Source organism: Bos grunniens, chromosome 21, assembly GCF_055505025.1.
Source record: "Bos grunniens cultivar Pamir isolate PY7600 chromosome 21, Bosgru_T2T1.0, whole genome shotgun sequence".
Lineage (NCBI taxonomy): Eukaryota > Metazoa > Chordata > Mammalia > Artiodactyla > Bovidae > Bos > Bos grunniens.
The window spans coordinates 581,967-643,277 of NC_141185.1; the positions used below are offsets into that span (position 1 = coordinate 581,967).

Below are 61,311 nucleotides of genomic sequence, written 5' to 3' on the forward strand. Positions count from 1 at the left end.
TAAGGCAGCCTGGGTCTCCACAGCCGGGACGGCAGCTCCTCCTCGCTGGGCCAGCTGCCCCCCACTTCTAGCACTGCTGCCTGGGGGTCTGCTGCTTTCTTTGAAGGACTCCCACGGCCCCCCACCCACCCTGTCCACCTGCATCTGAAGGCCACCCCTCGTCTCGGTTCCAGGCCCAGCCCACCGCCACGGCCCTCTTCTCAAAGGAGGCCACTCGCAGCTCGGCCCAGGCCTGCAGCTGTGGTGGTCATTCTCACAAAGTAGCAGCTGGAAGGCTCCCCCGGGGGCCCCTGGCCTCTGCTTCCTGGTCCTGCTCTGGGGCCCCAGGCTCCTCAACCACGGGCCGCATCTCCCGAAAGCCTGCGTCAGCCCGGCCCCCCAGACTGCAGCCGGGGCCCTCTGCCCTCTGTCATCACAGAAGCCAAGACACCCGCCCAAGTCCTGCGCCCCTCGAATCGGCCCCTTCTGTCCGAAGACCCCACCCCAGTCCTCCTGTCCCTGCCGGTCTCACGGCCCAGGGCTGTCCCCCTTCAGCCCACCCTCCTCTCAGCTGCCAAGGTGACCTTCAAACACCCATCAAAGTTCTGCTTCCACGTAGGATGTGGAAGCTAGTAGGTCAGCCACTCATGTGGTAACAAAAGGTCAATGCCAAATAAACCATAAAAATCATGTTTATTTAAAGTCTCAGACGAGCCGAGGACTCAGTGTCCAACAGGCCCAAATTCCTAGGTCAGAAGAGGCTGCTGGCAGGTATCCTTATCCTCAACACAGGCGGACAGAGGCCTGGGCATCCGTAAGACGAGAGGGACGTGACGGAACCAGCCAGGGTTTAGTTCCCACACAGGCTGGCCCAGGGTGTGGGTACAGGCTAGCCCCCAAAAAATCCACTGGGCCCACTGACCCTCCACCCAGGGATTCTGCTGTGAGCAGCCCCTGAGAGCAGGTGGGGCCACAGCAGGAGAGGTCCAGGCTCAGAGCCTTTCCCGCCAGGAGGAGGGGCCTCACCCCACTCCCACGCCAGGAGCCAGGAGCCAAGGAACCCGCCACCCAGCCCAACTCAACTCCTGGTGAAAACAGCTCCTCACCCTCCCTGCCCGACAGAGGAGAGTGCGCTCACTCCACAGAAAGTATACACGGGTCATCAACTTCACGCTCACTTTCTGTCTGTGCACCATGGCCGGCGTGCAATCAAAATTCCCTCGGCGTGCAAAGAAGCAGAAAACCTTCACCGTAGTCAGTATGAAAACAGCAAATAAAGCTAGACCGCGGGTGACCCAAAACTTGTGCTGAAAACAATTGCAATCATGCTCTCGGCTTAAGCTGTGTGGGTGGCTCCTGTTGCCTTGAGAAAAACGTCCGGCCCCACAGTTTCACGGGCTCTTCCCAAAGGGCTGCCCCAGCAGAGACAGGTGAAGGGGCGTGACCTTTCTCGCCTGCAGTTCTTCTCAACGTGGCTTCTCCAACCAGAGTTCTTTCCCGCCTTCTCACCCCGGCAGCTCCTGCCTGTCATTCACACAAGCTCTCCTGTGCGTCTGAGAAGACCTCCCTGACTCCATGGCTGGGCCATGGGGCAGCCGGGACCCCTGGCCTTTACCCGAACGGAGCGCATCCAGGGGGTCCTGTCATCGCATTTAGCCGCCTCACCGACCCCCAGACCACTCACCCCTGCATTCCATGTGTCTAGGACAGGTTCCTTCAGGTTCTCCATGGCAAAGGGCTGCTGCCTTTGAAAAATTTTCCGATGAATCATGGATCCATACCATTGCAGAACACAATATGAACTCATTAGCGGAAAACTGAGACAAACGGAAACCACGATGCATCGCTGTTTCATCATTAGATCCCACAGAGGGCGAGCACAGTCTCCATGCTTACTTCCTGTGCCGTGACCAGTGGTTCGTGGACGGCAGCCCTGCAGAGCCCACCTCCCACACCTCTGGTCAGGCTCAAGGCGGACCCCCAGGGAATGAATGCTCATGGAAAGAGGGACTAGGAAGTCCGGGCCGGGTGATGGGTCCCGCGACTTAGCACTTCCTCCCTGCCCCGGGCCCTCCCACTGGACTGGAGTGCGGCTCCACACGAGGGTTCTGAGCTGGCCGGCCCATCCTGCCCCGGCCCCCACCCCAGGTGCAGCAGGACTGACTTCTGAGGCACAGACTGGGCCCTGGCTTAAAGCCTCTGGTTCCCAGCCTCGACCTGCCCGGGCCTCCTGTGGACATCTCGGCCAGCTCCCTGCTGCAGTACGCAAGGCTCCCGTCCACTCTCCCGACTCAGGGCCCTCGTGACGCCGTTCCTCCTGCTGGGACACTGGCCCGGTCTCAGCTTTCACCCTCACACAGCAGCTGCTTCTACGAGAGGCTGTCGCTGCAGCCTGCAGGGTGGGGCCTGAGGATCCACATCTGCATCAGGGCTGCCCACCCGCCGCCCGCACTCATGCTGGCATGAAGGCCGGCTTCAGGCCATCTGCCCCACCGTGCTTGTGCCCCATCCAGCTCTGTGCCCCATCGGGCCCTGTGACCCCGCTGTGCCCTGTCGGGCCCTCTGACCACTCTGTGCCCCATCAGGCCCTGTGACCCCTCTGTACCCCATCAGGCCCTGTGACCTCTCTGTGCCCCGTCGGGCCCTCTGACCCCTCTGTGCCCCATTGGGCCCTGTGACCCCTCTGTGCCCCGTCGGGCCCTCTGACCCCTCTGTGCCCCATCAGGCCCTGTGACCCCTCTGTGCCCCATCCGTGCCCCGCAGGGAGAAGGTTGTTCACACGGGGCCCCAACGCCACTGGAGCCGTGTGGAGGGCTGTGGCCGTGCCCCACAGGCAGACTTCTTGTGGTCAGCAGCCTGCCGTGTGCTGGGGTGGGCGTGGGTCAGCCCTCAGCAGCGCCCACTCCCCCACAGGTCTGGCCACCTGGCCACCGTGGAGCCAGGACAAGAGCAGCGATGACGGCACGGATGTGGAGGATGCCAGCCCACTCTGGCTCACCTTCCTGGCCCTCTTCCTCGTCACTGTGGTCTACGGCGGCTTCGTCACCTTCATCAAGGCAGGTGGCCCGGGCAGGTGGGGCCCTATGTCCAGAGCCAGGGCCCCTAGGGTTGGCCAGGATCTCTGAGGGAGCCACCCACTCAGCCCTGGATAGGACAGCAGTAGGACCTGCTCCCCAGGGTCACGGGGACGTGGGGTCCCCAGCTCGGCTGCCCAGGGGCCCTGGGTCTCAGAGCCCCAGCCCCTTCCTGACCCCGGGGTTTTGCTGCAGGTGAAGTAGCCCCGGAGAGCAGACGCCGGGTCCACACGGACAGAACCTGGCCTCCACACCACCCACTGCTCCCAGAGGGCACAGGAGCCCACACTGGACCCCACCCTGAGCACAGAGGCCATGGAGCCCCACACTTGGTCCACCACAGAGCCCAGCCCCCAGACCAAGAGGAGGGCATCATGGTGCAGAGAGGGGGCCCCAGGCTGGCCCTGCAGCCCCAGAGCCGGTGGTCTTGGCTGCAGACACCCCCCCCCACCTCTGTGCCCACCGTCTGCTACATAAAGAGCTTTGGTCCTTCCTCCTGCCTCCCACTTCTGTGCCCCAGCCCTCAGATCTTGCAGGTGAGAGCGCCCAGGAGGCCGAGGGCAAACACCCGAGCGGGTCCACCCACACAGGAGAGGCGGGCAGGGTCAGGCACACAGCAGGGGGCTGCCTCGGGAGGAAGATGCCGAGCCGACTGCGCTGAAGGGACTGGGCACACCAGACGCGTGTGTCCACACCTGCACACACGGGTGCACACACAGGCAGCCCTCACACTTAAGCATGTGTGCACCTACAGTGGGGCCACACCCTGCACACACAAGCACACCCACACGCGTGCAGACACACAAACGCGGGGCACATGCGTGTGGGCACGCGTGCGGAGGTGTGCATCCACACACACGCACACACGTGGACTCACACTCAGAGACGTGAGAGCACACGTGCCCACGCACAACTCAGGTGTGTGCACACTCACACACACAAGAGAGGGCCCTAAGTGGGGGGAGCAGGAGAGGCTGGGCACACAGAGCCCCCATCAGACGGGCAGGAGGCACCCCTCACGCCCTCACAGAGGGCAGGGTGTGGAGGAAAGTGCTGCCTGAAGGGGCTTGGACAAGACGCTGGCACTGGTCAGCTCCTGGTCACTCCTGGCCCTCCTGCCGCTGTCCAGAGTTCCTGCAGCAGGCGGGTGTGACCCTGGGCCCAGGCAGCCCCCAGGCAGGGAGGCCAGTGTGGCAGACACCCTTCCTCGGTGCTGGCCTCGGGCGAGTCCCGTCTGGCCTCCCCTCTCAGACCAGGAGGAGGGCATCCCGTCTCTGGCCAGTCCCAGTTTTGGACACGGTGTCTCACTCCTCTTGTCGGCTCCAGACTCCACACCATTCGTTCCCCTGCTCACTGGTTGGGTCCCCTGCTCACTGGTTGGGTCCCCTGCTCACTGGTTAGTTCCCCTGCTCACTGGTTAGTTCCCCTGCTCACTGGTTGGTTCCCCTGCTCTCTGGTTGGGTCTGGTTCTCCCTGCTCACTGGTTAGTTCCCCCTGGTCCTGGGCTCCCCCCTTGGCCCCCATCCGCCCCCCCACCTGGCGTATGGCCAGCAGTGCCGGTCCACAGCTCCTGCTCGCCTCTCATCCCAGACATGGACCTTACTGCATGTGTCAGGCCTGGAGGTCAGCAACGCATCTCACTCCCAATACACTAGCACCACAGTTCTAGACAGCAGGCCGACCCGCCCTACGGACACCAGTCCTGATCCCGCAGCCTCCAAGTCAGGGCTGAGCTTGGCTCCTGAGACGGGAGAGGGGCCTGGCACCTTGGCCTGGAGCCATCACCAGGCCCTCACAGGAGCAGCCGGGGGGCTGGCAGAGCAGAAGGCCTGAGAGGCGGACGAAGGACACAAGTCTACTGACTCTGAGGATGCAGGAGGGGCCATGAGCCGGGTTGAAGCTCTGGCAGGCAGAAGCACCAATGCAGAACCTCCCTGGGGTCTCCGGAGGACAGGCAGCCCTTACCATGCTTGCCAAGGCACAGCAAGACCGTTTCAGATTTGTAGCCTCACTGTGTAGGGAACAAATGTTTGCAGTAATTTGCTGAAGCCACAAAAACAAAGACACCAACTGTCTCTCCAGATCAGCCCTTCCCACTCGAGGCCATTATTGCTCCAGGAGAGGCCGATGTCCTCCTGCCAAGGCCCCCCCATCCTCCCAGGGCTCAGGTGCAAACCCTGGGAAATAATTCCCTTCCTTGTGGCAGACCATCCCAGGGGAGGCACAGACCTTGCCCTCTGCCTGTAACCTCCACCAGGAAGTGACACTTGCTGCCATGGCAGACCTGCTGCCCTCACGGGGGCAGTCGCCATGCCTGTGGGTCCTCGGGGACTTCCTCCGGTCAACCACCCACCCACTGCCCTGTGCCCTCTACAGCCCTCTCCTTCCAGCAGCGAGCAGCCCTGTCTCAAGATCTCAGATGAGGCCTCAGCTGGTCCACAGCCAGAAAGGGCCTCACGTTTTATCGGAAATTCGTCTGCAGGTCCTGGGGTTCCTTGCAGTACCCCTCCCTGCCCCGGCCTCCTGTCCCGCCGCCCCTGCCTGCTCCCTTCCCTGCTGAGCTCTCAGCTCCCGCCCTTCCTGCACATTCTACGGGTCACACACTCGTCACACCAGCAGGTTGTCTCTTTATCCCAGAAAGCTAACCCCAAGAGCACAGGGACTCCCGATGCTCCGTGTGAGCAGAGACCGTGTGCAGCAGATGCCAGCAAGTACGCATGGAGAGACAGACACCAAGGGCGCCCAGCACAGAACAGGCCACAAGGTCCCTGACTGACCAGAGTGTCCCCATAGTGACGGCCCTCCTCAGACCGCCCCCTCGCCCACTCTTCCCATCTCAGTGAGTGACCACCTGCCAAGTGGGCCCCAAAAGATACCTCGAAGTCGTCTCCAGAGCTGGGGTGAGGCTGCTCCCGAGCCCACAGCCGGCAGGGTATTTCCAACCCTACATTTGTCTGGCAACCCCCGCTCAAACCCCATCATGGGTTCCTGTTACATCAAAAATGGAATCAGGGCTTCCCTGGTGGCCCTGCAGTCAAGAATCAGCCTTGCTTCAAAGGGGCCATGGGCCGAACCCCTGATCGGGGAACTCATATGCCATGCAGCAACTGATCCCACAGCACAAACAGAAAGTCCGTGGGCTTCAGCAAAGACCCGAGGCAGCAAAATTAATAAAAATAAAACAAGAGAATGAAATCTAAATTTTCACGTCTGGAGCCCCACACTGGCCATGCACCCTGCTCTCAGCCATCCACGCCTGTGGCCCACTTTCCACGTGTGTCCCCACCTCTGGGGGCCCTAGGGGCTGCCGGCCCCAGCCTGGACAGCAGGACTGGCAGTTCCAGCACCCACAGCCCCTGAGGCCTGTGTGAAGGGAGGAACCAATGTCCGGCCAGAGGGTTGAGGGCCTCGGAGCCTCCAAGGAAGACTCGCCCGTGGCCCCCAAGTGGCCACTCCCCTGGAGCCCCGTGCAGCCTCACGCCACCCCCCGCGGTCCCCAGGCCCACGCTTCTTGCCCCGTCTCCCGGGGGCTCAAGCCCTGGAACCCCACCTGCAGGCCCTGGGAGGCTGGGAGGGCTGTGGGACCCCAAGGCCCACAGATGTGACCCCCTGAGCCTGGGGCGCCAGTCTGAGTCAAGGGGTCTGGACTTGAGCTCTTTTCTGTCCAATAAACACTTTCACAGAATGCCTCAAAGCACAGCGTGAAGTGGGCTGTCACCCACAAGCTCCCCGAACCCCTCCTAGCTCGGAGCTCCCCTGACCACAGGAAAGCACATGAGCCGCCTGCGAGCAGACTTCCCCTTTCATCTGCCTGGAGGCCTATCTGCAGGAGGCAGGTGCCCCGGGGCCTCCACGTGGCCAGCCATCTCCCTTCCCGGCACCACCGCGGCCCAGACTCCACTCTGCCACGAGCGTGGGGCCATTACCCCCTCACTCTGCAGCCCGCCTGCCTGCACACCCTCCTCCAGGGCCACGAACATCTGTTCCCAGCCGAGGCAGCAAACAGCACCCATCCGCCCTCCCTCACCTAAATCAAGGCCTGACAAGCCTGGCCCCAGGCTGTGGGAGTCACTTCCCAGCCACCTGCACGGGGTTCAACTGCCCGCCCATCCCTTGGTGTTTGGGGGGAACAGTCTCAGCCAGTCCTGCTCCCCAAGGCTTATGGACCGAGGCCTCCCCAGACCTGGGCATGAGCGTGCCTGCACACTCCAGCCAGGGCCCACGGCCAGGCCCATGTTGCTGAGTCTATTCTGGATGACTTGTGGTGGGACAAGGCCTCAAAAGAGAGCCTGGAGATGGAAGAGCAAGGAGTCGGGACCCCTGGTCTCACCATCAGCACAAAAGCAAGGTCAGGACCAGCAGCACCCATGCAAATCAAAACTCAGACCAAAGGAAACGATGGGAGACTATTTATGTTCTGCTGGGGCACACAGGCGTTTTCTCAGAATGACACCACGGCCAGGAGCTTTAAAAATAGCACTGATAAATCTGCCTACAGAGAGAGAGAATTTCAATCTATAAAGAGAAACTCACAGTAAGCAAGTTAAATGCTATGAGAGACAGACTGGCTGAAGTATGTAACCTGGAAAAGCCTGTATCAGTCAGGGTTCCTCAGAGAATAAATATCTGAGATAAACAGGTGAATGTACATGTGTACGTTGATATAAAGATATAAGGGAGAGAGACGTTAAGCAACTGGCAGCCCAGAGACCACGGGAAGAGGTGGTGCTACAGTTTGAGTCCAAGGGTATAATTCCTGCTCCCTTGGGGAACCGACTGAGTAGAGGAGGCCCACCCACGTGCAACCATCTGTTTCATTCAACATCTACTGATTTAAATGTTAAGCACATTTTTCAAACACCTTCACCCTTTCCGTTAGTGTTTGATCAAATATGTGGGCCCTGCGACCTAGTCAAGTTAATCCTTAAAATTAACCATCACACAGTCCAACTAAATAAACATTGAAATAAACAAAACAAATGGGACAAACTTCAAGTAAAAGTTTTCAGTGGAAGGGAGACAGATCATCTCCAGTGGGTTGTAAACAACAAATAACCAGTAAAACACATGAAATTGTCAAAATCCACAAATAACCAAAGAAAATTTGCTCTCAACAATGGCCCACCCATGCGAATGGCAGCTATTCATGTAGACCCACTGCATGCCACACAGGCGTTAAGATGAAAACACACGCAGAGTGACCACATGCGGCACCCTGTCTGAAGGGTAGAAATGACACAGTTAGAAATCAGCCAGCGCCTACGAAGGGCATGGCAGCCAGGCAAGGATGGGCACCCCAGTGCCTGGCAAGGTCTTGGCGGAGGCAGGCTTTGTGCAGGTCTGGGTGGCACATCCAGGCACAAGGAGCAGAAGGAGTAAACGTCCGAGGGACAAACATCTTTGCAAGGTCAAGGGGCAGTGGAAGGCCAGGGGGCCAGGTGAACAGACAGGAGCCGGCAGAGGAGGGGTCAGAGCAGCCTGACCACACGGGGCAACACCAGCACTTTCGAGCTTTAGACTTTGTTCTGGGGTGACGGGAAGCCCCTGGAGGCATCTGGGTGGCTGGGGTTTTCCAACCTTTCACTGGAAAGCAGGCTGTGCAAGAGGAAGGGTGGAAGTTCAGGCGCCCTCAGGATCTGTGCAGAGGTCCTGATGGGAATGTAGGAGGAGGTGGGGCTGCGGAGGGAAGAGAAGCCCTCAGATCAGGCGTGAGCCCAGAGGCTGAGCCCAGGGTCTGCAGAGAGAGGGCTGCCCCATTGGGCCTCCTGCCTCACAGCAGGAATGCGGTGCCATTTGCTGAGGGCCAGGGTCAAAAATTCTCCTTTCAGTGATGAGGGTGTGAGCTGCCCATCAGAGGTCCAGGAAGGGGTGCTGGGTGGGAGGCTGGAGCCAGGAGCCAGGACTTTGGGGCTCAAGATGAAGTCAGAGGTGGAGGAGCTGGGCTGGGGCCCTTAATTCACAGCAGAGTCAACACAAAGGGCAGCCTGGAGGTCACGGGGAGCAGGGGCAGGGGCGGAGGGGAGCCTGCAGGCTGAGGCAGCAGCCTGAGAGGGAGGGTGACAAGGCAGAGCCCCACCCCGCCCCTGCTCCCGATGGTCTGGTCAGAGGCTGTGGGGGTCCCGGTGGCTCCCAAGTGCAGTCTCTATAGAGAAGTGGCCGGGACACAGCTGGACTGGGCTCAAGACCTGAGAGCAAGGTCTGGCGGCACAGCCTAGCCGCCCCACTCTCACCAAACACAGACCTGGCCTGTAAAGTTCAACGTCTCCTGGGCACAGATAAAATGCCAAATACCAAGACCTTGGTGCCAAGTTCTCTGAAAGCACTGCAAATGAGGAAGACGTCTCAGACAAGGGGATTAAAAAAATACCCCTACAGACTCAAGGGTTAAATCAAGAGCAAAGTAAATTACTTAGTAAATTGATACTGGCAGAAATTAAGAAGTCTGACCACACCAAGTTTTAGGATATAGATTCATGGAATCTTTGAAGCATTGCTTCTGGGAAGTCAAATTGGAAAAGTCAGTCTGGAAGAAAGCTTACCATTGACTTCAAACGTAGCATATTTTGCGTGAACCCTTGTTTCACTCCAGGAAAGACATACGATGTACAGTTGGGCCAGACAGGGCTCTTTTAGGAGTCCTGGACCACCATGAGCACCACGGATAGAGAGTGTGAAGAACTAGACTCTGCACAACTGTGGGAGAAGCTAGGAGATAAAAGATCTGCAGGTCCACTCTAGAGTCATGGAAGTCACCAGCAAAACACCCTGAAGGCAGTCGATGACAAGGTCTGCGGAGGGCTCTTGCCTCTGAAACAGGCAGAGGGTCTGAAGGTGCCACACTTCATCAGGGCAGGCAGTTGGAAAGGAAATCTGTCTAACGTAACCATTTGGAACTCTGGGGTCTACTGACGGCTTCAAATTCCAGATGAAGACTTGGTGGAACACTGTGATGAATTTTGGTCAAGTGCAGAAGCTAACCAGTCCCCAGCTGCAGCCACATGGCAGACAGCTGGACATGGGCTCCTGGAGTAACTTTCACATAGCTTAAAGGGGCCAGGGACTGGGCAGAAAGGATGCAGTCTTCCAAATATCTGAGATCTATGCTGCAGTTGCTCCTTCTGACCGCAGTGTGTTTGTGTGCTCAGTCCCGTCCAACTCTTTGCAACCCCATGCGCTGTAGCCCATCCCAGGCAAGAATACTGGAGTGGGTTGCCATTTCCTCCTCCAGGGGCTCTTCCAACCCAGGATCAAACCTGTGCCTCCTGCATTGCAGGCGGATTCTTTACTGCTGAGCCACTGGGGAAGCACAGAGGTGCTTAAAAGAGGAGGGCGGCTTCTGCTGCATCACCTTCCCCAACTGTTGTGAGTCCCTCATCCCTGGCTGAGGTGGCTTAAGGGGCTGGAGCCCTCTTTTCCCCAACCCTTACCTTTATGCTTCCTGTTTACCTTTTGGGAACCGTCAAAGACTAAGACATCCAAAGGCAACAATGTATTTAGAGAAAATTAGAAAGTGGACATGCATGTCCTGGGATGGCACAGGCTCAAAAAACACCTGAGACCATGGTGATTTACACCTCAGGGTAGTCATTGGCACAGAGGCAGCCTACCATAACAAAAAAGAAAAAAACCCAAAACAATAAACCAAAACACTACCAAAGAAATTTCAAACCCTGGAGTGGTAATAAAGGGATGTGATTTCCAGAGTCACCACATTATTATTTTTAATTGTCAACCTTTCAACCAAAAGATTACAAGGCATACCAATAAACAGGAAAGTATGACAACTCAAAGGGAAAAAATTATTCAACAGAAAATGTTTCTGAAAAACATTTGATGGCAAATCTATTAGATAAAGTCTTTAAAATGGCCATCCTAAAGATGCTCAAAGAATGAAATGAATACATGGAGAAAGTCAAGAAAATGATGTCTAAGCAAAATGAAAATGTCAACAAGGAGCTACAAAAGCTAAAAAGAAACCAAAAAGAAACTCTGAAGAAGAAATGTGGAGAATAACTGAAACGAAAGATTCAAGACAGATCTGAGCAATGATTCTTGAGAAAAAAGAATCGTTGAGCTAGATGATAGGATACTGGAATTACCAATTTCTGTATGAGGAACAGAAAGAACAAGATTGAAGAAAAGCAGAGACTAAGAGCCCTGCAGGAGACACTAAGCGGACCACACACACCATGGTAGTCCCGGAAGAAGACAGAGAGCGTATTTGAACAAAAGGACTGAAAACTTCTGAAACTTGATGGAAGACATGAATATAAATATCCAGGCAGCTCAATGAGCTCCAAGTTAAATGACCTCAGAGACTCATACCAAGACACATTATAATCAAATTTCAAAAACCAAAGGTAAACAGAGAATCTTGGAAGCAGTAAGACAGAAGCAACTTATCACATATGAGGGCTTCTCCTAAGGTTGTAAACATATTTCTCATCAAAAACATCGGAAGCCAGAAGGCAATCAGCCAATATATGTGAAGTGCTCAAAGAAAAAGCCAGGCAACCAAGAATTCTGTATCTAGCAAAACGTCCTTCAATAGTGAGTAAGAAGTTAAGACATTCTCCGATAAAAACTGAGTGAGTTGATGTCCATTTGACCTGTCTGCAAAAATATCCAAGGGAGTCCTGCAGAGTGCAGTGAAAGAACACCACACAGTAACTAGAAGCTGTGCGAAGAAATAAAGGTCCTGGAAAAGGTAAATACGTGGGCAATTGCGAAAATCTGTATTTTTATAACCGAAGTTTGTAACTCCACACAGCAGTAGTAGTGTTGGTGCTCAGTCACGTCTGACTCTTTGCGATCCCACAGACTGTAGCCCACCAGGCTCCTCTGCCCGTGGGATTCTCCAGGCAAGAATACTGGAGTGGATTGCCATGCCCTCTCCGGAGGATCTTCCTGACCCAGGGATCAAACCCCGGTCTCCTGCATTGCAGGCAGATTCTTTACTGTTTGGGCTACAGGGAAGAGTGTAACTCCACATACTGTTTTCTATTTAATACATGATTTAGGACTAGCAAATGTTAATTAGTCTAAAAACTAATATTACTGAAACTTTGACTTATAATTCCATGTGCTCTTTATCATATAATTTAAAAGAGTAATTGTTCCTAAACTAATACAAGATCATATATCAATTAGATCTCAATAAAGCAGGAAAAAGAGAGACTAATACATTTAAAAGAATTCTTACATTGTGTGTTGAAATATGTAATGCACAAAGATGTGAATTTGTGACATTGACAATCAACTGAGGGGAAGAAGGGTTTGCCTGTTATCGAGGTGGTTGTTGTTTTTCACTGTCGTTCAGTCATTCAGTGTATCCAGTTCTTTCAGACCCCATGGACTGCAGCACGCCATTCTTCCCTGTCTTGCACTATCTCCCAAAGATTGCTCAAACTCATGTCCATTGAGCTGCTGATGCCATCCAACCATCTCATCCTCTGTCACCCCCTTCTCCTCCTGCCCTCAATCTTTCCCAGCATCAAGGACTTTTCCAATGAGTCAGCTCTGCACATTAGGTGGCCAATTATTGGAGCTTCAGCTTCAGCATCAGTCCTTCCAATGAATATTCAGGACTGATTTCCTTTAGGATTGACTGGTTTGATCTCCTTGCTGTCCAAGGGACTATTAAGTCTTCTCCAGCACCACTGTTCAAAAGCATCAGTTCTTCACTGCTCAGCCTTCTTTATGGTCTCACATCTGTACGTGAATACTATGGGAAAACCATAGCTTTGAATATACAGAACTTGTTGGCAAGGTGACGTCTCTGCTTTTTAATATGCTGTACAGGTTGGTCATAGCTTCTCTTCCGAGGTGCAAGCATCGTTTAATTTCATGGCTGCAGTCACGACCTACAGCGATTTTGGATCCAAGAAAACAAGTCTGCCACTGTTTCTATTTTATCCCCATCAATTTGCCAGGAAGTGACGGGACTGGATGCCGTGATCTTAGATTTTGGAATGTTGAGTTTGGGGCCACTTTTTTCACTCTCCTCTTTAACTTCATCAAGAGGCTGTCTCTCTATGTTGGTCAAGTCTGTCCAGGCTCCTCTGACTCTTAGGACATTCGATTCCTCCTTCATCTCCCAGGTCAAGGACAACCTCAGCTGGTACCTGCTGGTTCCTGCATCAAGAGGTAGTGTGTGTGGAAACTGTCATCTCCATCATTAAACAAGGAAATTCTCAACACCAGAAGTTTCCCTGGTTCTAACAAAGTCCTAACATTGCAGGGGAATCCCCCAGCACAAATCCAGAGAGCTGGGCAATCCCCAGTCCAGGTGAGACCTGCCCATGGATGCGAAGCTTCAGGAGGAGCACCTTCAGGGTAATTACTACCAAGTCCTGCAGGACCAGCAATAACCACTGTGAGGATGAGAGATCCTGGGGCCACACTCCATGGTTTGTGGGATATAAGTCCAGAAACATCCAGGTCTTCAAGGTGAGTGTTCATATTTATCACCTTAGGACACCCGACGGACGAGGGGAAGGCCAACGCTGAGAAATGTTAACACCTACCCAGAAGGTTCATCAGGCACACCCTCCATGGAAGAGCTCTTCCCCCAGCTTCTCCTAGGAGGTGAACAGAAATTCTTGTCTACTGCAGACCTACAGAGGGGTCATATCTCATGGCTAAGAGAAGGGACTGGACCAGGGCACCGCAGCCCAGGAGGGAGTAGAATGCAGATGAGCCAATACTGGAGACCTTGGCGATGCTCACAGCCCAGACCCAGCACCCCTGAGTCATGGGTGTTCAACCTCAACAATGCAGGTAGCCCCTACCCACATATGACCCCAGGGACCTGGCATAGCTACGATATGCAGCCTCTTTGAGGAGGGGAGCTAGCGGGCAGAGACCACAGCCAGACAACATCCAGGAGGCAGGGCGCTGAGGCTCTGGTACCCATGGCTGGAGACAGGCTCAGACCACTTCACTGCTGGCCTCAGACCCGCTGTCTCCTGCCTGATCAACATGGCCAGTATCCCTCTCCTGCTCTTGGGTATCTGACGTGCTCAGGAATATTTATGAAGGTTCCTTCAGAGACTCAGAACAGGGGGGAAGCAGATTTGTCACTGGGTCCTGCTGGAGAAGACGTGGCTTACTCAGCAGTGGGTCTGTCTCCCCACTGACGCCAGGTCCTGAGGTCCTCGGGCAGGGGGTCAGGAGGGACAGTGAGAAGTAGGATGGAGTCTGAGGATGGATGCACCATGAGGCCGTCCTGCTGAAGAGATGTCCTGCCTGGGACACGCACACAGCTGACCTAGCTTCTCTGCAGGGTGCTGTTGAGGCAACCCACTCCAGTGTTCCTGCCTGGAGAATCCCATGGACAGAGGAGTCTGGTGGGCTACAGTCCATGGTGTCTCAAAGGGTCAAACACGACTAAGGTGACTGAGCATGCTCACCACCCCATTCCCTGGGTGAGCACTCCCTCAGGGCAGCCTCCCCTGAGTCGGCTGACAAGGGCTCTCCCTCGTCCTCCTGCAGCGTCTCAGGTGTCTTTTCTCACAGGTGTGGGCACTAGGAGACCCTCAGGTGTTTGTGCTGTGAGTTGTCTGGGGTGACTGCACTGGTTTTCGACAAGTGGGCTAGTCTGGACCTTCTTGTGGGGCCCCTGCAGGGTCCAGGTGCTGCAAGAACAGGTGAGCCCAGGAGTGAACGGTAGGTGGAGTGGTCATTGAGTGCTTCTGCATGCAGCTATCTTGTGACATGATGTTAGCCCACGGGGGGCTCCAGGAGGCGAAGGGACCCCAAGTCCTCGAGAGCGTCTGGACTCACTATGAGTGTCAACTACATCAGTGCACCTGCAGCCCCAGGGCGGCGACGTCCAGATGTTCTCACAAACTCCTTCCTTGGGGTCTCTCTACAGAGTGTGTGCATTTATTGAGGCTATTTCTAGAGATGTTTAAAAGAACATGCTGTCTCTAGAAGAATACTCTGAAGGTAGAACACAGCCACTTAATTCCAGACCAGAAACACTGCTAGGACTGCCCTGTGAGCCCAGGCAGGGGGTGCCCAGGACCCCAGTGCAGGGCTGCTGCCCAGGAGCACGTGGGGAGGGGCCGGGAGTCTCAGAGACGGAGTCTTCTCTTTTCACTGAAAACAATAACTAGCAGGACAAGGATTGGTGACGTTTAATACTGGGGCCTGTTGGGATACACAGCTCGGTGAGGCCATGAGAAGTACATGTGTATATGCCTGTGAGTGTGTGTGAGTGTGTGTAAGTGTGCATGTGAGTGTGTGGGTGCATATGTGTGTGCATGTGAGTGTGTGTATAAATGTGATGGTGTGTATGTGTGCATCTGAGTGTGTGTATGTAAATGTGATGGTGTGTATGTGTGCATCTGAGTGTGTGTATGTAAATGTGATGGTGTGTATGTAAATGTGATGGTGTGTATGTGTGCATCTGAGTGTGTGAATGTGTGTGATTGGGTTTGTACCTGTTTGTGTGAGTGTGAAAGTGTGAGTGGGGATGTCTGTAAGTCTGTGTGACAGGTGTGTATGTGACAGGTGTGTGTTTGTGTGTAGCTGGTGTGTGTGTGTTACAGGTATATGTGTGTGTGTAACAGGTGTGTGTGTGAGACAGGTGTGTATGTGTTGAGACAGGTAAGTGTGTTTGACAGGTGTGTCTGTGTGTGCGTGACAGGTGTATGTGTGACAGCTGTGTGCTGGTTTAGGGTGTGTGTGGCCCATGTGTGTGTGACATGTTTGTGTGACGTGTGTATGTGAGACAGGTGTGTGTTTGTGTGACAGGTGTGTGTGTAACAGGTGTGTGTGTTTGTGTGTGTATGTGTAACAGGTGTGTGTGTGTATGTGACAGATGTATGTCTGTGAATACCCAGTGGTGGCTGACTTTGGGGAAACACACTGATTGGAGGTGAGGATGTCTCTGTGGCACTAAAGGCTGGTTCACGATGGGGACTGTGTCCCCTGGGGCGGGCCCCTCAGTGGAAGAGCTCTGTGCACAGGGGTCAGGGACCTGGCAGGACACACGCCCTCAAACAAGGATGAGGACACGGACACACACCCACTGAGCGTGGCCATGGGTCATAAGTCTGCTCCTTCCTAATATCGCCCATGTATTGAGTGTAAAGTTCTCAGCCTCTAGAACATTCAGATGACCTGAGGTGTCCTAGGTTAAATATGGATATTCTGAGCCCTGAGAACATCACCCACAGCAACACCAGCTCTGCACAGCAGTCCTGGGAGCACAGCCCTCACCAGGGGCTGGAGCTGGAGAGTCCTCCTCCTGGTGGCCTTGGCTCCACGTCAGGGTCATCCCGGTGCTGCGGTGAAGAAGGGACAGGGTCCAGTCAGGGGGCTTCATGCACTTCTGTCCCCTGTCCACAGGGGTGCACACCCAGGTGCAGCTGGTGCAGTGGGGGCTGAGCTGAGGAAGCCTGGGGCCTCAGTGAAGGTGTCCTGCAAGGCTTCTGGATATACCTTCACCGACTACATGCACTGGGTGTGACAGGCCCCTCAGCAAGAGCTTGAACGGATGGACAGATTGACAGCAAAGATGGTGGAGCAAAGTACGCACAGAAGTTCCAGGGCAGAGTCACGTTGGCTGCAGACACGTCCACCAGCATCACCTACGTGGAGCTGAGCAGTCTGAGGTCTGATGACACGGCTGTTTATTACTGTGTGAGACACAGTGTGATAACCCACATCCTGAGGGTGTCAGAAACCCTGAGGGGCAGGGCGGCTGTGCTGGGGCTGATGATGACAAAGACGATTGGGTTGGGGTCCTGAGAAAAGTGGGTACAAACATGTGTTCACTGTTACAGGAGTGTGTTCACTGTCAAAGGAGTGTGCTCACGCCCAGGGAAGTGTGTTCACTGTCAGAAGAGTGTGTTCCCTGTCAGAAGAGTGTGTTCCCTGTCAGAGGAATGTGTTCCCTGTCAGGAGTATGTTCATTTTAGAAGTGTGCTCACTGTAGCAGGAGTGTGTTCAATGTCACAGGAGTCTGTTCACTTTTTTTGTTGTTGTTCACTTTTACAGGAATGTGTGCACGTCAGAGTTGTTCACCATTACAGGAGTGTGTTCACTGTCAGAAGTGTGTGTTCACTGTTACAGGAATGTTTTCCATACAATAGATACTCTGTCAGAGGAGTGTGTTCTGTACAGTAAACATTCTGTAAGGAAAATATCAGCACTGTGGGGGAAGCGTCGGTGCACTGTACAGACATGAGCCCCTTTGAGGTCTCTGTGTGGACCCGAGTCTTTGCCTCAGAGCCCTGGCTCCATCCCACATGAAGTCCAGCTTCATCTCCATGCAGATGTATTAAGACGTCTGCAGGTGGTTGAGCCTTTTGCAGCCCCGCCCAGGAGTGAACAGCCCTCTTGTTCTATGTCATGTCCAGGACCTGGTATGTTGGGATCTGGGTTCCAGCCATTCTAACTGTGCAGTGGTACCTCACGATCCTTTAAGCATGCAGTCCCTGGTGGCTTGTGATGTGGAAGGTCTTTCCAAGTGCTCACGTGTCAGCTGTCCATCTTTGGGGGCAAGTTCAGACTTCACCCATTTTTCACTGGGTTGCTTACCTTCTGTTGTTCAGTTATGAGTGTCCACGTGCATTCATAGCAAAAAGTTCTTAGCAAATATACTATTTATAAGTGTATCTTTCCAGCCTGTGGCTTGCTGTTAGAGTCCCTTAACAGTGAGGTCAGAAAAGAAGTGTTTTTCATTGTGATGCTCTCCAATTTTGGAGAAGGCAATGGCACCCCACTCCAGTACTCTTGTCTAGAAAATCCCATGGACGCAGGAGCCTAGTAGGCTGCAGTCCAGGGGGTTGCTAAGAGTCGGACACGACTGAGCAACCTCACTTTCACTTTTCACTTTCATGCATTGGAGAAGGAAATGGCAACCCACTCCAGTACTCTTGTCTGGAAAATCCAATGGACGGAGGTACCGGGGTCCAGCCCCAGTTGGATCCAGGGATTCCCTCAGGAGGACAGCATTGGCGATTAGAATAGCAAAGGCTGAGAGATTTTAGAGGCTCAATAATAACTGGTTTACACAGGAAATCAATAAAGTTCGTGACACCGAACTTGCTCTGACTACAGAGGCCGCAGGTGCCCTCTCGAATAGCAGAAGGTGCCCCACCTTGGGCGCCTTCTCAAGTGGGTCTTAGAAGCCCAGGCAAATAAGTAGTCCCAGAGGACCCCCACGCTCCAATTATTTTGGCCTGGAAAGATAGAGAAGAAAAGGAGAGAAAAGGAAGCAAGAAAGAAAGAACGACACAGGGAGACCAAGCTTTGAGCAAGGCCCGTAGCTTTATTTTCAAAGGGAGGTTATATACCTTAAGTTGTGCAAAGAGGATAATAGGGGGTGTGAAATCATGCAAAGTCAGCAGTCTTTGATCCTTATCGAGACCAGGCTTTCTTTTCTGCAAATTTATCGTATACAAATGGTTTAGGTGATTTACATCATCTTCTGGCCAGAAGGCCTGTTAACATTTTATGACTCTGATAAAGGTTTATCAACCATAAGACTTATTTTCTCTGAGAGTAGTTATTTTAAAGTTTGGCGCCATCCTCCGAAGCTGTTAGATAAAGTTGCATTCCTATAGGGCAGAGGTGCAGTGGGTTTACAACAAGGAAAGAATTTATTACCTTAAGGGTCTAAAGTTGTTAGCACCAAGGCCACTACTTATTTTTTCTATGTACCAACGATATTAATTAACACACTTCCAAGGATACAATACAGGGGGTGTGGAAACTTGGCAGCAAGCATTGGCTCAACAATGAAATCTTCTACTAGTTCCATTCTGACAATTTCTAACTCTCCGAGAGGCTCTATACTGTTCGAATATCTTAAGCTTTCCGTGCCTCTCACTGTTGGGAGACTGTAAACAATCGTATGCGTAGCTGTAGGAGTCCGGGTAAACCCGTCAGGCAAGTTAGAGAGCCATCTGAGAGGTTTTGATTGAAACACTCCTATTATGCCCAGGAGGCTAATTAGGTAGAGCTCTAAGTTGATTTCCTTCAGAGAAAAGGTAGTTGGGGATAGCCCCCCGTGACTGTCAGAGGAGTTGGTGAAAGTCATGAAGCAGTAAAACAGACAGACTCTGGTTTTGGGGTAGATGCTCAGGCAGGCCCAGAGGGGCCCCCTCGAGTTCTGGCTCGCCTGGCCCACCAGAACTCTCCCACATGACCTTGTCATGGGTGGGGACTCCCGTGCTGGCTCCCGGCACGGAGGAGCCTGGTAGGCTGCAGTCCATGGGGGCACTAAGAGTCGGACACGACTGAGCGACTTCACTTTCACTTTTCACTTGTCACTGGTGACAGTTTTGGCCGGAAGTGCTAGAGGGTCAGCCTCACCAGCCTGCACCCCCCCAAGCCCCTCAGATGCCAGACTTTAGAGACACAGAGCCCTCAGTGAGGACAGAGTCCTGACCCAGTCCCTGCCCCCTTGTGGCCAGTGGTCATAGCAGCCTCGTCACTCACACATGGCCATACTTCCTGGTCCCTCTTAAACCAGAGTCCCAGGCACCCCGCTCCCACTTCTCCCGTGACACAGCTGTCGCCTCTGTGCAGGGGTGCACTCAGCTCTGCCCTGATGTTACAGTGGCTGAATAAACCTGTTTCTAACACTTCCGTGGGAAAGGTCTCTGGACAGTAACTGCATGAACAGCTAACCTAGACAGTGAACACGGAGCCCAGGGCCATCTGCCCCTCGCAGGCTGGCTTTCATGTCAAGCCCAGCTGGGGCTGGAAGGCGGCAGGCCAGGCCCTGACTCACCTTGATGTCCAGCCTCCTTGGGCAGCAGGTGGCCCCTGGCAGGCTCCGTGAGGGTCCTTAGAAGGACGTGAGTGGAGCCAGGGAACAGGGTAGGGAAGGTTGGTCACCAGAGACTTCCCTACCAACCACGGAAACACCACGTCATGGCTGGGGTGGGCCATCTGCACCCGATGCTGGGAAGGGGAGGGCCCCCCACAGCCATAGACGGGAGATGGTCTCGCATCAAGGCAGCCATCCCCCGGCTCCTGGTGGCTGACACATGTGCCAGGTGTAAACCCAGCCACCATCAGCAACTTCCAGCAGATGTGAGCTGAGGGCCAGGGGTGCTAGCCCTCACTGGTCAGGCCTGGGACAGGGAAACTCTGCAAGGGAACCAGAGGACAGCAAGGACACAACCAGAACCCCTGAGCTGGGCAGACTGCCCGTACGACACATGGGCAGATCTCAGTGGGCCCCAGGCCCAGAAAGGGCTGCCTCTTCACCCATGGGCAGATCTCAGTGGGCTCCAGGCCCAGAGAGGGGGTGCCAACCCCAGAGCCATGCAGACTGCCCGTGGGACCCATGGGCAGATCTCAGTGGGCCCCAGGCCCAGAGCGGGGCTGCCTCATCACCCATGGAGGTTTTGGTCAGACTCACCCTGCACCCTGCTCACCCCGGGCTTCAAAGCAAAAACCCATTGGAAACACAGCGTCCCCACCTCAGAGACAGCTGCAGCCCACGAGGGTGGCCACACACACAGCTGGGTAGGGAGGATTTTGAGGGTGTGCGTGTCACCGTGAGAATATCGTGATGATGGTTACTGCTACACCCACAGTGACTCAGGCCCTGACATAAAGTCTGACCCGCACACAGGTGTGGAGCTGGGCAATGCATCCCCAGGGGCACTGGGCTCCCAAGCAAGGTGCCTATCCCCCCAACTCGGGAGAGTGAGCCAGAAGGGATGTGTGGGCATGGACCCTGGGCTCAGCCCACGGCCAGAGGACAGGGAAGGGCCCAGGGCTCCAGGCCACCTACCGAGAGCATTGAGCAAAGGTAGCTGAGGCCCCAATGAGGCAGCCATCCCAGGGAACCCCTGACCCCTCCCCAGGACCAAGACTTGCCAGCAGGGCAGGGGTCCCGGCAAAGGGCCAGCCCTCCAGCCCTGGTGCACGCACCCCCCTGCAGGCAAAGGGGGCACCTCTCGATTCCCCAGGGTGCTAGGGGGAGACAAGATTCAGGGGACTGTCCACATTCCAGCAGGGACTCTGCTGGACAAGCCAGGGCTTCCAGGCCTGATCACAACCCATCACCCAAAATCAGCGTGGAGTGGGTGCCCAGGGGCCACTGAGGGCCTCAAGAAGGTGGGTCTCAACCGTGCTCCATGGCCTGGAGCCGTGAGGGCACAGAGGGCATGAACCGACTGCGGAGGAGGGCCCTGCCCCTCAGCGAATGCCTCGTCCTGGGCCTCTGGGCCCCCGGGGTCAGGGCGGGGACGGGTGCAGGGTAGGGGGATGCAGCTCCCTGCACCTGCTCCCAGTCCTGCTGGGGCCACAAGGATGAGCAGCTCAGCACTGCCCTCTGGGCTGGGCCAGCACAACTGGGCCCAAACTCCCAGGACGGGCAGCAGCAGGAATGACCCTGCTCTGCTCCTGGGTTTCCTGGCGGGAGGCGCCTGCTGGCCCCAGAGCACAACCGGCCTCAAGGTGACCGATACACAGTTTGCAGGCAACTGGGTAAAATCTGTCAACCCAGGAGGCTGTCACTTGGCTGAGCCCAGCTCGGGGCCTCAGGAGAGCCAGCCTGGTCATCGTACACCTGGCAGGAGATGCCTTCCAGGTGCTCCAGCAGGTCTCCTGTGGCGCCATGCCCTCCACAAGCCCTGAGCCTGGCACCAACCCACCCACAGCCAGCCCAGGCCGCCCAGCCCCCATGACTGTTCAGCCCTCTGAACGCCCCACATCCAGGGTCCCCACGCAGACGGCCTACAGCGCAAACGGGGCTTTTTGCCAAGGGCTCTACTGCGGTGTTACTATAGTGACCACCACAGTGAGACATGGGGCAGCAAACCCTGCCAACTGTATGGCCAACCAGCCCCCACGGCCGGGCCTCACGGCCTGAGCTTCAGAGACCAGACCTTTGGCCATCTGGGCCACTCTGGGCGGATGCGGCCCACGGGCCCGTATCCAGACTCTGAGACGACTGCACTGACCCTGCAGCCACACGTTCTAGCCCAGCAAGCTGGCCCTGACCACTAGCACTCAGTACACCCCCAAACGGGGTCAGGAAGGACAGAGCCCACGCTGGGCAAACCGTCAGGTCAAGTTTCCCAGGGGCAGGACCCGAGACACCTCCAACCCTGCTGGGAGCTCAGGGAAGCTCACAGCAGTGGACGCTGGAGCTGGGCCTGTACTCAACTGCATAGGAGCTCACCAGGGAGCAGGCTGGGAGGGGTTCATGCAGAGGCAGCAGCTCCCAGCATGCTGCCAGACCCGAGGTAGGGGAGTCCGGATCCAGGCCCGGCCTGAAGGGGCTCGAGGGGCCTCTCACATGTAGCAGGGGTGTGCAGGTCCCTTGTGCAGTGTCCAGAGATCATGGACAGGGCGGGCACTGCACCAGAAGCCAAGCCAGTGACCAGCCTCTGCAGGAAGCGCCCGTGGGAGCCAACACCTAAGTCTCCCTCCCAGCCCTGTGGCATGGCCACCTGCCATCCCACAGGTCAGCCTGGGGAGCTCAAGATGGACTGGCGTCCCTACCTGCCAGGTTCCTGTGCAGGACGCTGTCCACAGGCGCAATGCTTGGGCCTCTGCTCAGCTTCCAAGGTTCCCTGGCCCACCACCACCGACCTGAAGGGGCTCGGAGTGCAGGCCCAGCAGGACATAAGACCTGGGCTCAGATAGCCACTCGGTCCAGGGTGCACTCAGCCGTGCACCTGGAGGAGGGTCCTCCATGGCCGCAGGGTTGGCTGGGCAAGGAGGCATCACAGGCCACCCTGCCGCTGGGCCGTCCAGCCCTGGACCAGGACTAGGTTCTCAGAACCCTCCCCACCACGGGACCCGTCCAGACCTGGGCCAGCTGACAGCTCCCAAGGGCTCCACACCCAGCAGACAAGACCAAGGGGGCGCTGAAAACCAACAACTGGGGTTTCTGATGCCGGCTGTGTCACGGTGGTATTGTGGTAGCTATTGTGGTAGTTATTATGGTACCACAGTGACACTGTCCAGGACAGAAACCCCCGTCCCAAGGTCCCAGACCAGGGAGCCTGTCTTCCAAGACCGGGGTACCGCCCTGCCCTCCTGACCATCAGACTGCACCCTGCACGCCCTCACCCCACTGGCTCAGGAAAGCAACAGCCTGAGGAAGGGTCCTGGGCCAGGCGCTGGGCTATGGGGACCCAGACAATGAGACCCCCAGCAGGTTCCAGCCCCCTGACCCCGGAGGAACTTCCAGAGGCCTGTGCCAGGCTGGGGACCGACCCTAAGAACCCTCCCCCGACAGGGCCCGTCCAGACAGCTCTCGAGGTCTCCATGTCCACCAGACAAGACCAAGGGGGCGCTGAAGGCCAGCAACTGGGGTTTTTGATGCCGGCTGTGTCACGGTGGTAGTTATGGTGGTTATGGTTATGGTGGTTATGGTTGTTATGGTTATGGTTATGGTTATGGTTATACCACAGTGATACTCTCTGGGACAAAAACCCCTGCCCCTGAGGGTCCACGACCAGGGAATCTGTAAGCTGTGTTTGGGGCACCACCCTGCCCTCCTGCCATTGGACTGCACCCTGCACGCCCTCACCCTGCTGACTCGGGCAGCAACAGCCTAAGATAAGGGTCCTGGGCCAGGCGCTGGGCTGTGGAGACCCAGACAATGAGATCTCCAGCAGGTTCCCACCTCCTGACCCCGGAGGAACTGCCGCAGGCCTGTGCCAGGCTGGGGACCGACCCTAAGAACCCTCCCCCCGCAGGGCCATCCAGACCTGGGCCAGCTGACAGCTCCCGAGGACTCCACGTCCACCAGACGAGACCAAGGGGGCGCTGAAGGCCAGCAGCTGGGGTTTCTGATGCCGGCTGTGTCACGGTGGTAGTTGTTATAGTGGTTATGGTTGTGGTTATGGTTATGGTTATGGTTATACCACAGTGACACTCTCTGGGACAAAAACCCCTGCCCCTGAGGGTCCACGACCAGGGAATCTGTAGGCTGTGTTTGGGGCACCACCCTGCCCTCCTGACTATCGGATTGCACCCTGCACGCCCTCACCCTGCTGACTCGGGCACCAACAGCCTAAGATAAGGGTCCTGGGCCAGGCGCTGGGCTGTGGAGACCCAGACAATGAGATCTCCAGCAGGTTCCCACCTCCTGACCCCGGAGGAACTGCCGCAGGCCTGTGCCAGGCTGGGGACCGACCCTAAGAACCCTCCCCCCGCAGGGCCATCCAGACCTGGGCCGGCTGACAGCTCCCGAGGACTCCACGTCCACCAGACGAGACCAAGGGGATGCCGAAGGCCAGCAGCTGGGGTTTCTGATGCCGGCTGTGTTGTGGTGATGATACGATAGGTGTGGTTGTAGTTATTGTAGTGTTGCTACCACAGTGACGCTCTCAGTGTCAGAAACCCCTGCCCCGAGGTCCCAGACCAGGGAGCTTGTCCTCCAGGTCCGGGGTACGGCCCTGCCCTCCTGACCATCGGACTGCACCCTGCATGCCCTCACCCTGCTGACTCAGGGCAGCAACAGAATGAGGAAGGGTCCTGGGCCAAGAGCTTGGCTGCTGGGACCCAGACAATGAGGCCCCCAGCAAGTTCCAGCCCCCTGACCCTGGAGGAGGTTGTGCAGGTCAGAGGCCGGCTGGGGACCGGATCCTCAGAACCCTCCCTGCTGCAGGGCCCGTCCAGACTGGACCAGCTGACAGCTCCCAAGGACTCCACGCCCACCAGACGAGACCAAGGGGGCGCTGAAGGCCAGCAGCCGGGGTTTCTGATGCCAGCTGTGTCACGGTGGTAGTTGTTATAGTGGTTATGGTTATGGTTATGGTTGTGGTTATGGTTATGGTTATACCACAGTGACACTCTCTGGGACAAAAACCCCTGCCCCTGAGGGTCCACGGCCAGGGATCCTGTAGGCTGTGTTTGGGGCACCGCCCTGCCCTCCTGACCATCGGACTGCACCCTGCACGCCCTCACCGGTCTGTCTCAGGAAAGCAACAGCCTGAGGAAGGGTCCTGGGCCAGGAGCTGGGCTGCGGAGACCCAGACAGGAGACCGCCAGCAGCTTCCCACCCCTGACTCTGGAGGAACTTGTGCAGGCCTGAGGCAGCCTGGGCCTCTGCTGGGACGCCATGGTCTCAGCCACTCATATCGACGGCCACAGGCGGGCAGTGGGCCAGGATCAGACTCAAAGGCCCACACTCCGGGGTCCTGTCCTGCCCGGCAGCCCAACCTGGTCACAGAGGTCCCGGGCCTGGGGCCCACTGGGGTTCCGGGCAGCCGTGGGTCATCACGGAGCTGAGGGGAGCAACACCGCGATAGGAGATGTAGCCAAACTGGCCCCCAGGTCCCCGACCCCGGTACGCGACCCCTGGACAGCTGAGTGTGGCCCAGCCTGCACCGCCTCAGACCTGGGGTGAGCCAGCGATGCCCAGCGGTGCCTCGTCTCCAGGTCCTGGAGCTGGGAGAGTCATGGGTCCCGACTGTGTCCCCACCCTCCTCCGTGTCTCCAGAGTCACCGGCCAGAACTGCCCACAGTGTCCCGAGGTGCCCAGGGTCGTGTCCAGCCCCTGCAGACCCCGCATAGACACCCAGGAGGCTCAGAGCTGCACTGTCCACAAGTGCCCACCAGGACCACAGCCCCCCACGCCCTGTCTGCTGCCCGGGGCCGTCCGCAATGCTGGCTCACAGAGAGCGGACCTGGAGGACCCCACGGTGGGCAGGATCGAGGCAGCACTCAGGCCCCGTTTCAGGAGGGAGCCCTGGGAAGCCCACCCCAAAAGAGGCCCTCGGGTCCTCGTCCCAGCCACGGGGCAGCCCCAGGGCCGTCTCCTCCTGGGGGACAGTCTCTCACGCAGGTCCTCCTCAGGAGCCCCGCAACATGGCCCCTCCGGGTGTTCACACCTCTGCCCCAGCTCTAGGGTCTCGGCCACCCCAGGCAGCCGTGGTGCCCCGGCCCACAGCAGGACCCCCAGAAGCCCATGGGCCCCGTGGGATCTACATTCCGGTGTGTCCACAGCCTGCGCCTGCCCGCCGTCACCCTGAGCCTGTCTGCAAGAGGAACTGGACCCCGCGCGGGGCAGAGGTTCAGGGCGGCACTCACCAAGCTCCTTTCCTGGGAGTGGGCCACGCACCAGACCTCAGGGCCAGCGCTGGTCTCTCCAGGGCGGTGGCTTGACACAGCCGGGCATCCCAGCAACCTCTTTTCTGTGTGGCAATGCCTCGCCCTGCCACCGCCCCCAGACAGGAAAGCCCTTAAGCCCCAGGCAAGCTCCGGTGACAGCTGCTCACTGAGTCTGACTGCAAAGCCCCTTCCTGCCTGGCTTCCTGCCCTGCCCCACCCCACACACAGGCCTGGAGGTCCACAGAGAGTTCTAGCAGAGAGCAGGACTGTCCTGCCCAGAGGCAGGGTGCCCTCCACTCCTTCCCTCGTTCACCATCCAGGGACCCTGCACGGGGCCTGGGCGGGGGCCACAGTCGGGTGCAGGCCTCGTTGCAGTCCGTGAGCAAAGACGCAGAGCATGACAGGGAGGCCGGGTCTCCCTGCTCAGGCTGGCCTGGAGTCGGTCAGCGTGACTTCCTGGAGGAGGCAGCACTTTCAGCTACAGTTGGAGGGAGGAGCATCTAGGACTCGGTGACAGGACACAGGGGTGCACGAGGGCACCTCAGGACCCTGCCTGCGCCGGCCGGGGGAGGACGGAGAAACAGCTCAAGGACTGGAGGCTCGGGGCTCTGACACCCTGTGCTCAGGCAGGAAGGGCTCCAGCAGGCAGGGGCTCCTTGGCCCCAAAGCTCTCAGTGCTCCTGACCCTGCACAGTGGGGAGGGCCTGAGGTCATGCAAAGGCCCCCCACACCTGCTCCAGGTCCCTAAGATCCACGCAAAGCTCTAATCCCCAAGATCACCCAGAGTCTCACTGAAATGCAGAAAGCGGCGCAGCAGTCGGGGCAGGGGGCACTAGGAGACCCCCTGGTCCACAATGCTGGGGACCCCAGAGAGCCCTGATGGCTCCCTCCCTGGTCACACTGCCGTCCACCTGGAGCTCGACACGGACCACTGGGAATGCGCTCCCTGGGCCCTGAGAGCCGCTGTTCCCCTCGCTGTCAGTCACCAGCGTGCACACCCTCAGGTCCTGGCTGGTCACAGGCCCCGGCCTCCTCTCCCTCCAGCCTGGCCCAGGCCGAGCATGAGACACTACCACACCCACGGCCCCACCTCCAGGATCGCACTCTGCCCACCCACGCCCCTCTCCGGTTCCGTCCCTACAGTCCCCCTGACCCCCAACCCTGCACCTTTACCCTCCCCACCCCACCCCCTCACTTTTCCCTCCATGAACCCCCTGCACTGCTACTCCCCTCTCTGCCCTGGCCCTGGGGTCTCCTCACCCAACTAGGTCAACCCGACACCACACCCGAGCCCCGAGCCCCCTTCTGCCCAGCACGCCCACGTGGGACCCCTCCACCCACAGCTCCTGTCCTTCGCCTCTGGGGCCAATCTTCCTCATGCCCGCCCAACGCCCATCCTCCCTTCGTCCTTCCCAGTGCAGCCCAGGCCCCTCTGCCCCCAGGGGCATCCACGTGACCCTGGTATTCACCGTGAGATGCACCGCGGTCCGAGGGCAGGGCTTCCAGAGTGCGGCTCACTCTCTGCCCATCCTGGGACGCAGATGCAGTGTCCGGGATGAGCAGCCCCTTTGCCCACCAACTACGGACAGCAGAGGAGAATTCAGACACATCCTTGGTCCCAGTGGTGAAGAACTGATGCTTTTGAACTGTGGTGTTGGAGGAGACTCTTGAGAGAGTCCCTTGGACTGCAAGGAGATCCAACCAGTCCATCCTAAAGGAGATCAGTCTTGAGTATTCTTTGGAAGGACTGATGCTGAAGCTGAAGCTCCAATACTTTGGCCACCTGATGGGAAGAGATGACGACTCCTGGAAAAGACCCTGATGCTGGGAAAGACTGAAGGCGGGAGAAGAAGGGACAGCAGAGGGTGAGATGGTTGGATGGCATCACTGACTCAGTGGACATGAGTTTGAGCAAGCTCCAGGAGATGGTGATGGACAGGGAGGCCTGGCGTGCTGCAGTCCATGGGGTCACAGAGTCAGACACGACTGAGTGACTGAAGAGACTGAGCATGACTTCACAATAAGCAAAGCAGCACCTACACATGATCAGACCAAACATAAGAGGCGAGGAATCTGGCCCATTTCCTTATAAAAAAATTCTGTCAGTGCCGATAAAACTGTGTTGAAGAGAAAATGTGATCCACGAATTTTATGCTCTCCAAAAAAGGAACTAGTATTGAAGTATATTTTCCACAGGCATCAACTTGGGAGACTGTCTCTTTCAGGTCCTTCACAATTGAATGATTTTTATATTTATGTGTATATATATAGAGAGAGAGTTATAAGAAAATATAATATTATCCTCAATAGTCTATACTGTTCCTATTGAATATATATATGCATATGTGCATGTATACACATATATTTCATATTCAATATGTATAATATTGTTCATTTGCTAAGTTGTGTCCGACTCTTTGCGACCCCATGGACTGTAGCCCCCAAGCTCCCCTGTCTATCTCCCAGACCTAACTCAAATTCATGTCCATTGAGTCAGTGATGCTCTCTAACCGTCTCATCCTCTTACGCCCCTATTTCTTTTTGCCTTCTATCTTTCCCAGCACAAGTCTTTTCGCCGACTCTTGGAATCAGGGTTACAAAGAAGTGGAGCTTCAACATCAGTCCTTCCAATGAATAATCTGGGTTGATTTCCTTTAGGAAGACTGGTTGGATCTCCTTGCAGTCCAAGGGACTCTCAAGAGTCTTCTCCAACACCACAGTTCAAAAGCATCAACTCTTCAACACTCAGCCTTTTTTGTGGTGCAACGCTCACTTCTGTACATGACTACTGAAAAGTCATAGCTTTGACTACATGGAACTTTTGGCAAAGTGGTGTCTCCTTTTAATATGCTAAGTTTGTCATAGCTTTCCTTCCAAGCAGCAAATGTCTTTTAATTTCATGGCTGCAGTTACTGTCTGCAGTGATTTTGGAGCCCAGGAAAATAAAGTCTGTCACTGGTTCCACTTTTTCCCTTCTATTTGCCATGAATTGATGCTACCAAATGCCGTGATCTTAGTTTTTTGAATGTTGAGTTTCAAGCAGCTTTTCCATTCTCCTTTTCCACCATCATGAAGAGACTAGTTTTGCCTCGAGTTTCTGCCATTAAAGTGGGATCATCTGCGTATCTGAGGTTGATATTTCCCCAGAAATCTTGATTCCAGCTTGTGATTCATCCGGTTCAGCACTTCACATGATTTACTCTGCATAGAATTTAAATAAGCAGGGTGACAATATACAACCCTGTTGTACTCCTTTCCCAATTTAGAATCAGTCTGTTCTTCCAAGTCATGTTCTAACTGTGGCTTCTTGACATGCACACACATTTCTCAGAAGATAGGTAAGGTGATCTGGTTCTCCTATCTCTTTGAGAATTTTCCATGTTTGTTGTGATCCACGCAGTCAAAATTTTAGCATCATCAATAAAGCAGAAGTAGATGTTTTTCTGGAATTCTCTTGCTCCCCCATAACCGATCAAATGTTGGCAGTTTAATCTGTGGTTCCTCTGCCTTTTCTAAATCCAGCTTTTACATCTGGAAGTCCTCAGTTCACATTCTGTTGAAGTCTAGCTTGAAGGATTTTGAGCTAGCATGTGATACCTTGCTAGCATGTGAAATGAGCGCACTTGTACAGTGACTGGAACATTCTTTGGCATTGCCCTGCTTTCGGACTGGAGTGGAAACAGCATTTCCAGTCCTGTGATCACTGCTGAGTTCTCCAAATGGGCCGACGTATTGAATGCAGTGCCTTAACAGCATCGTTGTTTAAGATCTTAAATAGCTGGGCTGGATTCTGTCACCTCTACTAGACTTGCTGCTCATAATTCTTCCTAAGGCCCGTTTGATTTCACATTCCAGGATATCTGGCTCTAGGTGAGTGACCACACCGTCTTGGTTATCCAGGTCACTAAGGCATTTTTATATAGTTCTGTGCATTCTTACCACTTCTCCTTGATGTCTTCTGCTGCTGTTAGGTCTTATTTGAGATTTTTCTCATTTTTCTATGAAGGCCTATATCACTATGAACTCCCCTCTAAACACTGCCTTTGCTGTATCCCATAGACTTTGTACGTGTTCTCGGTGTCTTTTGTCTCAAGGTATTTTCCATTTCCTCTTTGATTTCCTCGTTGACTCGTTGATCTTATAGTAGCATGTTATTCAGTCTCCAGGTAGTGGTTTTTTCTCATTTCCTTTTCTGTGGTTAATTAATAGTTTATGCTGTGTGGTCAGAAAAGGTACTCGAGATAATTTCTGCACTCTGAAGTGTGCTGAGGCTTCTTTTGTGCCCCAGTTTGTGCTCTGGAGAATGTTCCTTGTGTGCTTGAAGAGAATGCGTGTTCTGGTGTTTGGATGCAACATCATGAACACCTCAGTCAAGTCTTACTGGTCTATTTGTACCATTTACCATCTCTGCCGTCTTATTGCTTCTCTGGAAGATCTGTCCGTTGGTGTCAGTGGGGTGTAAAGTCTCCTATTGTTGTATTCCCATCCATTTCTCCTTTACGTCTGCTGGTATTGTTTTATGTATTGGGTGCTCCTGTATTCGGAGAAGACAATGCACCCCACTCCAGTACTCTTGCCTGGACAATCCCATGGGCAGAGGAGTCCATGGGGTCGCTGAGAGTCGGACATGATGAGCGACTTCACCTTCACTTTTCTCTTTCATGCATTGGAAAAGGAAATGGCAACCCACTCCAGCGTTCTTGCCTGGAGAATCCCAGGGATGGTGGAGCCTGGTGGGCTGCCATCTCTGGGGTCACACAGAGTTGGACACGACTGAAGCGACTTAGCAGAAGCAGCTCCTGTATTAGGGGTATATATGTTGATGCGTGTGAAATCCTCCTGTGGTGATTCTTTTATCAGTATTTAGTGTCCTTCTTTATCTTTCTGTATGGTCTAAGTTTTGAAGTCTATTTTGTCTGATATGAATATTGTGATTTCTGATTTCTGGTCATGTACATTAGAGTGGAATATCTTTTCCATTCCTCAGTTTGAATCTATGTATGCCCTTTATCCTAAGGTCAGTCTCTTATAGGCAGCACATTTCCAGCTCTTCTTTTTTTATCTAGTATGCATTCTAATACATCTGGTAGGAGCATTTATTCCACTGCTATTTAAGATAATTATGAAAGATATGCATTTATTGCCATTTTAAACCTCATTTTCTAACTGGTTTTATGTATTTCCTTTGGTCTTTTTTTTCTCTTTTCTCTTGTGGTGGTCAGTCTAGTCAAGGCTATGGTTTCTCCAGTCGTCACGTATGGATGTGAGAGTTGGACTGTGAAGAAAGCTGAGCATCAAAGAATTGATGCTTTTGAACTGCAGTGTTGGAGAAGATTCTTGAGAGTCCCATGGACTGCAAGGAGATCCAACCAGTCCATTCTCAAGGAGATCAGTCCTGGGATTTCTTTGGAAGGAATGATCCTAAAGCTGAAAATCCAGTACTTTGGCCACCTCATGCGAAGAGTTGACTCACTGGAAAAGACTCTGATGCTGGGAGGGATTGCAGACAGGAGGAGAAGGGGACGACAGAGAATGAGATGGCTGGGTGGCATCACTGACTCGATGGATGTGGGTTTAGGTGAACTCCGGGAGTTGGTGATGGACAGGGAGGCCTGGCGAGCTGCGATTCATGGGGTCACAAAGAGTCGGACACAACTGAGCGACTAAACTGAACTGAACTGAACTATGATTTGAAATTTTCCTTGTATTTTATGCTATTGTTGTATTATCTTTTGGGGTTTTGTTAATCTATTGTATTTTTTTGAATTGTGGTTGCCCCATTTTTAAGTATTAGTGAGTGAGTGAAGTGAAGTCACTCCATCATGTCCAGCTTTTTGTGACCCCATGGACTGTAGCCTTCCAGGCTCCTCCGCCCATGGAATTTTCCAGGCGAGAGTACTGGAGTGGGTTGCCATTTCCTTCTCCAGGGGGTCTTCCTGACCCAGGGATTAAACCCAGGTCACCCACATTGTAGGCAGATGCTTTACCTTCTGAGCCACCAGGAAGCCCTTCCTATATTAAGTGTGCTCAGTTCAGTTCAGTTCAGTCGCTCAGTTGTGTCCGACTCTTTGAGACCCCATGAATCGCAGCACGCCAGGCCTCCCTGTGCATCACCAACTCCAGGAGTTCACTTAGATTCATGTCCATCGAGTGAGTGATACCATCCAGCCATCTCATCCTCTGTCGTCCCCTTCTCCTCCTGCCCCCAATCCCTCCCAGCATCAGAGTTTTTCCAATGAGTCAACTCTTCACATGAGGTGACCAAAGTACTAGAGTTTCAGCTTTACCATCAGTCCTTCCAAAGAAATCCCAGGGCTGATCTCCTTTAGGATGGACTGGTTGGATCTCCTTGCAGTCCAAGGGACTCTCAAGAGTCTTCTCCAACACCACAGTTCAAAAGCATCTATTCTTTGGCGCTCAGCTTTCTTCACAGTCCAACTCTCACATCCATACATGACCACTGGAAAAACCATAGCCTTGACTAGATGGACCTTTTCTGGCAAAGTAATGTCTCTGCTTTTCAATATGCTGTCTAGGTTGGTCACAACTTTCCTTCCAAGGAGTAAGCGTCTTTTAATTTCATGGCTGCAGTCACCATCTGCAGTGATTTTGGAGCCCAAAAAAATTAAGTATGTTAACCCTTCCTATATCTACTCGCTTTAGAATGATAGTTGTTTAGGCTCAATCACATCCTAAAAAGTATTTATATTTTCTTACTCTCCTTTTCGATATTTGATGACTTTCATGTCGTTTTTTACATCTTCATTTTTATCCTTTTTCTGATCATTGTGGTTATTATTACTTTTCACAAACTTTTTTTATTTTTTAAATATGTATACTGGTTTATTTAAGTGATTTACTTTCCAGCTGTGATTTTCTCATTCTTATAGCTTCTTTCTTATTTTCTATTTAGAGAAGACCTTTAATATTTCCTTGGGACTTCCCTCGTGGCTCAGACAGTAAAGCCTCTGTCTGCAATGCAGGAGACCCGGGTTGGATCCCTGGGTTGGGAAGATTCCCTGGATAAGGAAATGGCAGCCCACTCCAGTATTCTTGCCTGGAAAATCCCATGGACTGCAGAGCCTGGTAGGCTGCCGTCCATGGGGTCGCAAAGAGTCGGACACGACTGAGCGACTTCACTTTCACTTTAATATTTCCTTAAGGATAGGTTTAGGATTGCTGTATTCTTTAAGTCTTTGCTTGTATGAGAGATTCTTTATCTCTCCTTTCTGAATGATAATCTTTCTGGGTAAAGTATCCTAGGCCGTAGGGCTTTTCATTTCAGGACTTTGACTATATCTGCCTTCTGGCCTACAGAGTTTCTGTAGAGAAATGGGCTGACGGCATTGCAGACATTCTTTGTTTTCATCTTGCCACCTTAGAATCCTCTCTGAATCTTTAAATTGTGCCCCTTTTACTATAATATGTCTTGGCATAGGTCTGTTCAAGTTCATCTTGTTTGGAACCCTCTGTGCTCCTGTATCTGGATAGCTGTTTCCTTCTTTAGGTTTGAGAACTTTTCAGCCATACTTTCTTCAAATACTTTTCAATCCCTTTTTCTCTTTCTTCTTCTTGTGGATTCTCTATTATGCATAGATTTGCACACTTTATATTATCCCACGGGTCCCTTACTCTTTTCTTTTTAATTTATTTTAATTGGAGGCTAGTTGCTTTACAGTATCGTGGTGGTTTTTGCCATACACTCACATGAATCGGCCAAGGCTATACATGTGTTCCCCATCCTGACCCTCCCTCCCACCTCCCTCCCCATCCCATCCCTCAGGGTCATCCCAGTGAACCAGCCCTGAGCACCCTGTCTCATGCACCAAACCTGGACTGGCAATCTATTTCACATATGATAATATACATGTTTCAATGCTATTCTCTCAAATCATCCCACCTCGCCTTCTCTCACAGAGTCCAAAAGTCTGTTCTTTACATCCGTGTCTCTTGCTATCTCACATATAGGGTCATCATTGCCATCTTTCTAAATTCCATATATATGCATTAATATACTGTATTGGTGTTTTTCTTTCTGACTTATTTTGCTCTGTATAATAGGCTCCAGTTTCATCCACCTCATTAGAACTGATTCAAATGTATTCTTTTTAATGGCTGAGTAACACTCCATTATGTATATGTACCACAGCTTTCTTATCCATTCGTCTGCTGATGGACATCTAGGTTGTTTCCATGTCCTGACTATTATAAACAGTGCTGTGATGAGCATTGGGGTACACGTGTCTTTTTCAGTTCTGGTTTCCTCGGTGTGTATGCCCATCAGTGGAATTGCTGAGTCATATGGCAGTTCTATTTCCAATTTTTTAAGGAATCTCCACACTCTTCTCCACCGTAGCTGTACTAGTTTGCATTCCCACCAACACTGTAAGAGGGTTCCTTTTTCTCCACACCCTCTCCAGCATTTACTGTTTGTAGACTTTTGGATAGCAGCCATTCTGACTGGTGTGAGATGGTACCTCATTGTGGTTTTGAGTTGCATTTCTCCGATAATGAGTGATGTTGAGCATCTTTTCATGTGTTTGTTAGCCATCTGTATGTCTTCTTAGGAGAAATGTCTGTTTTGTTCTTTGGCCCATTTTTTGATTGGGTCACTTATTTTTCTTGAATTGAGCTTCAGGAGTTGTTGTATATTTTTTAGATTAATTCTTTGTCAGTTGCTTCACTTGCTATTATTTTCTCCCATTCTGAAGGCTGTCTTTTTACCTTGCTCATAGTTTCCTTCGTTGTGCAAAAGCTTTTAATTTAATTAGGTCCCATTTGTTTATTCTTGCTTTTATTTCCATTACTCTGGGAGGTGGGTCATAGAGGATTCTGCTATGAATTACGTCAGAGTGTGTTTTGCCTGTGTTTTCCTCTAGGAGTTTTATAGATTCTGGTCTTCATTTAGATCTTTAATCCATTTTGAGTTTCCTTTTGTGTATAGAGTTAGAAAGTGTTCTAGTTTCATTCTTTTATAAGTGGTTGACCAGTTTCCCCAGCACCACTTGTTAAAGAGATTGTCTTTTCTCCATTGTATATTCTTGCCTCCTTTGTCAAAGATAAGGGTCCATATGTGCGTGGATTTATCTCCGGGCTTTCTATTTTGTTCCATTGATCTATATTTCTGTCTTTGTGGCAGTACCATACTGTCTTGATAACTGGGGCTTTGTAGTGTAGCCTGAAGTCAGGCATGTTGATTCCTCCAGTTCCACTCTTCTTTCTCAAGATTGCTTTGGCTCCTTGACGTTTTTTGTATTTCCATGCAAATTGTGAAATTATTTGTTCTAGTTCTTTGAAAAATACCATTGGTAGCTGGATAAGGATTGCATTGAATCTATAGATTACTTTGGATAGTTTATTCATTTTCACTACATTGATTCTTCCAATCCATGAACATGGCATGTTTCCCCATCTATCTGTGTCATCTTTGATCTCTTTCATCAGAGTTTTATAGTTTTCTATACATAGGTCTTTTGTTTTTTTAGGTAGCCTTGAGAACCCCATGAACAGTACGAAAAGGCAAAATGATAGGAGATGAAAGAGGAACTCCCCAGGTCAGTAGGTGCCCAATATGCTACTGGAGATCAGTGGAGAAATAACTCCAGAAAGAATGAAGGGATGAAGCCAAAGCAAAAACAATACCAAGTTGTGGATGTTACTGGTGATAGAAGCAAGGTCCGATGCTGTAAAGAGCAATATTGCATAGGAACCTGGAATGTCAGGTCCCTGAATCAAGGCAAATTGGAAGTGGTCAAACAAGAGATGGCAAGAGTGAATGTCAACATTCTAGGAATCAGTGAACTAAAATGGACTGGAATGGGTGAATTTAACTCAGATGACCATTATATCTACTACTGCGGGCAGGAATCCCTCAGAAGAAATGGAGTAGCCATCATGGTCAACCAAAGAGTCTGAAATGCAGTACTTGGATGCAATCTCAAAAAAGACAGAATGATCTCTGTTCGTTTCCAAGGCAAACCATTCAATATCACAGTCATCCAAATCTACGCCCCGACCAGGAATGCTGAAGAAGCTGAAGTTGAAAGGTTCTATGAAGACCTACAAGACCTTTTAGAACTAACACCCAAAAAAGATGTCCTTTTCATTATAGGGGACTGAAATGCAAAAGTAGGAAGTCAAGAAACACCTGGGATAACAGGCAAATTTGGCCTTGGAATACAGAATGAAGCAGGACAAAGGCTAATAGAGTTTTGCCAAGAAAATGCACTTGTCATAGCAAACACCCTCTTCCAACAACACAAGAGAAGACTCTAAACATGGACATCACCACATGGTCAACACCGAAATCAGATTGATTATATTCTTTTTAGCCAAAGATGGAGAAGCTCTATATAGTCAACAAAAACAAGACCAGGAGCTGACTGTGGCTCAGATAATGAATTCCTTATTGCCAAATTCAGACTTAAATTGGAGAAAGTAGGGAAAACCACTAGACCATTCAGGTATGACCTAAATCAAATCCCTTATGATTATACAGTAGAAGTGAGAAATAGATTTAAGGGCCTAGATCCGATAGTTAGAGTGCCTGATGAACTATGGAATGAGGTTCGTGATACTGTAGAGGAGACAGGGATCAAGACCATCCCCATGGAAAAGAAATGCAAAAAAGCAAAATGGCTGTCTGAGGAGGCCTTACAAATAGCTGTGAAAAGAAGAGAAGGCAAAAGCAAAGGAGAAAAGGAAAGATACAAGCATCTGAATGCAGAGTTCCAAAGAATAGCAAGAAGAGATAAGAAAGCCTTCCTCAGCAATCAATGCAAAGAAATAGAGGAAAACAACAGAATGGGAAAGACTAGAGATCTCTTCAAGAAAATTAGAGATACCAAGGGAACATTTCATGCAAAGATGGGCTCGATAAAGGACAGAAATGGCATGGACCTAACAGAAGCAGAAGATATTAAGAAGACGTGGCAAGAATACACAGAAGAATTGTACAAAAAAGATCTTCACGACCCAGATAATCACAATGGTGTGATCACTGACCTGGAGCCAGACATCCTGGAATGTGAAGTCAAGTGGGCCTTAGAAAGCATCACTACGAACAAAGCAAGTGTAGGTGATGGAATTCCAGTTGAGCTATTCCAAATCCTGAAAGATGATTCTGTAAAAGTGCTACATGCAATATGCCAGCAAATTTGGAAAACTCAGGAGTGGCCACAGGACTGGAAAAGGTCAGTTTTCATTCCAATCCCAAAGAAAGGCAATGCCAAAGAATGCTCAAACTACCGCACAATTTCACTCATTACACATGCTAGTAAAGTAATGCTCAAAATTCTCCAAGCCAGGCTTCAGCAATACGTGAACTGTGAACTTCCTGAATTCAAGCTGGTTTTAGAAAAGGCAGAGGAACCAGAGATCAAATTGCCAACATCCGCTAGATCATGGAAAAAGCAAGAGAGTTCCAGAAAAACATCTATTTCTGCTTTATTGACTATGCCAAAGCCTTTGACTGTGTGGATCACAAGAAACTGTGGAAAATTCTGAAAGAGATGGGAATACCAGACCACTTGACCTGCCTCTTGAGAAACCTGTATGCAGGTCAGGAAGCAACAGTTAGAACTGGACATGGAACAACAGACTGGTTCCAAATAGGAAAAGGAATACGTCAAGGCTGTATATTGTCACCCTGCTTATTTAACTTATATGCAGAGTACATCATGAGAAACACTGGGCTGGAAGAAGCACAAGCTGGAATCAAGATTTCCAGAAGAAATATCAATAACCTCAGATATGCAGATGACACGACCCTTATGGCAGAAAGTGAAGAGGAACTAAAAAGCCTCTTGATGAAAGTGAAAGAGGAGAGTGAAAAAGTTGGCTTAAAGCTCAACATTCAGAAAACAAAGATCATGGCATCCGGTCCCATCACTTCATGGCAAATAGATGGGGAAATAGTGGCTGACTTTATTTTGGGGGTGCTCCAAAATCATTGTAGATGGTGATTGCAGCCATGAAATGAAAAGACACTTCCTACTTGGAAGGAAAGTTACGACCAACCTAGACAGCATATTAAAAAGCAAAGACATTACTTTCCAACAAACATCCGTCTAGTCAAGGCTATGGTTTTTCCAGTTCTCATGTATGGATGTGAGAGTTGGACTATAAAGAAAGCTAAGCACCGAAGAATTGATGCTTTTGAACTGTGGTGTTGGAGAAGCCTCTTGAGAGTCCCTTGGACTGCAAGGAGATCCAACCAGTCCATCCTCAAGAAGATCAGTCCTGGGTGTTTATTGGAAGGACTGATGTTGAAGCTGAAACTCCAATAGATGGCCACCTGATGCGAAGGGCTGACTCATTTGAAAAGACCCTGATGCTGGGAAAGATTCAGGGCAGGAGGAGAAGGGAACGACAGAGGATGAGATGGTTGGATGGCATCACTGACTCAATGGACATGGGTTTGTGAGGACTCCGGCAGTTGGTGATGAACAGGAAGGCTGGCGTGCTGTGGTTCATGGGGTCACAAAAAGTTGGACACAATTGAGCGACTGAACTGAACTGAACTGATTCCTAAGTATTTTATTCTTTTCATTTCAATGGTGAATGGAATTGTTTCCATAATTTCTCTTTCTATTTTCTCATTGTTAGTGTATAAGAATGTAAGGGATTTCTGTGGGTTACATTTATATCCTGCAACTTTACTACATTCATTGATTAGCTCTGGTAATTTTCTGGTGGAGTCTTTAGGGTTTTCTATGTAGAGGATCATGTCATCAGCAAACAGTGAGAGTTTTACTTCTGCTTGTCCCATCTGGATTCCTTTCATTTCTTTTTCTTCTCTGATTGCTGTGGCTAAAATTTCCAAAACTATGCTGAATAGTAGTGGTGAGAGTGGGCAGCCTTGACTTGTTCCTGACTTTAGAGGAAATGCTTTCAAATTTCACCATTGAGGTTAATGACTGCTGTGATCATTATCTGCTTAATATGCTGATATATATCTGATCAATATGCTGCTTATCACATGCGGCTCTTATTATGCTGAGGCATGTTCCTACTATGCCTGATTTCTGGAGGGTTTTTATCATAAAGGGATGTTGAATTTTGTCAAGGGCTTTCTCTGCATCTATTGAGATAACCCTATGGTCTTTATTTTTGAATTTGTTAATGTGGTGCATCACATTGATGGATTTGTGACTATTGAGGAATCCTCGCATCCCTGGGATAAAGCCCACTTGGTCATGGTGTATGAACTTTTTAATATGATGTTGGATTCTGTTTGCTAGGATGTGTTAAGGATTTTGGCATCTATGTTCATCAGTGACATTGGCCTGTAGTTTTGTGGCATCTGTGTCTGGTTTTGGTATTAGGGTGATGGTGGCCTCATAGAATGTTTGGAAGTGTCCCTTCCTTTTCAATTTTCTGGAAGAGTTTGAGTAGGGTAGGTATTAGCTCTTCTCTAAATTTTCGGTAGAATTCAGCCGTGAAGCCGTCTGGTCCTGGGCTTTTGTTTGCTGGAAGATTTCTGATTACAGTTTCAATTTCTGTGCTTGTGATGGATCTGCTAAGATTTTCTATTTCTTCCTGGTTCAATTTTGGAAGTTATACTTTCCTAAGAATTTGTCCATTTCTTCCATGTTGTCCATTTTATTGGCATATCGTTGCATATAGTAGTCTCTTATGATCCTTTGTATTTCTGTGATGTCGGTTGCGATTTCTCCATTTTCATTTCTAATTTTGTTGGTTTGCTTCTTCTCCCCTTTTTTTTTCTTGATGAATCTGGCTAATGGTTTGTCTATTTTATTTACCTTCTGAAAGAAACAGCTTTTGGCTTTGTTGATTTTGGCTATGGTCTCCTTTGTTTCTTTTGTATTTATTTCTGCCCTAATTTTTATAATTTCTTTCCTTCTACTAACCCTGGGGCTTCACTTCTTCTTTTTCTAGTTGCTTTAGCTGTAAAGTTATGTTACTTACTTGATTTCTCTCCTGTTTCTTGAGGGAGGCTTTAGCTGTAAAGTTATGTTACTTACTTGATTTCTCTCCTGTTTCTTGAGGGAGGCTTGTACTGGTATGAACTTTCCGTTTAGCACTGCTTTTACTGAATCCCATAAGTTTTGGGTTGTTGTGTTTTCATTTTGATTCCTTTTATGCATATTTTTATTTCTTTTTATTTCTTCTGTGACTTGTTGATTATTCAGAAGTGTGCCGTTTAGCCTCCATATATTTGTATTTTTAATAGTTATTTTCCTGTAGTTGACATCTAATCTTACTACACTGTGATCAGAAAAGATGCTTGAGATTATTTCAAGTTTTTTAATTTACCAAGGCTAGATTTATGGCCCAGGATGTGATCTATCCTGGAGAAGGTTCCGTGTGCACTTGAGAAAAAGGTGAAATTCATTGTTTTAGGGTGAAATGTCCTATAGATATCAATTAGGTCCAACTGGTCCATTGTATCATTTAAAGCTTGTGTTTCCTTGCTAAGTTTCTGTTTAGTTGATCTGTCCACAGGTGTGAGTGGGGTATTAAAGTCTCCCACTATTATTATGTTAATTTCCCCTTTTATACTTGTTAGCATTTGCCTTACATATTGCGGTGCTCCTATGTTGGGTGCATATCTATTTATGATTGTTATATCTTCTTCTTGGATTGATCCTTTGACCATTATGTAGTGTCCTTCTTTGTCTCTTTTCATGGCCTTTGTTTCAAAGTCTATTTTATCTGATATGAGTATTGCTACTCCTGCTTTCTTTTGGTCTCCTTCTGCGTGAAATATCTGTTTCCAGCCCTTCACTTTCAGTCTGTATGTGTCCCTTGTTTTGAGGTGGGTCTCTTGTAGACACCATATATAGGGGTCTTATTTTTGTATCCATTCAGCCAGTCTTTGTCTTTTGGATGGGGAATTCAGTCCATTTACATTTAAGGTAATTACTGATAAGTATGATCCCATTGCCATTTACTTTGTTGTTTTGGGTTCAAGTTTATAAACCTTTTCTGTGTTTCCTGTCTAGAGAAGATCCTTTAGCATTTGTTGGAGAGCTGGTTTGGTGGTGCTGAATTCTCTCAGCTTTTGCTTGTCTGTAAAGCTTTTGATTTCTCCATATTTGAATGAGATCCTTGCTGGGTACAGTAATACGGGTTGTAGGTTATTTTCTTTCATCACTTTAAATATGTCCTGCCATTCTCTTCTAGTTGAAGAGTTTCTATTAAAAGATCAGCTGCTATCCTTATGGGGACCCCCTTGTGATCCCCAATTTTGTTGTTTTTCTCTTGCTGCTTTTAATATTCGTTCTTTGTGTTTGACCTTCATTAATTTGATTAATATGTATCTTGGGGTGTTTCACCTTGGGTTTTTCCTGTTTGGGACTCTCTGGGTTTCTTGGACTTCAGTGGCTCTTTCCTTCCCCATTTTATGGAAGTTTTCAATTATTATCTCCTCAAGTATTTTCTCATGCCCTTTCTTTTTGTCTTCTTCTTCTGGGACTCCTATGATTCAAATGTTGGGGCACTTAACATTGTCCTTAGGGTCTCTGAGGCTGTCCTCGTTTCTTTTAATTCTTTTTCCTTTTTTCGTCTCTGCTTCATTTACTTCACTGTTCTATCTCCCACCTCACGTATCCTCTCTTCTGCCTCAGATATTCTGCTGTCGGTTCCCTGCAGAGTGCTCTTGATCTCAGTTGTTGCATAAATATTCATGATTGATTGACGCTTTTTTATTTCTCCTAGGTCCTTGTTAAACTTTCCTTGCATCTTCTCAGTCCTTGTCTCCAGACTATTCATCTGCAACTCCATTTTGTTTTCAAGATTTTGGATCATTTTTACTATCATTACTCTGAAATCTTGTTCAGGTAGACTCCCTATCTCCTCCTCTTTGGTTTGGTTTGGTGGGCTTTTGTCATGTCCCTTTGCCTGGTGAATTTTTCTCTGCCTTTTCATCTTTTTAGGTTGCTGTGTTTGGGGTGGCCTTTCCTCTTACTGCTTTTCTAGGGTTTTTTCTGTTTTGAGGGGGCAGGGCTGGCTTTCTGTGTGCTCTTTAAATTGGATACCTTTCATTAGTCTATCTTCCAGGTCACTTATTCTTTCTTCTACTGGATTCACCCTGCTATTCATTGCCTTGAGCTCAGCATTCATCTCAGCAAAGGAATTTTCTAATTCTTCTTGCTCCTCCTTGAGTTTTTAATTCCTTTTAACAGTAATCTGCCTTTCTGTTGATAGCCTTTCATAATTCCTTCAGTATTTTCATTACTTCCTTTTTGAACTTGGTGTCCTTAGGCTCAAGAGGTCTGACTCATTGTTTACTCCTTCTGGGGAATTCCCTTGGTCTTTTATGTGGGAGTGGTTTCTCTGATTCTTCATTTTGCTCATATTTCTCCCAGTCTGTGAGTTTAGGAAAAACAGTTGTCTACAGTGGTCTTCGTGGGCTATTTTATAAGGGAGTAGCCTGTGTGGGTTTAATATACTTTGGTGCAAAGGCTGTTTTTAGTGTGAATGCCTGCCGTCCCTTTCCACAGTGTGTGCAGGCCGTCAGTCATCCCCTTGACAGGAGGTGTGCACTGGGCATTGAGCAAGGCTTGCCCTTTGCTCTGTGGGTGTCACAGCCCTGTTGGGGAAAAGTCTTTGCCCTCGCTGTTGGAGTAGAGGCCCTCAGATCTGTTTCAGAGCTGCATTTGTGATCTGTGGCGGGAGGTAGGTGTGACTGGAGCACCGCCACTGGAGAGCAGCCACTGAGTGCTCCTCCTCTGGAGCTGTTCATCCGGGAGTGTGAGGTGCTGTGTCACCCGTCACCCGAGGTGACAGCTCACAAAGCACACCTCTGCTGGCACTGCGCCTGGCCCCTCCTCATTGGTGGGAACGCTGGCCACCTACCCTGGTGTCCCTCAGTCATTGTTTTCAAAAGGCCACCGGCTCAGATCCGCTGAAGGCAGGCTCCAGGAACACAGCGGTTGTGCGCCTGGACCTACCATGGAGGCAGCTCAGAGCCAGACCCAGCCCAGTACTGGCACACACACACCTACACAGCCCACAGCTGCCAAGAACAGACCTTTCCATCTTCCGGAGAACCTGCTGTCCACCTGGATGACCTACAGCTGCTGAGTTCACAAAGATGGCCATGGTGATATATTCACAGCATACACAGCTGCTGGAGGGGATCTCAGCCCTGCTTCCTAAGTCAAACAGACCAAGGGGCTCAACTGTGGTTTCACCCCACCTCCATGAGTGGGCAACCCACTGTGTCTGCTCCTGGAGCCTGCCGAGGCAGCAGCAGCTGAGACGTACACTCCTGAACCTGCCACTGTGGTCCTGTTGAGCACAGCCCCAAACTGCCAAGGTGCTATCCTGTGGATGACATCCCAAAGCCCACCACGGTGGTGTCCTGTTGGGCGAACCCTGGTGCCCACCACGGTGGTGTCCAATCAGGCACACCCTGAAACATGCCACAGTGGTGTCCTGTCGGGCAAACCCTGGAGCCCTCCATGATGCTGTCCTGTCGTACACACCCAAAAGCCCAACAAGGTGGTGTCCTGTGAGGCGCACCCTAGAACCCATCAAGCTGGTATCTTGTGGGGCACACCCTAGAATCCGCCAAGGTGGTTTCCTGTGTGGCACACCCTATAACCCACCAAGGTGGTGCCCTGTGGGGCTCACCCTAGAACCCTCCAAGCTGATGCCCTGTGCAGCACATGGGGAACAAGGTCGCTAAGGCATGTCTTGCCCAGTCATTCACACGCCTCTCACCAATGGTGCTTTGCTTCTAAGGCAGCTCCAGACCTCTTCCACGTACTCCCCTGATTGCAGCCGTACCACACTCCTGCCCCTTCAGGCTGTCTCTGTGCTGCCAACACCACTTCTCTTCCTGAGTCCTCTAAAGCCCACGTTTCATCACTCAGTCCCTGCCACACACCTCCTGCCACAGGGAGCTGGTGTGGCTCTAAGCAGAAGCAGCACCACCAGCATAAAAGCAGCTGGCCATAAGTAGGCTGACTGTGGCGGGTCAGTTATGGTGGAGGACGGTGCGGGGGCACCTTTGGATGTGAAAGCCAACTCATCACCACGCCTTCAAGGGGGATCTTCCTGTTGTGGGAGCTGAGCGTGCCACCTTATCTGGTTCTGTCCATCCTGAGACCTCATCCACAGGTCAGCCACTTTCCCCACCATGGTGTGGGTGGTCAGTCAGGACCCATGGGCACTGGGAGCCATCCAAGGATTCCAAGGGCACTTGGCTGTTCTCCTGGCCCTTCCCTTTACCATTGGCTGGAAATTTATGGTGGCAGGAGTCTGTGGGAACGATGAAGGAGAAGTTCACAGCAGGAAAGAACCTCAAAATCCAAGTCATGACTGCCCTCAGGAGAAAAGCTGGCAAACTACCTCAAACACGCATTAGACTTGGCAAGGCACACTACTGCATGCAAAGAAATTCACGCAAATTCCTGCAAACTAATGAGTGTAAGCACACTCGTGCAAGCAAGTGCACACAGCAATGACAGGGCCCCCTGTTAGGTGCCCCTCCCTGTCCTATCGGTGAGGGTGAGTGCCCACACCCTAGGCCCCACCTACTGCTGTGGATCCCCCTTGGGGACTGTTGCCCAAGCATTGGCCTTGGCCTGATGTATGTAACCTTAGGGCAAAGGAGGCTTCGTGAAGGGGGTGTCGTGGTCACTGAGACCCTGCTAAATGTGCAGGTCATTGTACTGAAGGGATAAGCATGTCCCACAGTCAGGGGGATTCTGCCCCAGGATCTGAGCCCCGGGACTCCTGCCCTGTCACTGAAAACCCATCCACGTTGCTCACACCCTTTCCCTGGCAGCTCTCATGGCACCAATCTGTCCAGGCAGAAAGAAGAGGCTAAGACAAGGCACTCAGAAACAACTCTACCTCCCTGGAATCTCCCAGAGGAGAGCATTCCCAGGTCCCGGGGTGCTGTGGATGCAGCATCGTTCTGAACATGGAGGTGTGGAAGCAGCAGGGCTCCCCTTCCTGCATGAACAGCCAGGCTGCAGTAGGGGTGACTTGCTGCTGCTCTTCCTTCCTGCCGCAGGGCTGGGGAGAGGGCCCGTCATGCTTCCAGCCGTGGCAGCCGGCCCATAGTCCTGAGGGAATGGCCAAGACGCCCTCAGAGACACAGCCCGCCCCCATACCCTCAGCCTTGAGCCGGCTCCCACCCCGTCTCTTCACTTGTGAGGAGGCCAGCCAGCCTTGTCGTCCCAGTGAAGGTCAGGCCTCTGTCACCTGCAGCTGGAGGTGTCCTTCCCTTGGAGTACCATGGCACCCCTGGTCAGTGTCCTTCTCCCAGGACCGTAGGGACCTAGGAGACCTCTCAAAGCTTTAACCCCCCAACTGCCTCTTCTGGGCTGTAGGGGTGGAGGGCAAACAAGCCAGTGGACACAAGATCTTTTACTATTTTCTTGAAATTTGCCTTTTGAAACTTACAGCATGTGTTGGTTCCCCTCCCCCACCCCACCTTTAAAAACTTTGTTAGTTGTTACCTTTTCCTCTGGTTTTTACCTCCTTTGCTCACTGCTTGGGTGTCACTGGAAGGTTCCCACAGACTTCTTTTCCCTTTGGTGACTTCTTGCACATGTTGATTTATCGACTAAGGCAGCAATAGTCCTGGTATAGCTTCTGACCTAATCAATGAAGTGTCAAGATTTTTCCTCTTGTGTTTATGCCCATAAGGACCCACCTTCTGGAACAAGTGTCCAGAACAGTTTATGTCCCTGAGGGGATGCCCTCAGAAGCAGCATCTCACATACAAGCACTCTCCCCACAAACTCAAGGAAGGTCTTTACTGCTGCTGAGTCACTTCAGTCGTGTCCGACTCTCTGTGACCCCATAGACGGCAGCCCACCAGGCACCCCCATCCCTGGGATTCTCCAGGTAAGAACACTGGAGTGGGTTGCCATTTCCTTCTCCAATGCATGAAAGTGAAAAGTGAAAGTGAAGTTGCTCAGTCATGTCTGACTCTTAGCGACTCCATGGACTGCAGCCCACCAGGCTCCTCCATCCATGGGATTTTCCAGGCAAGAGTACTGCAGTGGGGTGCCATGGTCTTTATCACTTGTCAAATCTCACCACATGCTTGACATCTGGTCTACCTCAGTGCAGGCTCTAGGAAACAAGGTCCTAGAGTGGGATTCACTTACGAAGTCTGCAGGGCTGTGGAGAGCCCTGGGCACACACACAGCCCCCACCCTAGGCAAGGTCTCTGACCACCCAAGCAGATGTCATCTCTGTCTTCTCCATCTCCTGAACGCTGTGAGCCAGAATTTCAAGGAGCTGAGACCTCCCTCCCATCACAGCTCACCCAGTGGTCTTCCCCTCTGCCTTGGACACCAAGGCCTGAGAGCCCTTGTAGCTCACTGGCTATTTTAGAAGCAATTGCATGGCTGTGCCCTGACTCTAATGAGGCAGCTGTGTGACCAGGGCAACCCTTCCTCCTGCCTCAGGGGTCAAGTTCTCAACTGGACTCCACACCCTGCTTAGGGCAGCCCATTCAAGAGACACCTTCACACCTTGTGCTCCAGAGTAGGGTAGGTCACCCACCCTCCAGAGTGGTGTGGGTAGAAGACAGGAGACTGACTCAGCATGGCCAGTGGGCCCGGTTCCAGCTGCTCCATCAAGGAGATCCAGACGCGCCACCTGGCAAGTTGCTGGGGCACACGCCTGTAGCATCCTGTCCTTTCTCTGGTTTGAGGAGGGTGGGGGCAGGACGGGATCCCAGAACTCAGCCACGGGATGCCACAGAAGGAGCCCAGCCTGGGCATGAACACGGCCAGTGTGCAAGCTCTGGACCTGCCACCCCTGCACTTACCCAGGCTCTGCACACCATTGCTGGGAAGAGGCAGTTGTGGGGTGGAGAGGGGAGGCAGGCCAGACTCTGAAGGGCTCAAAAAGTCAAAGCCATATCCTGTCACTCGTGGGGGCCAGACAGGGGCAGGGCTGCCGCCCACACAGGGCCCACCACGCTGTGACCTGGCTGATCCTGTGCCAGCAGGGCCCCGGCTGCCTGGGGCTGGAGATGCAAGCCCAGTGAGAGGGCTGGCAGGGCACCGCGGGCACCTCCCCTCCCCCAAGCAGGAACCAGAGACGCAGGAGGGCCACAGCAGTTGTTTCCTGGAGGGCCTGGGGCAGCCACATCCCCCATTTCCTGAAAGGGAGACACGAGGCCCCAGAGCCAAAACCAGGTCTCTCAACAAGCCCCCCATCCTTCAGCCTCTTTGCTCGGCACACAGGTGGTCGTGGTGGTTTAGTCCCTAAGTCGTGTCCGACTCTTTGCGACCCCAAGGACTCTCGCCTGCCAGGCTCCTCTGTCCGTGGGATTCTCCAGGCAGGAATACTGGAGTGGGTTGCCATTCCCTTCTCCAGGGGATCTTCCCGACCCAGGAATCAAACCTGGGTCTTCTGCTTGCAGGCAGATTCTTGACTGACTGGGCGATGGGCACCCAGGTGGATGAATTAAAGCTTAGCTGGCAGTCCAAGTCCCTTTAAGGAGTGGATGTACTTTCTCGCTCATGCTTTCCTTAAGCCTGTGCAGCAGAGTATCTTGCCTGAGAACTGGCCTTTCGTTAGGAGCTAATGATCACACAGCACAATGTCTTACTCATGGAAATGATTTTCTGAGGCTCTATGTTAATGCTTATTGAGTCTTGCCTGGGACCTATTTCTCAAGACTTGTGTCCCTGATTACACAGCAACGGGATAGATCTCACCCAGAGACGTGCCCAGAACTCCCCGGCTAACCTCGTATGAAGTTATCTCAGGACGTGTGCCTTGGGAAAGGGTCTGGTGGAGCTCTTACAACCTTGAGCCATGCTTCTTGCCTGTTCTCAGCAGCCAGTTGCGAAGTATTTAAGACTGAACTAGGCCGGTACTCTCCTACCCTCTCCTGATGTCTGTCAGAAGCTCTTTCTGTCACTTTCACTTCAATAAAACTCTACACAAAGCTCTAGTGACTGAGACTGTCTCTGGTCCCAGAGTTGAATCTTCACCTTCGGAGACCGCAAAGGAGCCCGGCGGCACTGTTCAGCACGCACGCTAAGCAGCCACAGGTCACCTTTCAACCCAACCACAAAACGACCAGCCATTCTCCTCCTTCACAAGGCCCAGCCTCTAGTCGTGGCCTCAGCTGGACTCAGACACAGAGACTTCCCAACATGCTGTCCACTCACCCCCTCCCTCAGCAAGCCTCCAGGGCATGGTCGCTCCCCCCAGTCCAAGCCATATCTGTGCCCTTCTCTCCCACCCCCAACAGTGGTCCAAGGCCGAGCATGCCCACCACGCTCACACCCGCCCCCCCTCCCCGAGGGCCCATATGTGGTGCACCCGTGGGTTCCTGCACCCCAGCCCCAGCTTTGATGCTGTTGAGGGCAGGCCCCCTCCCCTCCAGCCCCCAGGGTGCATGCAGTCTGGAGGGAGAGTGATCCTCTCTTTGAAACCATCATGCCCCTCCCCTCGCACCTGCCCAAATGCTGGGGGCATTTAGAGCTGAACCTCCTCCCCCCAGCCGTGGGGGCACCCCGTGGTCCAGCATGCAGTGCAGCTGCAGCCCCTGGATGCCAGTCCCATGGAGGCCAGTGAGAGGTGGAGTTAAAAAGGGCTTCTGCCAGCTTCACAGCCACGGCCAGAGAGAGCCCCTGACAGACCCCCAGGGCCAGCCACCCAGAGGGCCAGCAACAGCCCAGGCCCGCCCCCCACCCACTGCCCCCACGGGCCTTTCTCCAGCTGAGAACACAGCTCCAGTGCGGGTGGACACAAGACAGCTCGAATCTGCCCTCATTTCCAGAAGAGAAGGGACCCAGTGCAGGCCACCTTCGGCACCATGAGGATCACTAACAGAGACAGACTCTGTGTGTCCAGCCCAGGAATGACCATGGGGATCTGTGGGCAGGGTTCCCCAAGGGGCTCCGTGGCTGACCCCCGCAGCCCCAGCTCGCCCGCGGCCAGCCCTCAGGGTTTTGGCCAAGCCAGGAACCACAGTGGAACTCGGTGGGGCCACAGAGATTGACAACTTTACAAAAACCCCTGAGCAGAGTGGCCCCAGGGAAGCCAGGGGGTCTCACTCTGAGGGTTCCCTGTCAGCGCACACGGGGTCAGATCAGCCAGGAGCCTGAAGGCACTGGAGAAGAGCCACCTGGGCTGACGGTGAAGGGGCCTCCCAGGCGGGCACGGAGCCTGGCCCAGCCCAGGCAAGGGGCCAGGTCCCCAAGGCCTGGAGTGCAGGGAGTCCAGGGAATCAGGGGTTGAGGCGGCGAGCCTCGGGAGGGGCAGGAAGCATGTGACCTCATGGGAACAAAGCAGATCAGGAGACAGCAGACACTCAAATCCCAGACCAGGGGCCTGAGGCGGGCAGGTGCTTGTGGGGTGGGGGGCAAGTGTCTTCAGGAAGACAGACTTGCAGGTCCTGGGGGCTCCCTGGGGACCCTGGGTGGGTTTCCGTGCTCCCAGCACGGGGCCAGCCCACTGTGACTATGCTGACTTCCATCTCTGTGGCCAGGCTGCCCTGGGCACCGTCTCCTCAGCTGAATCTGGTGTCTAGTGTCCAAGTCAGGGGACAGTGGGACTTGGGTGGACTTGGGATGTGAGTCAGGGCCAGCAAGGAGGTAGGGTGTGTTTTTGTGGAAAAGAAGCAACAGAATGGAAGCCATGCTGCTGGGACTTGGATCTCTGGGGCCAGCGCACCCCGGTCACCATGTCCTTGGGGAGTGTCTCCCTTGCAGCACTGCCTGGGCCTCAGGCAGTTCCCTGGGGTCCGTGCAGCCCCACCGTGCCCTGAGCAAGGCAGGGTCCTGGTCCAACGGGGTCGCGCCCTTGGATCTGCCGGAGCCCCTGGAGGTGAGCCAGCTGAGGCCTGAGCGGAGGACAGGAGCTGGCTGGGCGGGAGGAAACGTGGGCAGAGCCCGACGGGGCAGGGTCTGTGCAGTGAGGGCAGGGGAGACCGGGCCTGGCCTCCCTAGGGTTCATGTCTTGGGGGCAGCCAGGACTGTGTCCCTCAGCAATGCTTTTGACTCCTGGGGCCAGCGCGCCCCGGTCTCCATCTCCTCAGGTGAGACGGCTCTGTGCCCGCTCCGTCCTGGGCCGGGGAAGATGTCTCCAGGGGCCCCTTGGTGTGGGGCAGACCCTCCGTGGTCCCTGGGGGATCTGCGTCTGAGGCCGTTTGCCTCTCTGCCCTGTTGAGGTGGTGCCTCTGCCTGTGGAACACTGGCTTTGCGTGGGGGCAGAGGACGCCAGGCCTTGGGTTTTTGCACAGCCCCTAGCGGGGCCCACGGCACTGTGACTATGTCGATGCCTGGGGCCCAGGACTCCTGGTCACCGTCTCCTCAGGTGAGTCCTCAACAGCCCTCTCTCCTCACTCTCTCTCAGGGTTTTGGTGCACTTTGGGGAAAATCGAGGGTGTCGGGTCTAAGGGGCCTGGGGCAGCCGGGGGTCTGAAACACTGAGGGCCCAAGGGTCCAGGCTTACAGCACCGAGGAGCAGAGGCTCCAGGCACCCTCTCCTCCTGGGCTCTGTAACCAGGGCTTTCTCTGGGGGCCTCAGCCACCCTTGGGCTCTGGACTCCCAAGGTCCCAGCTGTGCTGGCCTCATGAGGCGACAGGTGAGGTGGTCCGGAGGCCTCAGCCGGCCACGAGCTCTTGCCTGGGGTCCCAGCATCATTGTCACAGTGTAACAACTGGCTCAAGCACTGGGGTCGGGAAGCCTGGGCACTGTCTGCTCAGCTGAGCCCTCACCACCCCACTTCACTGCACCCGGGGAGACCCAGGGTGTCAGAGATCCAGGGGCATTCTGGAGGTCAAGAAAGGGAGCTGGGGAGAGGGTTCTGGTGACAGGCAGAGCCAGACCTCCTCACCCCAAGGACACCACGATGTGGGTACGAGGTGGCTCCTTTGGCGGGTCTGGCTGGCTGACTTGAGCAGGACCAGGGGCTTCCGTCGCTTTCTGGGGCAGGCGGCTGCTCGAGGCTGGACTTAGGAGTCTGTGGTTCACGGTCAGCCGGCCCAGGCAGGCAGTGGTCTGCCTCTGGGGACCAGAATGGGACATAGTGTCTCTGGCAGAGTCAGGGTCACACACAAGTGACTTTGACCGACGGCTTCCCTGTGGCGCCTGGAGATGGCGTGGGGGCCCGGGCGCCTCGAGCCTTGCCAGGCTCCCGAGGTTTTTGTTGGGCGAGGCTGGCGATATCACCACTGTGATTACTATAGTATATATGTTTGCGGCCGAGGGATCGAGGTCACCGTCTCCTCAGGTAAGAGCGGCCCATCCAGGGCCTTTGCTTTATCTCATTTCGTGGGATTTTTCTGAGCATCACTGTCTGGTCCTCTGATGTGTCCTTGTCCCCTCCTCCCCGGGGGGACTCGGTAGACTGGCCAGGAGGGGACCAGCTGCCCTATGCATTTCAGAGTCTCTATTTTCTGATGCCTTTAAAAAATCAGAATCTCATTGGCATTCAGAGGGGGCTTGGGCGGGAAGGGCCACCAGTGGGGGAGGCCCAGGCCCCCCTTGGCAGCAGGGCAGCTTGGGATGCGGTGGAAGGCAACTTGCCACGGTCCTAGCATCTGCAGAGGAGCATGTCTGGATAATTAGGGCCTCAGGAACGCTGCCCGCGGTGGGCACAGAGAACGCCCTCCTCGGGTGAGGTGTGTTCTGCACTAGACTGTGTTTAAAATTCTTTATTGGGTAGGAAGAGAATTGTCTAGGTGAGGACGGACATGCAGTGTCCCGATCGTGGCGAGAGAGGGGAGCCCGGGGAGGTGACGGGCGCTGGGCTTTGTGAGGCCACTCTAAAAGAGAAAGGCCGTTCGCCAGAGGAGGTGTGCTTGCGAACACCAAGACAGGGCATCTCTGAAGCGATTCCTGATAGTCTGGAAAATTGAAACTTTAAAAAGAAATGTTTAAAGTATTTTAAATTTTTATCATTTAATTAACAACCGCAAATCATGGCTTTGGAGAGTTGAGACGGGTACAAGTTTGGCCAAAAAGTACTAACTAGGTTCCATCGGCCCTCGGCCCCAATTCAGGGCTGTTTTGAGAATAATAAATTCAGCTTATTTTTTTAATGTAATTGATGGTGCAGAGTTAGTCAAGATGGCCACGGGCAGGACTGACCACCTGCTGCAGGTGGCAGGAAGCTGAGAGTCTGTTTTTGGAAGCAAGAAAACACAGTTGGTAAATTTATAGCTTCTGGTTCCCAAAAGGTGGTTTGCGGCTGGTTTTGCCCAGCCCCACAGAACCGAAAGTGTTCCCCTGAGCGGAGCAACACCTGGCTAATTTGCATTTCTAAAACAAGGCGCAGATGCTGACCGAAACTGGAAGGTTCCTCTTTTAACTATTTGAATTTACTTCAGCTTTAGCTTATCGACTGCTCACTTATATTCATTTTCAAAGTCGATCTTTAAGAAATTAATTTGTCTCAGGTGCATTTTATCAATGCAATCGTATGCTCTTTAATGAGTTACTCCTTCAAGGTAGTTAAGCTGAGACCGTGCGCATGCCGTGTGCACTGAGTGTGCTCACAATCGTAGCTGGCCGGCTCCCTCCCGGCGATGAAGCAGCTTTCTCAGTGCAGCTCCCTCACTGCAGAATGTTCAGGGCCGCCTTTCAGGTACCCATCTCAGGACAGACTTGGGTGAAACGGGGGCATTCGTCGTGAGTTACTCTGCTACACTACTAGCTGGGCGATTGAGAGGATGCCTGGTGGGGTGGGAGTCAGTGGGGCCTGGGACCGCCCGCAGCTGGGGACGTGCGGGCCTGGCCTCTGCCGCCAGGCCAGTGGGCAGGTCACGAGTTAGCACACTGAAGGGATTCGGAGGAATCCACCCAGGTCAGAGAGCCCACAGGACATGCCAGGGACTAGGCGCCGAGCTGTGAGGGGCAGGAGCCGGTGCAGCCAGACTCGCTGCCCCGGGACGTTTGTATGAGTTGTTTTTGTTTCTACTTGAAAGGGAATCTGTCTTTACCTACTGCCTGCGATGCCGGGGTGCTTCACACCCACAGGGACCACTTCCTGCGTCCACACTTAGGTGTTCAATGCAGCTTTGGGGTTCAGATGGTCTCTGTTTGCTAGAGAGTATCCTCTTTCTCAGCAGAACTTTGTGATAAAGACAGAATTGGGAGCAGGTTCAGATAAGATGCATTTCCCGTGGTTTTTAATGAGGACATTGGCCAGAGAGCAGTTAGTCACCAGGACTCTTTTAGACTCGGGGCGGGATCTCAGGCCCACGGCACGTGCCCAGGAGGCCAGGACCCAGGGACGTGTGCCCAGGCTCTCCTCTCCCAGAGAAGCAGCGCTGCCTGCTCAGCAGAGACAGGGCCTCTGTCTGAGGGTGGCAAGCGTGTCTCAGCCTGTGAGATGCAGTAGGGAAGCTAAAGTCGTCACGATGCTTTTCACCCAGAGTGGAGGGTGGTGGTGACTGACGGCTGGGAGAAGGGCCGGCTGGGCCTGGTGTGGGGATGGAGGCATCGGGCACCCAGGAGAAGCAGGAAGAGGCTGGAAGGGGTGAGCCCAGCTGGGCAGCGTCCGCAGACCAGGGGCTTTAGCCGAGGCCACGGGTCCGGGATCTGACCCTTTCTCGTCAGGACCACTGGGCTTTCACGTCTGTGAGGGCAGCCCGGGCCACCGACAGCAGGTGAGCTGGTCTGGGCTGAACTTAGCTGAGCCAGGTTGGGCTGGGCTGAGCTGCACTGAGCTGCGCTGGGCTGAGCTGGGTTGAGCTGGGCTGAGCAGAGCTGGGCAGAGTGGGTGAGCTGGGCTGAGCTGAGCTAAACTGGAGTGGGTGAGCTGGGCTGGGCTGGGCTGGGCTGGGTTGAGCTGGGCTGGGCTGGGCTGGGCTAGGTTAGGTTGAGCTGGGCTGAGCTGGGCTATGCTGGGTTGGGCTGGGCTGAGTGGGGCTGGGCGGAGTGGGTGAGCTGGGCTGAGCTGGATTAGGCTGAGTTGAGCGGAGCTGGGCAGAGTGGGTGAGCTGGGCTGAGCTGGGTTAGGCTGAGTTGAGCTAGGCTCAGCTGGGCTGCGCTGAGCTGCACTGAGCTGAGCTGGGCTGGGCTGGGCTGGGCTGAGCGGAGCTGGGAGGAGTGGGTGAGCTGAGCTAAGCTGGGTTAGGCTGAGTTGAGCTGGGCTTAGCTGGGCTGGGCTGAGCGGAGCTGGGAGGAGTGGGTGAGCTGAGCTAAGCTGGGTTAGGCTGAGTTGAGCTGGACTCAGCTGGGCTGCGCTTAGTTGGGCTGGGCTGAGCAGGGCTGAGCAGAGCTGGGCGGAGTGGGTGAGCTGGGCTGAGCTGGGTTAGGCTGGGCTGAGCTGGGTTAGGCTGCGATGAGCTGGGCTGAATGGAGCTGGGCGGAGTGGGTGAGCTGGGCTGAGCTGGGCTGGGCTGAGCTGGGCAGAGTGGGTGAGCTGGGCTGAGCTGGGTTGGGCTGAGTTGAGATAAGCTCAGCTCGGCTGAGCTGGGCAGAGTGGGTGAGCTGGACTGAGCTGAGCTGGGCTGGGCTGAGCTGGGCAGAGCAGAGCTGGGCAGAGTGGGTGAGCTGGGCTACACTGGGCTGGGCTGAGCTGCACTGAGCTGGGCTGGGCTGAGCTGGGCTGAGCGGAGCTGGGAGGAGTGGGTGAGCTGGGCTAAGCTGGGTTAGGCTGAGTTGAGCTGGACTCAGCTGGGCTGCGCTTAGCTGGGCTGGGCTGAGCAGAGCTGGGCGGAGTGGGTGAGCTGGGCTGAGCTGGGTTAGGCTGAGCTGGGCTGGGCTGAGCGGAGCTGGGCAGAGTGGGTGAGCTGGGTTGGGCTGGGCTGCGCTGAGCTGGGCTGAGCGGAGCTGGGCAGAGTGGGTGAGCTGGGCTGAGCTGGGTTAGGCTGAGCTGAGCGGAGCTGGGCGGAGTGGGTGAGCTGGGTTAGGCTGGGCTGGGCTGGGCTGGGCAGAGTGGGTGAGCTGGACTGAGCTGAGCTGGGCTGGGCTGACCTGGGCTGAGCAGAGCTGGGCGGAGTGGGTGAGCTGGGCTGGGTTGGGCTGGGCTGAGCTGAGCTAAGCTGAACTGGGCTGGGTTGAGCTGGGTGGAGTGGGTGAGCTGGGCTGAGCTGGGTTGAGCTGGGCTGAGCTGAATGGAGTGGCTGAGCTGGGTTGAGCTGGGCAGAGTGGGTGAGCTGGGCTGAGCTAGGTGGAGTGGGTGAGCTGAGCTGAGCTGAATGGAGTGGCTGAGCTGAGCTGGGTTGAGCTGGGCAGAGTGGGTGAGCTGGGCTGAGCTGGGTGGAGTGGGTGCGCTTGGCTGAGCTAGGCTGAGCTGGGTTGAGCTGGGCTGAGCTGAATGGAGTATCTGAGCTGGGCTGAGGGGGGCTGAGCTGGGCCGAGTGTGTGGGCTGGGCTGGGCTGGGCTTAGTTGGGTTGACCTGGGCTGAGCTGAGCTGGGCTTGGTTGAGCTGGGCTGAGCTTGGCTGAGCTTTGCTGGGCTGAGCTGGGCAGAGTGGGTGAGCTGGGCTGGGTTGGGTTGAGCTGGCCTGAGCTGGGTTGAGCTGGCCTGAGCTGGGCTGAGTGGGTGAGCTGGGCTGAGCTGGGCTGGGCTGGGCTGAGCTGGGGTGAGCTGGGCTGGGCTGGGCTGGGCTGGGCTGGGCTGGGTGGGTGAGCTGGGCTGGGCTGGGCTGGGCTGAGGTGAGCTGGGCTGGGCTGGGTTGAGCTGGCCTGAGCTGGGCAGAGTGGGTGAGCTGGGCTGAACTGAGCTGAGCTGGGTTGAGCAAGGCTGTGTTGAGCTGGGCAGAGTGGGTGAGCTAGGCTGAGCTGGGCTGAGCTGGACTGAGCTCGGCTGAACTGAGCTGAGTTGAGTTGGGCTGAGCTGGCCTGGGCTGGGCTGAGCTGGGCTAAACTGAGCTGAGCTGGGTTGAGCTGGGCTGGGTTGAGCTGGGCTGTGTTGAGCTGGGCAGAGTGGGTGAGCTAGGCTGGGCTGGGCCGTGCTGGCAGAGTGGGTGAGCTGGGCTGAGCTGGGTTGAGCTGAGCTGAGCTGGGCTGAACTGAGCTGCGCTGTGTTGAGCTGCGCAGATTGGGTGAGCTAGGCTGAGCTGGGCTGAACTGAGCTGAGCTGGGCTGTTTTAAGCTGGGCAGAGTGGGTGAGCTAGGCTGAGCTGGGCTGAGCTGGGTGGAGTGGGTGAGCTGGGCTGAGCTGAGCTGGGCAGAACTGGGCTTAGCTGGCTGAGCAGGTGAGCTGGGCTGAGAGGGTTGAGCTGAGCTGAGCTGAGCTGGGTTGAGCTGGCCTGGATTGGGCTGATCTGGATTGAACTGGGCTGAACTGAGCTGAGCTGGGCTGAGCTGGTCTGGGCTAGCCTGGGTTTAACCGGGGTATGCTGGGTTAACCATGGTGGGCTGAGACTGGGTGAACAGAAGGGAACCCACTGAGCTGGCTTGACTTGGGCAAATTGTTGAGATGCTTTGGGTCCATTTAACCTCCACTGAGGCTGGTGGGTCTAGATGGACTGAGCTGACCCCACTGGACTGTTCTGGTCAACAGTGGGCTGGCCTCAGTGATCTGATTGTGCTGAGGACTGGGGGCCTGAGTGTGTATCAGTCTTATTGATGACCCCAGACCCCCAGGGCAGGCCCCAGGAGGCTAATCGCGGGCAGTGAGGGTGGGCTGGCAGGGCTGAGTGTGCCCTCCGCTCCACTGTCCCAGAGAGAAGGTGGAGCTGCCCACACCCCCGACCAGCAGGATGCCTCTCACCCCCCTCTTCTCCTGTGTCCTCTCTCGGGTCCCCAGAAGGTGAATCACACCCGAGAGTCTTCCCCCTGGTGTCCTGCGTGAGCTCCCCATCCGATGAGAGCACGGTGGCCCTGGGCTGCCTGGCCCGGGACTTCGTGCCCAATTCAGTCAGCTTCTCCTGGAAGTTCAACAACAGCACAGTCAGCAGCGAGAGATTCTGGACCTTCCCCGAAGTCCTGAGGGACGGCTTGTGGTCGGCCTCCTCTCAGGTGGTCCTGCCCTCCTCGAGCGCCTTTCAAGGGCCGGATGACTACCTGGTGTGCGAAGTCCAGCACCCCAAGGGAGGAAAGACCGTCAGCACCGTGAGGGTGGGCCCTGCAAGTGAGTCAGGTACGTCCCGTGGTTGGGTGCGGGGGGAGGGTCCAGGCCCCGCTGACCCCTTGTCCTTCTCTGCAGAGGCGGAAGTGCTGTCCCCCGTCGTGAGTGTCTTTGTCCCGCCTCGCAACAGCCTCTCTGGTGACGGCAATAGCAAGTCCAGCCTCATCTGCCAGGCCACGGACTTCAGCCCCAAACAGATCTCCTTGTCCTGGTTTCGTGATGGAAAGCGGATAGTGTCTGGCATTTCTGAAGGCCAGGTGGAGACTGTGCAGTCCTCACCCATAACTTTCAGGGCCTACAGCATGCTGACCATCACGGAGAGAGACTGGCTCAGCCAGAACGTGTACACCTGCCAGGTGGAACACAACAAGGAAACCTTCCAGAAGAACATGTCCTCCTCATGTGATGTTGGTGAGTGCAGCCCTGGGGGGCGGGCGCTCACCCTCAGGTCTGCAGACACCGCCCCAGACCTGCCAGCTGCTCCCTGAGCCTTGGCTTCCCAGAGCGGCCAAGGGCAGGAGGGGCTGTGCAGGGCGGCTGGGGGCCGGCACTCCTCCAACAGGGCCCCAGGTTCACAGGGGACTCAGCCAAGTGGGCCCTGCTCTTTGGGCGGACCTCTCCCTTCACCTGATTTCACTCCAAGCAACTCTCTCCTACCTCCAGCACCACCATCTCCCATTGGGGTCTTCACCATCCCCCCATCCTTCGCCGACATCTTCCTCACAAAGTCAGCCAAGCTGTCCTGTCTGGTCACAAACCTGGCCTCCTATGATGGCCTGAACATCAGCTGGTCCCGTCAGAACGGCAAGGCCCTGGAGACCCACACGTATTTTGAGCGACACCTCAACGACACCTTCAGCGCCCGGGGTGAGGCCTCGGTCTGCTCGGAGGACTGGGAGTCCGGAGAGGAGTTCACGTGCACAGTGGCCCACTCGGACCTGCCCTTCCCAGAAAAGAACACCGTCTCCAAGCCCAAAGGTAGGCCCTGCCCTGCCCCTGCCCTCCACCCCAGACCCTCCCACGGCTTCTGCGTTCTGAGGACAGCAGGCAGGGCCAGCAGAGGACCCACGCTCCCCGATCTCACCACTGTGACCCCCTCCCCCACCCAGACGTCGCCATGAAACCGCCGTCTGTGTACCTGCTGCCTCCAACGCGGGAACAGCTGAGCCTGCGGGAGTCGGCCTCCGTCACCTGCCTGGTGAAGGGCTTCGCGCCCGCAGACGTGTTCGTGCAGTGGCTGCAGAGGGGGGAGCCCGTGACCAAGAGCAAGTACGTGACCAGCAGCCCGGCGCCCGAGCCCCAGGACCCCAGCGTGTACTTTGTGCACAGCATCCTGACGGTGGCCGAGGAGGACTGGAGCAAAGGGGAGACCTACACCTGCGTCGTGGGCCACGAGGCCCTGCCCCACATGGTCACCGAGCGGACCGTGGACAAGTCCACCGGTAAACCCACCCTGTACAACGTGTCCCTGGTCCTGTCTGACACAGCCAGCACCTGCTACTGATGCCTGGTCAGAGCCCCCGGGTGACCGTCGCTGTGTGTGTGCATGAGTGCAGACTAACCGTGTCGGTGCGCGAGATGCTGCACTCTATAAAAATTAGAAATAAAAAGATCCATTCAAAGCTGCTGGTTGTGAGTGAGCAAAGCTCTCCCTGCTAGGCCCATGGCTGTCTGCCCTCACCTTGCAGACCACCTCCATCATCCGCACCCCCACCTCCCCATTCGCTTCCAACCCACGCCCAGGAGCCCCGGTGCTCCTTGTGGGACGCTCACAGCAGGCCGAGCCCATGCTCACTGTGCCTCGAGTCGCGTCCATGGCCACACTGGGGGCACACGGGTGTGCAACACACACACATGCACAGTCACATACATACATGCAGAGAGACACATGTGTGCACACACATGCACGGACACGCAGACAGCACACACATGGACAGAGACCTGGGCACACGTGACACAGACATGTATGTGATGGACCTGGGTGAGCAGGCACACACACATGGACACATGAACATGTGGACACACAGACACATGTACACGCGCACTCACACGCAAGTGCACACAGTCACTCATAGGCACATGCACATGGGCACTCACAGACACACACGCATGAGGACGAGTCATACACATGTAGACACACATGCACAGATGTACACACGCTCATGCACACATGAATGCACTGCACATACCCAGGCTCACACGCTCGGATCCCAGCCCTTGCACACCCGTGCTCACTCAGTGCCCTGTCTGGCGGGGTCCCTCTGCACCACGCCCGTGCTCTGCTTGTCCCTCTGTCTCAGCTGGGAGGTACATCTGGAGGCCGGCCCAGCCCCGCAGAGGGCCACTCTGGGCCTGGCCGGAGGCAGCTCCTCAGGAAACTCATGGCCCCTGTCCAGGAGGGATGCTTCTCCCAATCCAGGCCCTTGTGAAGGTGGCAGGGCCCCAGCTCTCCCCTTTCCCTGTGAAGAGACAGAGTCAGGTGTGTCCTGACAGAGCAGGCCATGCCTGGGAGGCCCCCCTTGGAGTAGGCAGCTGCAGGGCCACGCATGAACCTGGAGTGGTGGGCACTGAGCCGACGGGCGAGCGGGTCTCCTCTGCCGCCCACACCAGTGCCCCTTCAGGCTGACTCCCGACCTCCCCTACACTCCTGGCTCTTTAGGGACCAAGGGCCCATCAGTGTAGCGACTGCAGACCTAGGTGACTGTCCTCAGCCTTTGTCCCAGCGTCACTCTCCCTGGGTCTCAGATGTCTATCTGACCTCCTGATCCCACAGCTGTGAGTCCTGCACTCCAGGCCCCAGCCAGGGCCCCACAAGGCCTCTCTCGTACATGCCATGGCTCCAAGACAGAGACAGATGGAGGCTAGAGGGATGGGCCCCTTGGCACAGGCAGCCATCTGCCCCCAGGGCTTGTCCTCACTGGCTGGGAACCCCAAACACCAGAGACAGGACGCCCCACCACCGCTGTCAGCCCCAAGTGGCCCTGAGTCCTCCAGAGGGGTCGAGGACACTGGGCCACTCCCCCACCTCCAGCCCAGCGAGACCCCACCCTTGTGTGTACGCGTGTGCTCTGTCTCGCTCTGTGCCACCCCGGCGCTCCTAGGGCCAGGCACTCGGGGCCACTGCTCGGCTCAGCCTCAGCCACGCTCTGCCCCTGCAGGCTGTGGAATTGGGCGCCCAGGGGCCTACCAGGCCTGGCCAAGACGCTGCCTGACAAGGCCTGGAGCTCCCAGCTGCCCCAGGGGTGCCGGGGAGGCAGGCACACGCCTGCTCGCCTGCCCGCTCGCTTCTGCAGTCCCCCAACCCTTCTGATGGGTCAGGGCGGCCGAGGGGGGCCAGGCCGGGCTCTGCGGGCAGCTCAGCCGTGCTGACCACCGTGCCCTATCTCCCACAGAGGGGGAGGTGAGCGCCGAGGAGGAAGGCTTTGAGAACCTCAACACCATGGCCTCCACCTTCATCGTGCTCTTCCTCCTGAGCCTCTTCTACAGCACCACGGTCACCCTGTTCAAGGTAGGCCGCCTGGTCCCGGGGAGGGGGTGAGGCCACAGAGCCCCGGGGCCGCAGACCCCCAGCGCCCACGCACGCACTCACGCTGTCTCTGTCGCCTGCAGGTGAAGTGACGGCCAGCCAAGAACATGGGGCACCAGAGACGGAACACGAGGGGCTGCCTTGGGGCCGGGTCCCTGGCCTATGTGGCTTGTCCGCTTGTACTGAAATTTTCCCTGCGTCCTCTCCAGCTTCAAGCTGTAAAAAACTGGCTTTTCTCGGAGCAGCTGAGTGCCATGGCCAAGCATGGAGCCTGCAGTAATAGGCTCCACCTCGCCCTACTTTGCAATGTCGCATTTGTGGCCTTGAAATAAACAAGTACACTTTATCTTGTGAAACCGCTTCCTCGTGAAGGTTTTTTTTCCCCCAAGCCACACTCCTGTGTGCTGCAAATCCTGAGCGCTGAACCCATTGCTGACGGGAAAGGGACGTGTGTCTCCTCCCAGGCCAGTGGCGCCACGCCGGGGTGGTGTCTTGGGGCTGGTCCAGATGCAGGAACATGGCCGAGTTGCAGATCCCAGGACTGGTTTCCCAAGGTGGCCTGAGCCGGGGCCGCTGTGTGCATCCGTGAGGACCCTGCCACCAGCCCCAAGGACACCCCGCCCCTCTCTGCCGCCATTCCCGGAATCCCAACCACGGCAGGGCTTGTCAACCTCGGGTGCGCGTGGTGTGTGCAGGAGGGA

General features: G+C 53.9%; 1 long non-coding RNA gene and 1 gene segment (V, D, J or C); both read left to right on the forward strand.

Moving 5' to 3' along the window:
- The first annotated feature begins 22,752 nt into the window (after nt 1-22,752).
- On the forward strand, nt 22,753-29,061 carry LOC147348822 (uncharacterized). Its single transcript, XR_015149332.1, has 2 exons — nt 22,753-24,330; nt 24,655-29,061. It is a non-coding gene; the product is annotated as an uncharacterized LOC147348822 (long non-coding RNA).
- A 21,163-nt stretch (nt 29,062-50,224) lies between these two features.
- LOC147348823 (Ig mu chain C region secreted form-like) lies at nt 50,225-58,706 on the forward strand. The segment is given in 5 exon segments: nt 50,225-50,372; nt 56,764-57,096; nt 57,163-57,495; nt 57,748-58,062; nt 58,194-58,706. Coding segments are annotated over 3 exon segments (819 nt in total).
- The last annotated feature ends 2,605 nt before the right edge of the window (nt 58,707-61,311 follow it).